The sequence below is a fragment of the Pongo abelii genome, chromosome 8 (genome assembly GCF_028885655.2).
Source record: "Pongo abelii isolate AG06213 chromosome 8, NHGRI_mPonAbe1-v2.0_pri, whole genome shotgun sequence".
Taxonomy (NCBI): Eukaryota; Metazoa; Chordata; class Mammalia; order Primates; family Hominidae; genus Pongo; species Pongo abelii.
In genome coordinates, this window is record NC_071993.2 from 94,327,036 (window position 1) to 94,399,124 (window position 72,089).

At 41.1% G+C, this 72,089-nt stretch overlaps 1 long non-coding RNA gene across 1 annotated transcript; it reads right to left on the reverse strand.

The window, feature by feature from the left end:
• Window positions 1-1,901: 1,901 nt before the first annotated feature.
• On the reverse strand, window positions 1,902-41,373 carry LOC129048301 (uncharacterized). The gene is made up of 4 exons (XR_008510531.2): window positions 41,188-41,373; window positions 37,033-37,194; window positions 6,391-6,527; window positions 1,902-2,402 (listed from the first exon to the last, which is right to left on the reverse strand). It is a non-coding gene; the product is annotated as an uncharacterized LOC129048301 (long non-coding RNA).
• Window positions 41,374-72,089: the final 30,716 nt, after the last annotated feature.

The following is a 72,089-nucleotide window of genomic DNA, read 5'->3' on the forward strand; positions in this document are numbered from 1 at the left end:
GCTGAAAACCTGAAATCAATGATATTAAGTAAAACCTTTGTAATCTTAACTTAAATCGGAAATACCAGTATAAGCTTGTGATTTTTTCCTCTCTAAAAAATACATATTTCATAGCTCTGCCCACTGAAAAGGTTTAAGAACAATGATAACCCAGTAGCAATTTCCAGATGATGTTCTCTAAATACCATTCGCACTAGAAGAACCAGGACACCTTGAAGAAATGGCTGACTCCTGGTATGGGGCAGGAGTGTACAAGATGACCCTGGCACATTTTTGTGCTGAAAGCAAGAAAATGCTCACAGTCTGATGGGGTCATGTCAAAAGGACTGGAGCTAATCTGCAGGGACTTCTAACTGGCCATAGATGAGAAAAATTAAGCACCAAATTGATGGAAACTCATTGAACATAGAAAAATCTATGAGTTCAAAATAATGCTGAGTACCAAATAATACTATTTGTGAGTTCAAAATAATACTGAAAAATATACATATCCAAAACAAATTAAAGAAACTGTTCACCATCAGAAGTAGCTAGTGCTCTAACAGCATACTTTGAAAATTGGCCACTGAAAGAAAAGAATTAAACATTTACCTTGCTTGGCACCATTGTAGTTTTATTTGTGGAGCTGACACACAAATCTGGAACTGCCCAACTTTTAAAATATTTTACGTGCAAGAGAAACCCTAGGTGTTCAAGTCTCTTTATTGGGGTTTATGTTATACACAATGGAACCTAACTGTAACTGACACAACATGTAGAAATGGAACTCTCTATTTTCTTAAGAAATGAGGTTGCTTTCTTCACTGCCAACTGAAATGAAGGCTGAGACAGAAATAACTTGACAAAGATTTATTGGAAGCCCAATTTGATGATTGACCTGGGAAGACACACCAACAAAGTTGGGTGTGTTCCGAAGTCCATTACAAGTTAGAATGTTTTTATCAGAAAGTGTAGAAGGGAGGAAGACTCCTCATTTTGGAGTTGTCCTTTTCGTTGGAGGGTACAATGCAGAGATTACAACCATTGGCTACAGATGACAACATATAGGCTAGAATGTATTATGCATAAGGTTACCAGTAAAACAGAATGATTCAGAAACAAATTAATGTCCTTTTCAATGTCAGTAGGTTATGTATTAATCAGTATGTCAACACTTTGAGGAACTCATGATAAGACTTGAGTAACCTACAATAAGATTCTTTAGTGAAGGATAGAATATAGCCATGAGTCATAAGACCTTCCCTAGGTAATTTGGCAGCCTGTTAAATCCTACTTATTATCCCAAACAGCTAGAATCCCTTCAACCTTTGCTCACTGTATAGTTTCTTGCCTTCTGTCAATCCCCCTTATTGAAATAATAATTATAAATCAGGGGCGCATAATTTCAGCTCAGAAGGCAGATTCCTGGTTCACAAGAATTAAGTACAGTTTTCCATGGCAGCCTTTCCATATTGAAAGATGTAAACAATATTTTAAGGATGGTGGGGAGGAAAAGAGAAAGATAATGGGAATTTCGTGAAATAGTGACATTTGAGCAAAAATGGATGAAAGACCACACTCTAGTAGCCATGCTATAAAAAGAACGGGGGTATCAACTTCAGATTCATAATCAACTAATACTTAGTCAAGGATGGTCTGGGCCAGGCCTTTTGCTAAAGGATTTCCCATACATTTTCTGATTTAATCACCACTGATTTGATCTCAGGTCTCTATTTTTTGCCATGTGTTTTTTCTTCCTTCATCAAACTTTTATTAATTATAAATGAGATGTTGACATTTTACCTTTTTTGTTGTTGTCATTAGAGATGGGGTTTACACTATGTTGCCCAGGCTGGTCTTAAACTCCTGGGCTCAAGCAATCCTCCCATCTCAGCCACCCAGAGTGCTGGGATTACCGTTCATTTTGCCTTTTTTTTTTTTTTTTAATCACCACCCTTCCCTGGAGGTGCTAATTAAAAGTAAATTAGCCAGAAGCCACATTGGAGAAGCCCGTTGTGTATCCCCAACAATGTCTACGGCCCTGAAAGCTGTGAATACTTTAGGTTACTTGGCACAGGAGAATTAAGGTAGAAAATGGAATTAAGCTTGCTAATCAACTGACTTTGAGAGGGGTAGATGAGTCTGGATTATCCAGGTGGGCCCAATGTAATCAGAAAAGTCCTTAAATGTGGAAGGGGGAGGTAGAAGGAAAGGTCAGCATGACGTGTTGGGATAAAAACTCCACCAGCAGTCACTGGCTTTGAAGATGGCAGAGGGCCACGTTCCAGGGATGTGCATGGCTTCTGGAAGGAAGAAAGAACAAGAAAACACATTCCTCTCTAGAGCTCCCATAAGAGGTACAGCCCTGCCGACACCTTCATGTTAACCCAGTGAGACCCGTTTCAGACTTCTGGCCTCCAGAACTGTAAGAGAATAAATGTAAATTGTTTTAAGCCAGCAAGTTTGTGCTAATGTGTTAGAGTAGTAATAGAAAATTAATGCCTCTGGGTATGGCTACAAATTGAAAAAAAACACTCCACAGATGATCCAGTAGATGGGATGCTTCACAGGTGTGGACAGTGGAGTTCAATTCAATGGTGGCCCGTTGTACTGAACTCAAAACAATGTAAAGATTTAATGGGGCTGACAACAGCATTGGTGGGAAGCCATTCTTTACAGGGCATAAAGGTAAGGGATGAGCAGGTCAGAGAAGTCTAAGAAGTTATTGGGGACATCGGGTGCAACTTGTGATTGCTAAAACCAGGACATGCTTTGACAAGGAGTTACTATGGTAGATCAAACTTTGACACTCATGTTCTTTCTATAATCCTAATCCTCCTTCCAATCCATGATCCCAGCCCCTCAATGAAAGGTGAAGAATGTTACATTTTTTTTGTGTGTGGGTCAAATGTTCTTTATATAGAACACTTTAAAAAATGAACTTTAAAAAAAGGTTCAACGAGATATGTCTAGATGTTGATATTTTTCCTATGACTTTTCGTTTGCTGGGTATATGATGGGCTCTTGAATTCTGCACACTGTGGTACATCTTCATACCAGGAAAGTTTTCTTTTATTGTTAATTTATTGCTTTTGTTCTGACCTGTGTTTTAGGAATAAATATTATCTTTTTGTTGACTCTCTAGTGTCTGCCCTTCGTATTTATATTTTCACCTCCCAGCTTTGTAAATGCTTCTTGGGAGGTCTTCTCAAGGTATTCTCTGAATCACTGCTTCAATTTTCTTCTATCAATGTGATGACTTAATTGTGTGATTGTATTTATAGTTGTCTTGCAACAACTCCATTATCTCATACAGTTCTTTTGATTTCTGATGCCATCTTAGCTCCTTTTTCATGTTTGTTGTCTTCTCCGTATTTCATCTTTTATTTCAAAAGATCCACATCTTCCTAAATCTTTGAGAGTGTAGACGTGTTGTTCTTTAAAATTAATTAGGTTTCCTGTAGAAGTATTTTCCAAACATGTGTCCTTAGGTACCAGATTCTCTATTTGTATTTTGTAATGTTTCATAGGCTTCCCTCACCGCTTTTTAAATAGTACCTTTGAAAAGGGAGAGCTGTATTCAGCTCTGGTCCATGCCTGTGATCATGGGGAAATGGTCAGTGTTTGGGCCTTCCATTTGCATCCTAGAGAGGACTACTGGAGATGCAAAGCAGCAAGCCCATCATTCTGATAACTTGTTGCTTTTTCCTTATTCATCTTTTCACTGGAAGAGATCAATCCCTGGAACTTTGGAGACTGGGCTTCTGAGCTTCAAAACGAACCTCCCCCCACTCCCTAGGGGAGACTAATTGCTAGCAATCTGCCGTTCAACCCATTTTCACCTCTCCCTCACTTACAGCCCCTCGGTTATGTCTCTGGGCTTCTCAATCCAGGCTTTGGTACATGGACATTCTTCCTGATATCTAGCAGATGGCCTGAGCAGTATTTCTAGTTTCTAATGCCATTATAACTTTTTCGTCTCTTTTATTTGGTCCATGAGTATTTTAATTAAAAGGGGAGGAAGGGAAATCAATATTGCTTGGCTTCTGCCCTCTTGAAGCTTTGGCTGAGAATCAACAGTTGCTTTTCTGCTGGGCTTTCAGAAATTTCCCCTACTTTCTTACTTGCCTCAACTCCAAAATAGTGAACCATCTGCCCAGTGATCCTGGTTTCTTCCCTTTCCCTTTGAAGTGGCCCCCTCATTCCATAGCATGTTGGGCTCTTGCAAAGCTGACTCAGATGGAGACTAGGGTTGCTAAGGAGTGCTTAGACTCAACACCTGCGGAAGGGACTACAGGAAGCAAGATTAGGCAGAAGTCAATTGAGATACAGTCCCAAGGAAGGCCTCAGGCAACCCCATAAGGAGCTCTGGGGCTGGGATGGCCATTTAAATGTCCCAAGCTGGGAGGGGCCAGGACTTTATATCCCCAAGTGATCATTCTTTGGATATGGGTTGCCTTGGAGGCGGCATGACCTTGAGTGAGGCAGTTTAAACAGGGCCAATGCTGAGAATTGTCCTCCAGCTGCACTCCCAGCAGCTGAGGAAATAAATCCTTCATTCCTGAATGGACATCGGGGTGATATAGCACAATGTTTACATAAGGCAGTCATTGGCTAAGACAGCCCAATGCTTTGGCCTCTGGGATCTTCAGGAACTGAGTTGAAATAACATGGGGTGCCACCCCTCACGAAGGTACAAGGGCAAGATTACAAACTTCTCATAATAGATTAGAGTAAGATAATAACCACGTGGACTTAAATTAGAACCAGAACTGTTTAGAGTACTTTAGGCTAATAACATTTTTTATGACAATTGGTGAAGGAATTATAGTCTACCACTAGATAAATATCCTCCAGCAGGAAGTGGTTAAAGCTAATTAGTAGTCACCTGTTTTGAGAAAATAAGAACTAATACAGTCTTCTGGATTTTCAAGGAGAATTTGTGTTGTCTCAATAATCTCCCTACGTGTTATGCCTTCAGGGTCTGAAAGTGAAATGATCACAAACTGTAAGTGCCTATGAACTAGATTTGTATTTTATTCAACTGTGAGTGAATCCTCCATTTATGTACTGTCACTCTGTGATCAACAAGGCCACAACAAAGGGAAACTATGATTTAGTGCTTGATATAGGCTTCTTTGGACAATTAATGACTAGTGACTGAAACAAGTCAAATCAGGGGTTACAAACTCATATACCTGCAGAGGTCAAGGAGCCACATAGGGGAGCAGAACAGCCAGTGTCTGCGGTGAACTACAACATGAACACTCTCATTAAGGTGTTTTCCCTCCTCAGCATCAGCTTCTCAATGTGTTGATGTGGGAACACCTGCCTGATCATTGGTTTTGAGGACATGCCACCAAATCATTTTTAAAAATTTTTTTATTATACTGTAAATTCTGGGATACGTGTGCAGAACGTGCAGTTGTGTTACATAGGTATACATGTGCCATGGTGGTTTGCTGCACCCATCAACTCGTCATCTACATTAGGTATTTCTCCTAATGTTATCCCTCCCCCCAAACAGGCCCTGGTGTGTGATGTTACCCTCCCTGTGTCCATCCATGTCTTCTCATTGTTCAACTCCCATGTATGAGTGAGAACATGTGGTGTTTGGTTTTCTGTTCCTGTGTTAGTTTGCTGAGAATGATGATTTCCAGCTTCATCCATGTCCCTGCAAAGGACATGAACTCATCCTTTTTTATGGTTGTATAGTATTCCATGGTATATATGTGCCACATTTTCTTTATCCAGTCTATCATTGATGGGTATTTAGGTTGATTCCAAGTCTTTGCTATTGTGAATAGTGCTGCAGTAAACATGTGTGCATGTGCCTTGATAGCATAAATCATTTTTAAGAAAAGCTGGAAATCCAGATTTCTATATGAAATTCACAGATTTTTTTTAGTACAAGAAACCTGTTCAGATTTCAGAAAATGACAATGCTATATGAACCAAACAATAAATTTCTTAAGGTAATATCAGGCCTGTGGGCTACCAGATTGTGACCTCTGAGTCAATTTCATCAGAAACCTTTTTGGCAAGGTTAGTCAGAGTTAAGAATGATGCCGAAGTTTATTGCAACAGTGGATTGTTTAAATATATAGCCAACACCAAGAATATCCTCAATATGCATTGTAAGGATCATAACTATATATTTCTTTATACTTACCAAAAGTCCAGGTCAGCAAAAAACCTTAAGGCTTTAGACTAAAGGCCATTATAAAACATTTAGAGACCAAAAATCTAATGCTGTCTGATCCTCAAAGTCAGTAGTGATATGGACACATACTATTGCCTATTACCAGTATCCTCTTTCTATGAGGAATAACACCTTCTTGTTTTAGGGAATTACTCTTCCTCCTCCCCATTCATGTAATTCCATTGGGAGCTGCCGTGTTTTTACTTTACCTTGATTTCCTGTTCACTATTGGCTGATCTGGTCCTTGGTGCCTGATCCAAGGCACGCAAATCGGAACTCCTTGGGAAAGGGAGTCAGTCCCTCTCTGGTGGTAGGAGCTGGCAGCATCTATGTGCAAGAAATTAGTCTGCAATGAAAGAAAAAAAAGCTTAGCTCACCTGCAGCTAGTAGAATGGTTATTTCCAAGCTCTTGCTGTATACCTGCCCTACCTTTGGTGTGATTGTTTATGAAAAGATGCTCAATATCTTAGTCATTAATGAAATACAAATCAAAACCACAATGGGATACCATTCACAAACATTCAGGTGGCTATAATTCAAAAAAAAAAAGACTATTGTCTTTTTTTTAAAGAGATGAGAATATGGAGAAATCAGAACCTACATTGCTTGTGAGGTTGTAGCATGGTTGCAGCCACTTTGGAAAACAGTTTGGAAATTCCTCAAAGCACAGAGTTACCGTATGACACAGCAACTCCACTCATAGGGGTGTGTGTGTGTTTGTGTTTGTGTGTGTGTGTATGTGTATATATATATACCCAAGCAAATTGGAAACATGTATATACAAAACTTGTACATGAGTGTTCACAGTAGCAGTACTCATAATAGCCCCAACGTGGAAATAACCCAAATGTTTATCTGTGGGTGAATGGACAAATATAATGCAGTAAATTCATACAATGGAGTATTATTCAGCCATAAAAGGAATAAAGTACTCATACATGTTCTACAATGTAGATCAACCTTGAAAGCATTATCTGCTAGTATCTCTTCAATGTTACCTCTTCACTAGCTTTTCTGTTCTCTGCTTCGGGCACTCTATTAAGTACATAGTAAAGTCTCTGGATGTGTCCTCTTCTCTTTGAACTTTTCATTAGTATTTTCATTCTCTTTGTCTTTGAGCTGCATTCTGGTTGATAAACTGACCTTCTAATTTACTCATCCACCCTTTGGCAGTAAAGAAGCTGCTATTAAGAGCTATTAAGAGCTCATCTGTTAATTTTAATAGCTGTGTCTTTTCATTTTAACATTTCTAGTTGGTGCTAGTGTCATAATGCATGTTCTGCTTTCAAACTTCCTCTTGTTTCATGGCTTTTATTCTCACCTAAATTTATCTGTTAGGATTTTAAAAACGTCCTTACTGGGGAGCTTGCCCTCTAGCCCAATATTCACAGCTACCAAAAAATAAAAGTTTACGAATGGATTAAATCAAAATAAATATCCCAAGAGCTACATGCTTCTAGGGGAGGGAAAAGCAGAAATGCTCTCCTCTTTTTATTTTATTTTTTGAGACATGGTCTTGCTGTGTGGCCCAGGCTAGAGTAGAGTGGTGCGATCTCAGCTCACTGCAACCTCCACCTCCCAGGTTCCAGTGATCCTCCTGCCTCAGCCTCCCAAGTAGCTGGCATTAAAAGGTGTGCACCACCACACCCGGCTAATCATTGTATTTTTGGTAGAGATGGGGTTTCACCATGTTGGCCAGGATAGTCTCGAGCTCCTGGTCTCATGTGATTCACCTACCTTGGCCTCCCCAAGTGCTAGGATTACAACCATGAGCCACCATGCCCAGCCTGCTATTTTTCTATTTCCATCTTTTCAAAGGATAGCACATGGGGGTGACACAGAGCAGTTTCTAAAATGCATTTTACTCAGAAAATATTTGTGAGAAATTATATTCCTCTAGAGAAGAACTAGGAAGTTATTTTCCTTTTTCTCCCTTCAAACTGTGATTTAAAAGCACAAAGGACACATAAATGAACTGTTTGTTGCACTCAAAAGTTTGTAGATGAAATATTATAACAAAGCAGACTGAGACAAAAACATACAGAACACATTGATCATGACTGTTGGCATCCAGTAGTTTAATCTGAAGCTTAAATCTGTGATGCAAAACCAGTTACCATACATAAGAGAAGACTCTGTCTTTAACAGCTGAAATCTGAGGTCAATAACCAGAGAATTGTACTCTGAATTTGGAAGAGATTTAATTAGCATTTTCCTTTTAATGGTTCTAGTTTGCTACCCAAGCCTCACTGGTACAGTTTCTCAAGGCTGCATTGAGGATCCTTAAGTTTTGCTTTTTGTTGCTCAATATGGAATAAAACAAAACATGAAACAACTGGTTCTGATTAGGTGGAATGAACAGTTGGTCCTGCTAACGTGGAAGCATTCCATTACAGGCCAATTTCAGAGAAAAGCAGATGTACTGTTGCTTTGATAATTTCATCATTGCTAATTCTATTTCCCATTTCTCCTTATGCCCCCTGACATGGTATTTTACTCCATAAAGTTTTTCTTATTATTTGCTTTGTTCCTTCTTTCAGAGATGGAACATTTTGGAATAATCATTGACAAATGAGACTTTAATCTGACACTGTTGAAATAGCATGGAGGGGAAACCACAGAACTGTTTAATTCCTAGGACTTTCTTAGCTTTTGGCTGTTTGAGTAACCTACCTCCTGAATTACTTTAAGAGTAATGAGTTTTGCTGGTGATAAATTGGCAGTGTTAACTGACAACCTTAAGTAGTTGTTTTTTGTTTTGTCTTCTTCCTTATGGATCTTTTGGAAGAATTGCTCTGTCAAGATTTCCAGAGAAAACAAACTTAAGAAATAAGGAGCTTGCTTCACATAATAGCCAGAGGCACCATCAGAATATGTTTTTTCACTGGAAAACCTGCCTTGCAAGTAGATTTTCATTGTGTTTGGGGAAAATTTTTTATGTCAAATAAATATGCAAAAATATTTTCTAAATCCTGTTGAAACCACAGTTGAGGTTTCTAGTGATATTTCAAAAATCCATTTTGTTAGAAAATTTCTTGTGCAGTAAAAATGGATATATATTCAATGTATTTATACTTTTCATCTATTTAAGTGGGCCACTGTACTATCCAACCCACTGGCCTTATACACCAGCTTAGAACACAGCTTTGCAAAGGTTTATTTTAAAGCCTGGGTGAATCAAACATACCCATTACCCAACTTTCCCCTTCTAGTCTGTGAAGTAAACTGCTTCATTGAAACCTGAATGTTTTGAACTCATCCCCTTATTACACATTTGTTCTAAATGGTTAGTCAGTTTTAGAATTTTCCAAGTGATCATAGAAGTGCCTCAAGCTTTCTGAGCACTTTGGATGTTTTTTGATTTGGCTTACAAACCTGGGATTACTCTGGTCTTGAATAGAACCACCAGGCTTGCACTAGACTAGACTTAAATATTCCATTCAATGTATCAAACATGCACCAGACACTGTGCTAAATAAGAGAGATGGTAGGAACAGTCCCTGCCCAAAGTCCACAATAACCTCTCTCAACACTCTGCTTAAAATATTCTTCCCCTGGTTTTGGCAACATGACAGACTGGGCTAATTCCAGGCAAAAACAAATATTCTTGTATTACATAAATTTCCCAACTACGTGCAAGTAGAGAGGAGCTGCATTATTTTAGAAACAAATATATAACCTATGGGTTTCCATGAGAATTTCCACGAGCAATTATATATGGACATAGTGTAAGGCATGTAATAAGCATATAATAATAGTGATTGAATACTAGTTCCATGCCTTTTTTGCTTTAGAGGCTAGTCATTAGCTATTGCTGTATAATAAAAACTATCTCAAAACTAAGGGCTAAAACAACGACCATTTATTGTGGCTCAAGAGTCTATTAATTAAACAAATGGTTCTAATTGTGGCTGGACTCACTCACATAAGTGCAGTCAGCTGTAGTATATTTGTAGGCAGTTCTTCTGATTTTGGGGTGGGCTCTCTCACAGGTTTGGGAGTCAGCCAGATGGCTATTAGGGTGGCCATGGATAGAATTCAGCTCTGCTCCACGTGGTCTCTTGGCCAGAGTGGGGTTATTCACATGGCAGTCTCAGAGTTCCAATAGATAGACCAGAAGAAGACAAAGCCTCTCAAACCCTAAGCTTGGAAATACACATCGTTGCTTCTACAACATCTTGTCCAGAGCAAATCATGAGGCCAACCTATATTCAAGGGAGTGGGGAAACAGACTCCACCTCTTAATGAGAGGAGCTACAAAGTCACATTGCAAAGTGCTTGCACACAGGGAAGTTTGTATGATTGGGGCCAGCTTTACAATAAATCTACTACTATGCCTTCAATTAATATGGGAGGATATGTGAAAGTAAGAGAGTTGATTTATAAGCAGCTAAATAATGATTTTATTTGAGGTTTCCGTTTCCATTAAATTTTAGGTTTAAAGTTTGTTCTTTTATTCTTCAATGGCATGCAGTAGAAATTGTGGCTAACAGGCAAATATATATATATATAATAGGGATGTGAGATGGCTCAGAGAACCTAAGAATGAGCTCTTAGGTTCTCTGAGGACCTCTGAACTCTGGACAGGAACTCTGAACCATCCAGAATCTAGATAGCAAGAACTCATAGTCCACTTAGGGCGCTGCCAGTGAGATTCAGATTTCCTGGAGAGACAGTCCAATTGGCCTCTGAGTTAGGTGCCCTGATTTCGACAAGGGAGGACTATGCGCCTTGACTCTAAAGTCTCACTAAGACTACGTGCAAAACAGCTGAACAGTTTTTGAAAGTAAAATGAAATGCACTGCCAGATGAAGACAATTCAGGACAGTCAAATACAACAATGTCTTCTACAAAATTTTAACAGCTTAATCTTAGAAAATAAGATCAATCAATCAGTGGCTCAAGCCCCCCCGTGGTGTGGGCATGGAGGCCCCAACTGCCATTTCCCTCCTTACACTCCTCCCGATGGGTGACAGTTGGAAAGTAACTAGAGGCAAAGGATACGGATTATGCAAAGAAGGAAGGTAAATTTGATGGGGCTTTCCTCTACCAGTCAGTAGCAGAGACGATTTACTTCCTTAATTTAATTCTTTGTTTGCCCTGGCCTAGTCAAAGCATGCTTATAGAGAGCAGTCTTTGCTCTGCTTCAAAGATCAATGCAATTGTAATACCAAAGACAGTGGGAATGTTTCTTAACAGTTGTATAAGTTAAAAATACTTCTGGCTGCTGGTGGCTTTACCCATAGGACAGTTAGTGTTACTAAGCAGGAATTCCCTAAGTAGTGGTCCCAGGGTGAGCCCAGCAGCTAACCAAAGTCCTCAAGGACCCCAGCTTCTCATTTCTGTCCACTCCACTATCTCAGTGTGGCAGGAGTGTCTCCCCTCATGGCTACAAGATGGCTGCTGCTGCTCCCAGCATTATGTCCTCACAGAACGGCATTTCTAGCAGAAAGGAGAGAAAAGGGAACAAAAAAAGTGTTTGCTTTTCTTGCCTTTCTATGGCTACCACCCTTCAGAAGACTTTCCATTATATCTTATTAGCCAGAACATGAGCATCTTACCCCCATTCCTGTAGAAGGGAAATGAGACTGCCATATGGGCTTATAGCAATTTTAGTTCATCCTCTCATGCTAGGCACATTGCTACTTATGTCTACGTCCTTGGCACTTCACTCCCGTTGGCCGTCTCTAATTCCAGCCCCAGCTGGAGTCAGGGTTGGCTTCTTGGGGAATGGGGCCTGTGAAGTTTCACAAGGCCTCTCATTTAGAAGGGCTCTGGGCTTGGTTTAATGTTCTGCTCATGCCGCTTAGAAATTAATTTTTTTTTTTTAACAAAGAGCCCTGCCTTTTCATTGTGTACTGGGTCCTGCAAATTATCTAGCCAGTCCTGGTTTGGGAGGACAGTCTCATATGGGCTGTCTCACTTCTCCATGGTAGCCTCTTGCTTTAAGCCTCTTGCTTTCTCTCCTAGGCTTCCCAGAAGCTACAGGCACCACTGGGCACTCAATCAGCTGGTAGACATAGACAGTTTGGAAGGGAAACTTTGACCAGTCAAGATGGGAACTGATGGAGGAGTACTCCTGGGGCCCATCCTTCAAGGGCATGCCACATGGTTCTTGGAAGATCCTGGTGGTATTGAGCTCCAGTGTCCACAGCCGTGACCTTGATAACACACCCTTCTGTTGGCTTTTCTTCCTTCTCTGACCTGTCTCCCTAGTCCCTCATTCCTGGTCCCTGGATCATCTTCCAAATAAATACTCACATACTTGCCTTGTCTCAGGCTTTGCCTTCAGGGGAAGCAAGTCTCAAATGCCATCCAAATGAAATCAGTGTTTCTTCTGAGAAGAAAGGTACATGGTTATTTGCCCATTGGATAAGCCACATCAACAGTGTCAGCCATAGTGCTTACAGGTTCATAAAGAAGCCATCCCAGATCCTGTTTCCCTGACTCCCAAAACAGAAATCTAACATACATACTGTATACCAGACACAGTGGTTATTTTCAGGTATATTTTCTTATTTCACATGTACAACGGCCACTTGCAGTAGTTACTATTATCTCCATGTTACTGATGAGAATACCAGGGATCAGAGAAGTTGAGTGACTTCCCCAAAGCCAGGAAGTGGAAGACTAGGAATTTAAACACAGTTATTTGGGTATTCTTTCCACAACATCACCCTTCTAAAAGGAAATACATTTGATCTATAGGCCAACTAGCTGGCACTTTGGGGAAGTGGGTACAGCTTGGCTTTGGGCTTTGTGGCTTCTCAAAAAATATAAGCACTTCCTAAGCAGAAAAAGCAGACTGGGCATGGTGGCTCACGCTTGTAACACCAGCATTTTGGGAGGCCAAGGCGGGCAGATGGCTTGAGTCCATAAGTTTGAGACCAGTCTGGGCAACATCATGGTGAAACCCCATCTCTACAAAAAAAAAAAAAAAAAAATAGAAAAATTAGCCAGTTGTGGTGGCCATGTGCCACTAGTCCCAGCTACTTGGGAGGCTCAGGTAGGAGGATCACTTAAGCCTGAGAAGTTGAGGCTTCAGTGAGCCATGATTGCACAATTACACTACAGCCTGGGCAATACAGTGAGACCCTGTCTCAAAAAAAGAACAGCTAGAGATCAGGTAAGTATGCCAGCAAAACTTTCCTCTTGGCTTTTGGTCCCTATATTGCAGTTTTCACAGCAGGGTTTCAGGAGCAGAGGGTTGTGGCTAACACAGTTCTCATGTGTTTTCTTTAAACAAGTAGCAACCTGGCAACTATATTTTCCAAGCCTGGCTAGACAGATCATTCTATTCTGCTTTGTTGCATTCAAGGGAGTATCCTGCCCCTTCAGACTCGGGGCTGTGTAGCAGACTACATTTACAGAGTGTTCTGGATAATGAGGTCAGGCAAACATTTGAAGAAACAGATCGCAGACTACAGGAACACTACTGTTTTTTTCCAGGGCAAGCTGGGAAAAGAAATTGGACACTAGTCCAGACGACGTCGCAGTATTAGCCGAATTGGTAAAGGGTGCCAATGCCTCGCTGGCAGTCGGGGACATGACTGAAGAAAGAACTGTAACATTATTCTTAAAAGGTGGTATTTTTAGCACATAGTATATAATAAGGTATAACCCTCTTCTGTGGAGCAACACAGAATGGAAGTTTGCTTGGTACCAAGTTGCCACTACATGATGAAGAATTAAAGTGAGTTAAAAATCTATAAATTATATATATATAACTTTAGAGAATTTTCCAGTAAGTGCCCTCAGATTTATTTTTATTTTCTTTTTTAGAGAGAAAGTCTTAGGTCTGTCACCCACAGTGGAGTACAAGGGTATGATCATGGCTCACTTCAGCCTCCAACTCCTGGGCTGAAGTGATCCTTCCACCTCAGCCTTCTGAGTAGCTGGGACTACAGGCATATGCCACCACACCCAGCTATTCTTTATTTTAATCATGTACACAAATTACCTTAGTATTCTTTGAGATAGGGTTTCACTCCTGTTTCCCAGGGTCAGAGTGCCGTGGTGCACTCACGGCTCACTGCAGCCTCAACTTCCGGGGCTCAGGTGATTTTCCCACCTGAGCTGAGTAGCTGAGACTACAGGCATGTGCCACCATGCGTGGCCAACTTTCTGTATTTTTTGCAGACAGAGGGTTTCACCATGTTTCCCAGGCTGGTCTCAAACTCATGGACTCACTTCCTATCTGCTTGCCTTGGCCTCCCAAAGTGCTAAGATTACAGGCATGAGCCACCATGCCTGGACTCCATGCCTCATGTCAGTATTCTTTTTTTTTTTTTTTTTTTTTTTTTTTAGCAGGGTCTCACTCTGTTGCCCAAGCTGGAGGGCAGTGGTTTGATTATGCTCACTGCAGCCTTGACCTCCTAGGCTCAAGCAATCCTTTTGCCTCAACCTCCTGAGTAGCTGGGACTATAAGGTGTGCACCACCAAATCCAGCTAATTTCTTATTTTTTGTGGAGGGGAGATCTTGCTATGTTGCCCAGGCTGCTCTTGAATTCCTGGGCTCAAATGATCCTCCTGCCTCAGCCTCCCAAAGTGCTGGGATTACAGGCATGATGCACCACACCTGGTCTCAATATTCTTAATATAAGACACAGTCTGGGATATCCCCACCTCTTGCTGATTGTCTTACATTAATTTCCCTAAGTTTCTTCCCTGACTGTCATGTAAAGATACCTAACAAGAAATGGTCTGAAACTTTTGTTGGTTGCATCCTCCATCAATAAAAACTTTGCACATAGATCTCTAGTATATATTTATATATTTACAAATTATCTCTCTGTACTACTACATTAATATTTATGCACAATAAAAAGCCAGAATTAAATTTCAAAGGATAAGATAAAGATTAAACTATCTTGAAATGACCTAAAAACTAGTAACAGTGCAAAAGCCACTGCTTTTGCTAATGAGTAATTTGATTAAATACACTTCTCTCTTTAAAAAAAAACCATGATTCATCACTCTGTGATACATTGATTCAAAATTTTGGACCAGTTCATTTTATTACAATATTCTGAAAACATTTTTTAATTGAGGCTTCATTTCAGGGTCTTTTTTAGCATATTCACAAAGTTATGTAAACATCACACTTAATATTTTCATTACCCCAAACAGAAATCCATACTCATTAACAGTTACTGTTACTCCTCTCTACCCCTACCCCCTGGCAACTATGAATCTATTTTCTGTATCTGTGGGTTTGCCTATGGTGGACATTTCTCATAAATCATGCAATATGTGGCTTTTTCTGCCTGGCTTCCTTCATGTAACAATGTTTTTGAGATTCATCCATGTTGTGGCATATATCAGTACTTTATTTCTTTTTTTGGTCAACTACTATTCCACCGTGTGGATAGACCACAAGTTCTTTATCTCTTCATTAGTTAATGGACATTTAGGTTGTTTCTACTTTTTGGCTGTTGTGAATAATGCTGCTATGAACACTTATGTACAATTATTGTGCGGGCATTTGTTTTGATTTCTCTTGAGTATATACCTAGGAAGGGAATTGCTGGGTCATATGCTAACTCTATGTTTAGCCATTTAAGGAACTGCCAGACTGTTTTAGAAAGTGGCTCCACCATTTTACAATTCCAACAGCAATAGATGAGGGTTCTAATTTCTCCATATCCTTGCCATTACTTGTCATTGTCTGTCTGTTTGATTATAGCTATCTTAGTGGATATGAGTGGTATCTCATTGTAGCTTGATTTATATTTCCCTAATTACTTATGATGTTGAACATCTTTTCATGGGCTTATTGAACATTCATGTATCTTCTTGGAAGAAATATCTATTCAAATTCTTTGTCTATTTTTTAATTGTTATTTGTCTTTAAATTATTGAGTAGTATGAGTTCTTTATGTATTCTGGCTTCTAGACCTTATCAGATATATGATTTATAAACATTTTTCCCATTCTGTGGGTTATTTTCACTTTCTTGACAGTGGCCTTTGAAGCACAGAAGTTTTCATTTTGATTAAGTCCAATATACCTATTTTTCTTTGGTTGCTTGTGCTACTGGTATCATATCTAAAAAAACAGTGCCTAATTCAAAGTCAGGAAGATGCATATCTATACTTTCTCTTAAGAGTTTTATAGCTTTAGCTCTTACATTTAGATCCCTATCTATTTTGAGCTAATTTTTATAATGTGGTATGTAGCAGGGGTTCAAATTTATTATTTGAGTGTGGATTGCCAGTTGTCCTGGCACATTTGTTGAAAATACTATTCTTTCCCCCATTGAATTTTTATAATACCCTTGTCAAAAATCAACTGACAATAAATACACACGTTTATTTTTGGACTTTCACTTTCATTCCATGGGTCTATAGGTCCTAATACTTGGTTTTTAATGTATGTCACAGCTGAAAAGATAAAAGATTCATAGATCATATACAAAAATGAATCATTGTCTATCTTTACTAATCATTTTCTGTCACATCCATCAATTCTGGAAATGTTTGGCTGGAGATCTGGCCGGTGAGTTTCCATCTTCTATGTTGTCTGAGTTGTTCTTGCAAACCAATAGTATAAGGTATTGCATTTTTTTCTTTGTAACACATATACAAAACCCGGTAAAGCTTTTCCTTTAGAAGATTTTTGAAACAAGTTAGCAAATTCTTTTTTTTTTTTTTTCAAGTTTTCAAAAGTGCAACTATGAGAGTTTTTAAAAGGTGTTACATGTTTGTAATTTTAACAAAAAAGACTACAGGACAATGAAAACATTTCCAAACATTAATTTACAAAATAATCTTTTCATAGCTCAAGTTTGTTTGTTGTTTAAAGAGGACTTAATTTTTTCTGAAAAGCTTGTACTAGGAAGTATTAGAAGTGTCAGCTCGCTGGGCACGGTGGCTCATGCCTGTAATCCCAGCACTTTGGGAGGCCGAGACGGGTGGATCACAAGGTCAGGAGATCCAGACCATCCTGGCTAATACGGTGAAACCCCATCTCTGCTAAAAATACAAAAAATTAGCCGGGCGTGTTGTCGGGTGCCTGTAGTCCCCGCTACTTGGGAGGCTGAGGCAGGAGAATGGCGTGAACCCTGGAGGCGAAGCTTGCACAGAGCCGAGATTGCGCCACTGCACTCTAGCCTGGGCGACAGAGCGAGACTCCGTCTCAAAAAAAAAAAAAAAAAAAAAAGGAAGTGTCAGCTCTTCAGTTTTATTGGTTGTGATGGCTAATACTGAGTGTCAACTTGATTGGATTGAAGGATGCAAAGTGTTGATTCTAGGTGTGTTTGTGAGGGTGTTGCCAAAGGACATTAACATCTGAGTCAGTGGGCTGGGGAAGGCAGACTCACCCTTAATTTGGGTGGGCATCATCTAATCAGCTGCCAGGGCAGCTAGAATATAAGGCAGGCAGAAAAACATGAAAAGACTAGACTGGCCTACTTTCCCAGCCTACATCTTTCTTTTGTGCTGGATGCTACCTGCTCTTGAACACTGGACTCCAAGTTCTTCAGTTCTGGGACTTGGACTGGCTTTGCTTGCTCCTCAGCTTGCAGATGTCTTATTGTGGGACCTTGTGATCATGTGAGTTAATACTTAATAAACTCCCCTTGAAAATTTTGGTGGTTATTCTTGGAATTTAACATATAGACTTAAAGTATAAATTTGGTGAATACATTTCTCTTTTAAAAGTACTTTGCCTGGTGCAGTGGTTCACACCTGTAATCCCAGCACTTTGAGAGGACCAGCTGGGAGGATTGAGCCCAGGAGTTTGAGAACAGCCTGGGCAACACGACAAGACCCATCTCTACAAAATGTTTAAAAATTCACTGGGTGTGGTAGCATGCATCTGTAGTCACAGCTATCTGGAAGCTGAACTGAGAGGATCACTTGAGCCCAGGAATTCAAGGCTACAGTGAGCCATGATCATGACACTGCACTCCAGCCTGGGGAACAGAGCAAGACCCTGACTCAAACAAATGAAAAACAAACAAACAAAAAAAACCTTAGAATGCCTGACTCTCAAAACAGCCACCTCTAGGGTACATACTATTATTGTCCAGACTTTTATTTCTTTCTTACTCTTTTTACCCCTAAAATGAAACATTAATTTATATTTACCATGGGCAATGTTTATGTTATGAACATTTTTCCCATCTACATGTATTACTGCTGCTTGGGATTTATTGGGCCTTCTAAACCTGAATCATTCACTAGTCCTGACAAACTTTCAGCCTTTATCTCTTTGAATATTTCATGTCACTCATTCTCTCCTTTATTTCATTCTAGAAATCTGATAAAACATAAATTGGCCCTTCTCCTTCTACTCTCCCCATCTCACTGTTTCTTTTCTATGTTATCTTGTTGTCTCTCTGGGCTGCGTTCTGAGTACTTTTTTCAGATCAGTCTTCTAGCTCACCATTTCTTCACCAGGGAGAGACTGAATGTACAAAGGCCAATGGCCAGACCACGCAAAATAAGATTCTGATCCACACAAGAAGCCCCAGCAGCCAAACCACAACCTCTGTAGCAATCTGTCCAGAACAGGCAAGACTTAATCAGCGACGGCCAACTTTCCTTTTTTATTTTTTTTTTTCTGTTTTGTTTTTTAAGACGGTCTTGCTATGTTGCCCAGGCTGGTCATGAACTCCTGGGTTCAAGCAATCAATCTTCTTGCCTCAGACTCCCAAAGTGCTGGGATAACAGTTTTGAGCTACCATGATCAGACCCAATTTTCCTATTTTTTTGCTCTGGTCTCCAACTGATCACCAACCAGAGAAGTCCAGACATCCACTCCAAACCCATCACATGAAATGCTCACTTCTAGTTAGCCCACCTCTAACTGCCCCAACACCAAAGCCTCTAATCAGAGGACACCCGCAGTTTTCACTTTTTGTCAGTGGAAAGCATTCCCACTCCCCTGCCTGCCTTAGACTTTGCTTACTCAAAGTAAGCACTCAAGTGGTGGTGGCTGACTCCTTTGTTCTATAGCAAGCTCCAAATACATGGGCTCTGTTTTCATTTGGGTGGTCTCTGTTTCACCAATTAGGGCTATTCTGATCTTTGATGCTTCTATTCCATTTTTTAGGTCAACCTCTGTATTTTTCAGTTTTAGAAGTTCCATTTGATTCTTTTTTGAAACTGATCATTTGTATAACTTCTTGTTCTTTTGTCATCACTTCTCTTTCTGCTAGGATATTAAATGTTTTCTCCAGTGATTCTAATATGTGAAGTCCTTTATGGGAGTGTTTTTATCATTTGTTCTTTCTGCTGTCTCTCCTTTATGGTAGCTGATTTTCTTGAATGTTTTTTGATTTTTTTTTCAAAATTGTGAGCCCAGATATGTTGTGCTTTCTCTGGGAGTTGCCTGAGGCCTCGCCTGAGGGCACATTGTCTAGGAAATATTTGCATTTGTTTCTCCTGAGCACCTGTGGGCATAAAAAGTTGCTTTAGATGAAGTTTTCCTTGGGAGTTTTTTAATCTACATTGTAAAATGTGCATCTACCACTCTTTGGAGGACACCACATGCAAGTGAGATCTTATGTCATTGTCTTGGTACAAATTTAAGAATCAAGTGTATTAATAATAACGATGGGTTCCAACTGAGTATGTAGATAGACATTGACTATTAGATCCTTCTGAATTCCTAAATAAGAACTTTTAAAAAATACCCTTAATATAAAATAGGTGATTCAAATATAAGAAAAATACATTTTAACAAGCACTATAGTACTTATTGTCCTTCTTTTGCCTACAGAAAGCTAATCTAAGTGACTCCATATTCTTCCCTAATTGTAAAATTACTTTTAAAAAAAGACATGGATTGCAGAAATCATGAGTCGAGCTCCAAGAATTTGGACTGTGTGCTGCCTCTTCCAAAACAATTCTTTAAACTGTATCACAGATTTCCTGTGTTATCTCAGAATCCATAATTCTTATAGAAATGCCAGTGACTAGGTCTAAATGGTGTCTGTATTGACCTTGCATTTTTCTTATTCTTGCCAGTATTCTGTATTTCAGAGCTCCACTTCATTCATGACCCTAGTTATTACGCTGGATTAGGCTTCCTAGGAATATAAAAATGAGTAAGGCAGGAGCTCACAATCTAGTGAAGAGTAAATAAACAACCGTGAAGGAAAACAGACTTTAACAAGTGTTATAGCCCAGCAACAAAATTGTATGAAGCATAAAGAGAGGAGGAACCATTCAAACTGAGGGTCCCGGAAAGGATCGTTTCTCACCCAGCTAGAAAGCTCAGAAGAATTTGACAGGGGCTGGCTTTCCTGACAAAGATGTGGTTTCCTTATTGATCAGGCCTACAAAAGAGTTCTGCCCGTGAGCTGAGAAGTAGTTAGGAATTCAAGAGACTTTTCACCCACTGGGTGAGTGGGACCTGAGCCAGGAAAGCTTTGGCTGGATTCAGTTGGCTAAATAGAAGTTTTCAGAACTGAGAAAATTCCAAGATTTACTCTTAAGCTCTATTCCTATTGTTTCACAGGACATGAAATTACATACCTGCCCATGTTTTGTACACAGATAACCATTCCTTCCTGTAGTATAATATCACTCAACGCAATGGATCTAATCATGTGTTACCACTAGGGCCTCCTGCTGAGGAGAGCAAGAAGTCAGCAAAACAGAGGATAAAGGGCATTGTTACTTCCTGCCCCTTCCCTTTCCTCTCCCTACAAGTCTTGGCTGGCAGCAATAGGAGAGACAGTAGAAGCAGATGCCTGAGCATGGCATTTGGCATGAGATTACTGTGCTTTTGAGGAGAGAAGGGTAGTAACTAAGAAATATCTACATTTGAATTTTAATACAAGAGAGTCTGAGAAGAAGGGCTTTTTTGGAAGGAGGGTTGCCAGGCCTGGAACAAGCACATGCCTAGAGGACAATCCCATACTACATACAAGGAGGAAGCCCAGGCCAGCAGGTAAGCGCAGGAGAAGGCAAATGGAGAAAACTTGAGTCCCTGAAAAATTGAAGATAGAAAGAACGAGCCCCCTGAGTTCTAAAAGGGCTGATACATCAGCTGATGTCCCTGAAGCAGGAATAGAGGTATGGGTGGGACAACAACAGGAGAGAGTGAGTGGGGAACTACATAGGGTGACTTGCCTGAAAGTGGGGACAAGGCCATGATGTGATCATAGGCAATAAGCCAGGAGCCCAGTTACCAAGACAGGCATGAATGGCTTAGGGCTCTTGAATATCCTGTAGTCACTAACTTTTTTTTCATTCTTGCTTGCTTTATTATTATTATTATTTTTATTTTTTTGAGACAGAGTCTTGCTCTGTCGCCCAGGCTAGAGTACAGTGGTTATCACAGCTCACTGCGACCTGGACCTCCTGGGCTCAAGTGATCCTCCCACCTCAGCCTCCTGAGTAACTGGGACTACAGGCACATATCACCATACCCAGCCAATTTTTAAATTTTTTATAGAGACAAGGTCTTCCTTGTTGCTCAGGCTGGTCTTGATCTTCTGGGCTCAAGTGATCCTCCTGCTTTGGCCTCCCAAAGTGCTGGGATTATAGGCATGAGCCACCATGCCCGGCCTATAGTCATGATTTTGAGTAAAGCTGAACCCCCAATAGGAGACTTACTTAGAGGGACAAAGTAGCCCAAGAAGAAGATCCCAGGATAAGAGAAAGGGCTTTGGCATTCGACCTGGCTATGAATTCTGTGCCACTTGCTGGATTGACAATGATGGGAGTGTTGTCTTCTCTCTTCGAGAACATAAGGCCCATGAAACTCAGTATGTGGCCCTGACAGTTTTACCTGCAGTGAATTTTGAAACACATTTCTTGGGGTGTTTTAAGCTGGGCTTGCCATCAAGCTAGTGCTCTCATCTGGGCCTTATGTTCTCAAAGAGAGAAGGCAATACTCCCTTCATTGTCACATGAAGGAACATAGTTTTATCATCTGTAAAATGAGGATGATTATAATTACTTCATAAAGCTGTTCTAAGAATTACATGAAATAATGTTTTTGAAGCATTTGGTGCATTGCCTGTACATAGCAGGCACTCAGTTGTAATTACTATCATCAATATTACAAGGAAAGGCTGACAAAGAATCAAAGTGTGCTGAAAGTGTTCTACACTCTAAAGGATAACCCCTCTAGGTTGTATGATTCGGAATGTATGGGAGCAATCTTAACAACTTTGTAATTTGTAGATAATTGATAACAATGTAATATAATTCTTGTCTGTAGATACAGATTCTGTCTTGTCTTATAGAGGTTCAATTGACTTCTCTTTATTTTTTTCTTTCCAATTTTTATTTTTGGTTCAGTGGGTACATGTGCATGTTTGTGACATGGGTAAATTTTGTGTCAAGGGGTTTGGTGTGATTATTTCATCACCCAGGTAATAAGCATAGTACCTGATAGGTAGTTTTTCAATCTTCTCCTTCCTCTCACCCAACTTCTCTTTCTTACTCCTTCTGGAAAAAGCAGTTTTGCCTCAGCTTGCACACTCATTTCAACATTTCTCATCTATTAGCAAGGACACCTCTGGAAGATGCAAGGCCCAGTAAATATTTTTGATATAAACTATTTGATGTACACGTTAAATGGATGAATTGTATGCTATCTGAATTATACTTCAATGAGGCTGTTAAAAACACTTGTGCTTTTTTTGTTTGTCTTTTTAGTTCCCCAGTACTATTCTAGCAATCCTGGGTCCCTTCTGGCATGATTTCATGAAAGAACCCAGGCAGGAGCAATTCAGGCCACCTCTCTGAAATTGGGCCCAGGCCACAGGCCCCTAGGAAAGCTTCATAGGTTAAGCCCCAGAGCTCCTGGGGCATCTGGTCGACCTCACACATATGGGGCAGAGGGCCAGAGGGCCAGAGATCATTCCACAGAGGAGAAAATGGAGATGTGGCCAAGTGGGTCCCGGTCTGAATTGCAGACTGATAGGGACTTAGAAAATTTCAAGGATCAGTTGGAGAAATTGAATATGTTAGGGAAAAAAAAGAAAAAAAGAATTTCAAGAAAGGTGCTTCAAAGTGGAGGGGGTGGGGAGGCTGGAGAGGAAAGGCTGGGACAGTGGCCCCTCATGCCCTGCTGTAAGGGCAGGTATCACTACAAATAAAATGTTTCTTTCAAAAATGCTTGCCGTTAGTGTTCATTGAACTCTAATAATATCATTCCTTTCCTGTGGAATGTCTATAAATGCACACTTATTGAACTGGGAAACTGAGTACAGCAGAAATAGAAAGAGATTTTAAATCTAGGCTATAAAATCTTCATATACCCTGATCCTTTGAGTTGTTAACCTCTAGACAACTTTCGCACTCACATTTGTATGCTCTAAGGCCTTCCACATCTGCAAATCCTTTTTCTAGGGTCTTTTACACATGAAACAGATCAAATTTCCCTAGAAGATATGCTTCCTTGCTTGCTTTATTTCCATTTCCAGGAAGTGTTTTACATCTGCATTGCAAAATAGCAGCCGCTGCTTCTTCTCACCTACCAGCCCAGCGTGAATGTGATTTTCCTGACAAACAGTTTGGATAGCTTCCAACCCCTCAGGCTCTGTTCACCAGACTCTATGGAAATTATTTCCCTTTCCAGACAAGATTGTCTTCTCCAGTACAAAATGGATTTTGTACTCTTTTGCCCTAACTCAAACTGCCTTTCCCTAATGATTCTCTAGAGGTCCAATTCTTCCAGTGAAGAAACTGAGTAAATCATTTCTGACCTGCCACACTCATCTGCTCCCCACATTCATTGCCGGCCTCCATACCTTTGATAATGTCCTTGCCTGCACCAGAGTTACCCTCTTCAGCACTCTCTTTCCCCCGTGTCACCACCACAGATGAGAGCACCAGCTTGATGGCAAGGCCAGCTTAAAACACTCCAAGAAATGTGTTTCAAAATTCACTGCAGGTAAAGCTGTCAGGGCCACATACTGAGTTTCATGGGCATTATGTACTTTGCCGTTGTGGGCCCCTGCACTCCATCATCCATTTTCATCGGCTCTAAATGTTTTATTTTCTTCTGGTGTGAAGAAAAAAACAAAAAAAGCATTTTCTTTAACCCTAAGTTCACTTTTTTTCTTTTGATTTTAAAAGAAATTAAAACATTTTGGTGGGCCCCTAAAAATATTGTGGAGTTCTAGGCCAGGGGTCCTCAACCCCCAGGCCATGGACCAGTATCAGCCTATTAGGAATTGGGCCACACAGCAAGAGGTGAGCAGTGGATGAGTGAGCGCAGCTTCATCTGTATTTACAGCTGCTCCCCATCGCTCGCATTACCACCTGAGCTCTACCTCCTGTCAGATCAGGGGTGGCATTAGATTCTCATAGGAGCACAAACCCTATTGTGAACTGCACATGTGAGGGATCTAAGTTGTGTGCTCCTTAGAGAATCTGATACCTGATGATCTGTCACTATCTCCCATCACCTCCAGAAGGGACTGCCTAGTTGTAGGAAAACAAGCTCAGGGCTCCCACTGATTCTACATTACCATGAGTTGTATAATTTTATTATATATTACAACGTAACAGAAATAAAGTGCACAACAAATGTAATATGCTTGAATCATCCCAAAACCATCCCCCACCCTGGTCCATGGAAAAATTGTTCTCCATGAAACCAGTCCCTGGTGCCAAAAAGGTTGAGGACCGCTGTTCTAGGCATTGTGCCTAATGAATAGTCAGATCTAAGACTATATCTTATGTAATATGAAAAAGGTAGTTTGGCCTGGCCACAGTGGCTCATGCCTGTAATCCCAATACTTTGGGAGGCAGAGGCAGGCAGATCACCTGAGGTCAGGAGTTCAAGAGCAGCCTGGCCAACATGGCAAAACCCCATCTCTACTAAAAATACAAAAATTAGCCAGGCCTGGTGGTGCACGCCTGTAATCCCAGCTACTTGGGAGGCTCAGGCAGTAGAATCGCTTGAACCAAGGAGGTGGAGGTTGCAGTGAGCCAAGATCGCGCCACTGCACTCCATCCTGGGTGACAGAGCAAGACTCCATCTGAAAAAAAAAAAGAAAAAAGGTAGTTTGGTATATGATATAGTCTGGCTGTGTCCCCACCAAAATCTCATCTTGAATTGTAGCTCCCATAATTTCCACATGTTGTGGGAGATAATTGAATCCTGGGGATGATTTTCCCCATACTGTTCTCATGGTAGTGAATAAGTCTCACGAGAGCTGATGGTTTATAAGCGGAAACCCCTTTCACTTGATTCTTATTCTCTGTCTGCTGCCATGTAAGATGTCCCTTAGCTCTTCCTTCGTCTTCTGCTATGATTGTGAGGCCTCCCCAGCCACATGAAACTGTGAGTCCATTAAACCTCTTTTTCTTTATAAATTACCCAGTCTTGGGTGTATCTTTATCAGCAGCATGAAAAAAGACTAATACAGTAAATTGGTACCACTAGGGTAGGGTGCTGCTGTAAAGATAACTAAAAACGTGGAGGAAAATTTGGAACTGGGTAACAGGCAGAGGTTGGAACAGTTTGGAGGGTTCAGAAGAAGACAGGAAAATGTGGGAAAGTTTGGAACTTCCTAGAGACTTGTTGAATGGTTTTAAACAAAATACTGCTAATGATATGGACAATGAAATCTAGGCTGAGGTGGTCTCAGATGGAGATGAGGAACTTGTTGGGAACTGGAGTAAATGTCACTCTTGCTGTGTTTTAGCAAAGAGACTGGCAGCATTTTGCCCCTGTCCTAGAGATTTTTGGAATTTTGAACTTGAGGGAGATGATTTAGGGTATCTGGTGGAAGAAATTTCTCAGCAGCAAAGCATTCAAGATGTGCCTTGGGTGCTGTTTAAAGCATTCAGTTTTAAAAGTGAAACAAAGCATAAAAGTTTAGAAAATTTGTAGCCTGACAATGTGACAGAAAAGAAAAACCCATTTTCTAAGGAGAAATGAAAGCTGGCAACAGAAATTTGCATAAGTAACAAGGACCCAGATGTTAATCACCAAGACAATGGGGAAAATATCTCCAGGGCATGTCAGAGACCTTTGCAGCAGCCCCTCCTATCACAGGTCCAGAGGCCTAGGAGGAAAAAATGGTTTCATTGGCCAGGCCCAGGACCCCTCTGCTGTGTGCAGCCTAGGAACTTGGTGCCCTGTGTCCCAGCTTCTCCAGATGTGCTAAAAGGGGCCAAGGTACAGCTCAGGCCGTGGCTTCAGAGGGTGCAAGCCCCAAGCCTTAGCAGCTTCCACATGGTGCTGAGCCTGCAGGTGCACAGAAGTCAAGAATTGATGTTTGGGAACCTCTGCCTAGATTTCAGAGGATGTGTAGAAACGCCTAGATGGTCAGGCAGGAGTTTGCTGGAGGGGCAGAGTCCTCATGCAGAACTTCTACTAGGGCAGTACAGAAAGGAAATGTGGGGTTCAAGCCCCCACACAGAGTCCCCACTGGGGCACTGCGTAGTGAACTGTGAGAAAAGGGCCACCATCCTCCAGACCCCAGAATGGTAGATCCAACATGCACCTGGAAAAGTCACAGACATTCAATGCTGGCCTGTGAAAGCAGCCAGGAGGGAGGCTGTACCCTGCAAAGCCACAGGGGCAGAGTGCCCAAGACCATGGGAATCCACTTCTTGCATTAGTGCGACCTGGATGTGAGAGAGACATGGAGTCAAAGGAGATCATTTTGGAGCTTTAAGATTTGACTGCCATGCTGGATTTTGGACTTGCATGAGGCCTTTAGCCCCTTTGTTTTGGCCCATTTCTCCCATTTGGAATGGCTGTGTTTATCCAATGCCTATACCTACATTGTATCTAGGAAGTAATAATTTGTTTTTGATTTTACAGGCTCACTTATTCACTACCATGAGAACAGTATGGGGAAAACTGTCCCCATGATTCAATTATCTCCCACAACATGTGGGAGATGAGAGTTGGGGGACTGTTGGGAAGGCACGATTGATTTTAAAATGTGAGGACATGAGATTTGGGAGGGGCAAGGGGTAGAACGATATGGTTTGGGTGGGTCCCCATAAAAATTTCATCTTGAATTATAGCTCCCATAATTCCCATATGTTATGGGAGGGACCAGTGGGAGATAATTGAATCATGGCGTGATTTCCCCCCATGATTGTTCTTGTGGTCATGAATAAGTCTTGCAAGATCTGATGGTTTTATAAGTGGAAACCCCTTTCACTTGATTCTTATTCTCTCTTTGCCCACCGCCATGTAAGATGTCCCTTAGCTCTTCCTTCATCTTCTGCCATGATTGTGAGGCCTCCCCAGCCACCTCTTTTTCTTTATAAATTACCCAGTCTCAGCCGGGCACAGTGGCTCACACCTGTAATCCCAGCACTTTGGGAGGCCAAGGTGGGTGGATCATGAAGTCAAGAGTTTGAGACCATCCTGGCCAACATGGTGAAACCCCATCTCTACTAAAAATACAAAAATTAGCTGGTGTGGTGCCACATGCTACTCAGGAGGCTGAGACAGGAGAATCGCTTGAACTTGGGAGGTGGAGATTGCAGTGAGCCAAGATTGTGCCACTGCACTCCAGCCTGGCGACAGAGCAAGACTCCGTCTCAAAAAAACAAACAACAAAAAAAAAACATTACCCAGTTTCACTTCTGTCTTTATTAGCAGTGTGGAAACAGACTAATACAATATAGATGTTCAGAGTACCAATCCTGGAGCAAGGCTGTCTGGGTTTGAATCCTGACTCTGCTACTCTTTGAGGCCGCTGGGGGACCTAGGAGAGTTAATGTCTTTGTGACTGAGTTTCCTCATCCGTAAAATAGCGATAATACTATCACCTGATTTATAGGATTGCAGCAATGGTTAAATGGGCTAATATGTGCTAAAACCAGTGACTGACAAGTAGCACTATATGCTAGCTATTATTATCATTAATTATTGTCAATATTAGGTACTCGATCAATATATAGAATAAAATGAGCGAAACAATGAAATTCTTCTTATGACAAAATATTATTTTCAGCAATATCAAAGCACTTTAAAATAAGGACTCCGTGCTGGGTGCAGTGGCTCACGCCTATAATCCCAGCACTTTGGAAGGCCAAGGCAGGCAGACTGCTTGAGCTCAGGAGTTCCAGACCAGCCTGGGCAACATGGCAAAACCCCGTCTCTACCAACAACACAAAAAATTAGCCAGGTAAAGTGGCACACACCTGTAGTCCCAGTTAGTTGGGAAGCTGAGGCTGGAGGGTTCCTTGAGCCTGGGAGACCAAGCCTGCAGTGAGCTGAGATCACATCACTCTAGCCTGGGTGACAAAGTAAGAGCCCATCTCAGGAAAAAAAAAAAAAAAAAAAGGAAGGACTTTACATTTGGACATAATTATTTCTATTTTTAGGAAAGAGGAAAACAAAATAAAAACCCTCTGGGAGATGAGGCAGACTGTTGATAGTACATGAATGCATCTTTTTCTGCACATTTTTGGAATCACAGACCCTTTTCAGCTGGAAGTGTTTAAGAGGCCACGTAGCCCAGCCTTGCAAAGAGTGAAAAGAATTTTTCCCATGACGCAGCTCCTTGAACACTAAAGGAACACAGAGTTGAATCTTTCCTCAAGCATCTTATTTCACCATCAATCAGGTCAGGTCTTAGAATGTTCTCCCATATATGCTGGCTAAAATATTGTCTCCCTACAGCTTCCATCCACTTATCCTGCTTCTGCCTGTTTGAAGCTACTTAGAACAAGGTCATTCTCTTTCAGATAACAAGCTCCCAAGTATTTTCAGATGGGGCTCAAGTATTCTTTTGTCTTCTATCTTCCAAGGTAGTAGTAGTTTTTTCATCCATGTCTTGGGGGCCATGACTTACATTTGCTTCACCAACCTGATCTTTTTCCACAGGGTGCAGCCTAATGCCACTCTTACTACATGGCATCCCAGTGTGAACATGGTACACCACCTCTGCTCTGGCCAGGCAGGGAGCCCTGAGACTGTCACCTTCTTTGCATTAGTAGAAATATAGATTAAGGTCACTTGAGATGTTTAGGTTGTTGCATTATACTTTTAGTTTAATTATACTATAGTTCTCAAGCCAGGTGTGTTGAGCCGTTTTTTTGTTTCTATGAAGTAATACCTGAGACCACATATTTAAAAAGAAAAGAGATTTAATTCACTCACAATCCAGCAGAATGTACAGGAAGTGTGGTGCCGACGTCTGCTTTTGGTGAGGCCTCAGGAAGCTTACAATCATGGTAAAGGGGGAGCAGGTGCCTCTCATGGTGAGAACAAAGGTACCATACTCTTAACTAGATCTCATGTGAACTCAGAGTGAGAACTCATTATCATGAGGAAGCCTCCAAGCCATTTTTAAGGGATTCGCTCCCATGACCCAAACACCTCCCACCGGGCCCCACCTCCAGCACTGGGGATTACATTTCAACATGAGATTTGGAGGGAACAAACATCCAAATCATAGCATCAGGCTTCTCTATCCTTTACTTCTACAATTCATTTTATAAACTTGACATACCCTGTTACAACCACTTCTAATCTTACTCTTTTAGCTCAGTGTCTGAACCTGTTAAGGCTCTCTTAAATCTTGATTTTCCTTTAGCAATCGAATTAGGTTTCCCATTCAGTCTTTTGCCACCTACGAACTTGATAAGCATATCATTGCATCCAAGTCAGGCACCTACATCTTCCCCAAGGCAGGATCAGACCACTCATCTAAGGGACTGCCTCTGGGTTGACATATTTTTTGGATGTAGTTAAACCAGTTTTGAAGTCCTAATTACCATCATTTAACTCAAATGTCTTGCTCTTAACTACAATGTGATCAAGATGATAACAGGCCAATTCAAATCAACATTTAGTTTGTCGAGGCCAGTAGTCTGCGAACCTAGATGCCCTTAAGAATTACCTCTTTTCAAATAAAGGCTAATACAGATTTCCATGTCTTGCCTTTGAGACTCTGAGTCAGAAGGTTTTAAGTGAGGCCTGAGAAGTAGTAATTTAAAAGCACTCCAGCCCAGGCACAGTGGCTCACACCTGTAATCCCAGCACTTTAAGAGGCCAAGGTGGGTAGATTGCTTGAGTCTAGGAGTTCGAGACCACCTGGGCAACATGTTGAAACCCTGTCTCTACAAAAAATACAAAAACTTAGCCAGGCATGGTGTGCCTGTAGTCCCAGCTATTTGGGAGGCTGAGGTGGGAGGATTGCTTGAGCCTAGGAGATCAAGACTTCAGTGAGCCGTGATCCTGACACTGCACTCCAGCCTGAGTGACAGAGCAATACCCTGTCTCAAAAAAAAAAAAAAAAAAAAGCACCCGAATGGTTGATAGCACTAGTACTTAGGAACCAAGTGATCTTTCTAATCAAAGTGTGGCCAGAGTGTAGCTGCAGCACCTGGGGGCTACTTGGGAAGGCTAAATCTCCTGCCCTACCTCAGACCTGAATCAGAATATACACTTGAACAACATCCCAGGTGATTCATAGGCACATTAAAGTTGGAGGAGCACTATGTATGCAGTTCCTACAAGTTAGCCCTCTAATTACTCAAGAAGGAAAAGAAGAGGAAGAAAGGCGAGAAAAAGAGAAGTTCCACCTTCTCAGCTTATCAAAATTGCATACAAATTTAAACGTGGGAGAATTGCTTCACCTCTTTTTACCCCAATTTCTTGGTCTATCAAGTGGGCATAGTGATCATAGCTACCTCACAATGGTGTCATCAGGATTAAGGGAGTGAATGCTGGTGAAACACGGAGAACAGCACCTGTCCACACCAAGCTCTCAGTGTTATGGGGTGAATTGTGTCCCCTAGAAAGATATGTTGAAGTCCTAACTCTTGGTACCTGTGAATGGACCTTATTTAGAAAAAAGGGTTTTTGCAGATGTAATCAAGTTAGGGTGATGTCATTAGGGTGGGCTGTAAGCCAATAGGACAGGTGCCCTTATTAGAAGAGGCAAACACCATGTGAAGATGCAGACACACAGGGAGAAGGCCTTGTGAAGATACAGGCAGAGAATGGAGTGGCACAGCTGCGAGCCAAGGAGCATCAGGGATGAATGGCCACCAGCAGAAGCTAGGAAGAGCAAGGAAGGATTCCCCTACAGGTTTTGGAGGGAGCATGGCCCTGCCAACATCTTGATTTTGGGCTTCCAGCTTCCAGAACTGTGAGACAATAAATTTTTGTGGTTTTAAGCTACCTAATTTATGGTGCTTTGTTATGGCAGCCCTAGAAAACTAATTGAGTATCTTGGTCATAATGATTATGGTTGCTACTATAATTGCTAGCAATTGCTGGCATGGGGTTGAGCACTGCAGAGACTGTGGTGACCCTGCCCTTAGGAAGATAACAGCCAAGAACTGTGCCTGGAGGGTGGTGGTAAGTGGATTTTACCCATCTGGTGGGCATTTCAGAGGAGGATTGCAATAGGGGAGCAGGTAAGGAGGCACTAAGCAATCTTGGGTGCCCAGAAAGCCTTCCTAGAAGAGATGTCACCTATGCTGAGGGACTGGTAGGGTGAGGTAGGTAAGAAGGTTGCATGTGCTGTTCCAGGCAGTGGGAGGGTATTCGAACACCCCTGAGATGAGAGAGGCAACCAGTAACAGCTCTGAAATCACATTTGCCATTTCCCTGGTCCGCAAGTTGCTTGCAGACAAAGAACAAGTTCCATTAAATGGCCAAGTGTCCTCATTTCCTCCTTGGCACCTGGAACATCAATTCCCTACTTATAGTGGGCACTCTTCACACTCAAAGACTCTTGTTGAGAAGACAAATGAAAAATGGTCCTTGAGTGATCCTGTCATCTACTTTAGCCCTTCCTTATTCCCCCTATTGCTCCAAATGTGTGCTGACTTGGTCCTTCTGTCCTCTGTAGTATTTCCACTTGATCTGGGTTATGGCCTCTTTGGTACTTTCCTCACAGTTTCTGGGATTTGTCCCTCATTGAGCAACACATCTTGCCTCTTCTAGGCTTCATTTGTGCATGTTCTTTCAAAAATGTCCCCTCATCAGAAAGCTACCAATGTAGCTACACATTTATTTTCTTTAGAACGATCTAGAAAATTACTTTTATTCTCACTGAACTGATTCCAAGTTTTAGATTTAATATTTTCGTTTTGAGAAATTTCCATCCCTGTTGAACATACTCTCTTTGGGGACTTCTAGCCATGGGTTAATCTGTCTTCTCTGAGCTTTTCAAAGATGTTTTCCTGAAAGTAGTGATATATTTGTTCATTTCTTCAGTTAGTATTTATTGAGTGTCTGCTACACAGTAGGCACACGGATCAGTGAACAACATGATGGTCTGTCTGCACCCTTGTAGAATTTACAGTCTAGCAAAGGTCAGGTTTGTATCTCATTGGGCCACGGAACTCTAAGGGGACACAGATTCACTGACAAGATCCTGACAGGAAAGAAACAAAATACTGACCTGGGGTTAGTGAGGAGAGTCCAGTGAAGAGACAATCTACAAAGCTGTGGGGAGGGTTGAGGGAAACACAGGGATGGGGAGACAGTCAAGGACCAGCAACAACAGGACACCGCTAGCACGCCTGCTCCTGAAGACCAAGAAGAGAGAGCAGATGAAAGACAGGGCAACCAACCAGGAAGGATGGCCACCTTCAGGAAATCATGGCCAGTGCCAGTGTGCAGCCTGGCGGGGAAGGAACGAGGACCGTGAGTGCTTGTCATGGTTAATTTTATGTGCCAACTTTGTGAGGCCATGGAACTTAGATTTTGGTCAAACACCAGTCTGGATGTTGCCGTGAACATATTTTTCAGATGTGACGAACATTTAAATCAGTAGACTTTGAGTAAAACAGAGTACTTTCCATAATGTAGGGGGACTCATCCAATCAATGGAAGGCCTCAACAGGAAAAAAGACTGAGGTTCCTCAGAGGAGGAAGGAATAGTGTCTCCAGACTGCCTTCCGACTGATGACTACAACATTGCATCTTTGGCCTGCCCACAGCCTGCCCTGCAGATTTCAGACTTGCCAGTCCCACGATTGGTGAGGCAATTCCTTAATATAAATATCTCTCTCTCCTCTCTCTCTCTCTATAGTATAGTATATGTATATATGTGAAATATACACTCACACCCCATTGGTTTTGTGTCTCTGGAGAAGTCTGATTAATACAGTACCTAGCCTCTCTCTCTTCCTACTCTTTGGTTTCCTGCCAGTGCCTGCCAAATGCAACCAACCAAGCTGCGGGGAAGGGAGCCTACAGATGCTGGCTGTGCAGGTCAGCCTCCTGGGGCGCAGAGCAGAAGGGAGAGGATGAACAGCTGATCTGGAGGATCAACTCAAGATTGTCAAGCACCAACGGTTACTCTCCCACCGAGAAGCATTTTCCTGCCTAACTCCCACCGTGTTACTACTGCCTTAAGACATTTCGCAAGCTCCCTTTCAGGGGTGGAGATGTCCCACACAGCCACGTCTTTTGTGACCTCAGCCCTTCCTTTCTGCCCAACCTTCCCTCCTGCCTCTCCCTCACCTCCCACTTTGTGTTTCTGAGGTAATTCCCTGAAGCACTTGTGATTTCCCACACTGGGCAGGTTTTTTTCCCTGCTGCTGTGCCTCTGTACACAGGCTCCATCTGCCGTGCTGCCCTTTGCCCCTGTCTATTTGCAGAGTCCTGTTTACCCTTCCAAACCCAACTCAGGGGACATATGCTTTGTGAAGTGTCTTCTGTTTGCTCAAGCTCAGAGTACCCCCAGTTTTCCCTGTTACCTCTGTGTGACTGTTGCGTGGATTACACAGAATTCAGTGATTCATGCAGAGGTCCATCCTTCCCACTGCACTGTGAGCACCCTGAGGACAGACATAGAGTGTGATCTGTCTCTATCTCAGCATCCAGCTCAAAGCCTAAACCAGGCACCTGCAAAAGAGGTTCTCACAGCCAGGCACAGTGGCTCATGCCTATAATCCCCACGCTTTGGGAGGGCAAGGTAAGAGGATCGCTTGAGACCAGGAGTTCAAGACCAGTCTGGGTAACATAGTGAGACCCCATGTCTAAAAAAAATTGTTTTTTAATTAGCCAGGTTCCCACTTGAGTCCAGGAGTTGGGGCAGCATTGAACCCTGATCATGTCACTGCACTCCATCCTGGGCAACAGAGTAAAGATCCTGTCTCAAAAAAAAAAAAAAAAAAGAAAGAAAGAAAAAGAAAAGGAAGAAAAGAAAAGAAAGAGGTTCTCAGGCTTCTCATTGGGATGCAGATGTGCTGCTCTTCTCAGGAGAGTTTCAAATGGCAACTTCAGCTTTCTAAAACCCCTACATTCTGAATATACTTGTGTTTCTGCACAGCATACGTTTTGAAACAGCCTAGGAAATATATTGGAGATTTATGTATTGGCAAGTATCTGATGTCAACCTCACTCATACCAGCTACCCACAGTGTATACAGAAACACCCTGAGCAACATTCTTCAGCTGCTTCGGGCGGAGTGAAGTGCATAAAAAGCAATTCAACAGTTGGACAAGGCTCTCTTGGTTCCTCTTGTCCTGAGGTCTCAGCACCAAGTCAAGCTGTTATAAAGCCCTTTTCAAAATTGTTTTGTCAGTTGCACACTAGAGATTCATTTCATGGAGTTCTGTTAAAGTATCTGACACACAGATTTGTATGTGTACTGGGGGAGTGTGAGGGGAAAATATAAACAGGTTTATTTAGCCCAATTTTTTTTAGTACAACCCTTTTTCATGTTCCCCTGAAACAAACTACAATGGCCAACTTCAAATCAGTTTCCAGACTCTCTAACCATAACATGGAATTTCACACTGCCAGTAAGTGCTGAAATGCTATATTTCAAGCTGAAGTTCATTGCAAACAACACCCCGCCCACTAAGAATGAGCCTCTTTTTAAAAAATTTTAAGCCACCAGAATGAGTCTTTGACTATTTAGGAAGGTTGGGATCAAAAACAGAATGGCCAAAATAATAACATAATGGAGAATAATTCAATTAAATGCAATCTTGCTGGATCAGTAAATTTTGTGTCATTTCACCTGTGTTTAATTCCTGAAAAATACAATTCCACAAGCATTTATCTGGCGATGTGTTTGTGCGAGGCACAGAGCTGGTTGATCAGAGGAAGCTCGGTGAGATCCATCCCTGCTCTCAAAGAGCCTGCTGTGTACAATGCCACCACCTCTGCAAACTTGCCAAGCTTATCCCAGCAAATTTCTCCTTCCCTTGGCTTATGTTATAGTGGAACATGAGGCGCCCAAAGCCCATCTGGAATTTGCAGTTCCAAGAACAAATAGTTATTTCCTTTTTTGCTTAAGTCAGTTTAGTAACTGTCATTCACAACCAGATGAACGCCTCGAAGAATGGCAGAATTTCAACAGGTCGAGATGGGGGAGAATATCATTGTAGAAAATGGGAACAATGTGGATCAAGGTAGAGTGGATCTCGTGCAGGGTCCCCGTGGTGAACAGTGGCCATGTCCACAGCACTGGATGCATTGGGACAGGTAAATGGAGAGGAGATAGGGCTCAAAATACAGCTTGTGAGTCATATGCAAAGAGACTTGGCTGTCTCCTTAAAGAATTGCGGGGAGAAGGCAGAGAGCGATGTAAGGGTTTGGGCAAGGATGTGCATGGCTTGATTCATGCTTGGAGTCAGTGGCTCTGGGGACGGGCAGTGTAAAGGATGGATTTAAAATAAGAGCGAGTGAAGGCACAGAGTTCTCTTGGTGTTTATAACTTTTCTTCTTAATACCTTACTTCTTAGATTTTATGATATGTTACAGATGTACAAGTTGTGTATTCATGCCTTGCTTCCTCTCTCAGAAGATAGGCTTTCTGGCTCAGTGAAATTATTCCCTCTCCTGTCTGTATTAGCAAGGTAGCCCCTACAATTATAATACATGTTACTTCTTGTATGCAGCTAACTTTAGTTTTTTGCCCTTTCTAGTAAAGGTTAAGTGTGTGCTGTAAAATATTGACCTACGTGGCCTAAAATTGCAAAGTGATCTTTTGTCTGAAAATGTGAACTCCTTGATCTAGCAATTCCATTCATGAGAATTTGTCCAAGGGAAATAGGATGGACACAAAGATTTATCTGTAAAAACATTCATCTCTGAATAAGAATTTTAAAACTTGGAAGCAGCCTAACTGTCCAAAAGGATGTTGGGTTAATAAGTTATATAGCCAATTAAGTACTTTGTAAAATAGTATCTTAATGATATGGATAAATGTTATAATTTAGTGTTAAATTTAAGAAGCAGATTACAAAACAATGGTGTTAAATTTAGGAAGCAGGTTACGAAACAAAGTGATTCTATTTTATTTATTTATTTATTTATTTATTTATTTATTTATTTAGAGACAGGGTCTTGCTCTGTTGCTCAGGCTGGAGTAAAGTGGCATGACCACAGCTTACTGCAGCCTCAACCTCCTGGGCTCAATCAGTTCTCCCACCTCAGCCTCCCAAGTAGCTGGAACTATAGGCATATACCACAATGCCCAGCAATTTTTTTTTTTTTTTTTTGTAGAGACAGGGTTTTGCCATGTTGCCTAGGCTGGTCTCAAACTTCTGGGCCCAAACAATCGTTCTGCCTTGGCCTCCCAAAGTGCTGAGATTACAAGTGTGAGTTATCATGCCCAGCATGATTCTATTATTTTTTAAAAAAGAAAATTAATAAAGAATTCACGAAGGAAGATGATTCTAAGGATATTGACCAAACTTGTGTGGGTATTTTTATTTCATTCTTTGGCTTTTAAAATATTTTATAAATTTTCTTCAATGAATACATAGAAATGAATATCAAATAAATGAATATTGAAAAAAATTGTTGGTAACCAGGAAAAGATGCCATTTAATTACTTTAATGCAAGAGGGGTAGCGTGCAGTTCAAAACCATTGTTAGTTACATTCCATCTCTTGGGTGAATCTAGGCTTCAGAGTCTCCGTTCGAATAGGGTGATTACTGCAGATAAACTCAAAGATCCTCTGCAACTCTAATGTCTTACCACATTATTATGCCTCTCTGTATCCTATAGCACCAGGTATGAACCTCATCATAGCAGCCATCACAAGGTAAGTCATTTTCAGTTATGTGTTTGCCTCTCCAATGGACTGGAGCACCTTGGGGGCAGGAACAGTCTTGTAGCTCTTCTCTTTGACACGAGCATCTGGTTTCGAGTGACAAAAAGGAAATTACTATTCATTCTTGGAACTACCAAGTTCAGAGATAGATCTATTTCAGATGTAGCTGGATCTAGCGTCCAAATGATTCTACCCAGAGTCTGTCTCTCTCAGCTCTACGGTGGTTTCTGTTGGCCTCTGTCAGGCTGCTGGCAGCCTCAAGCTCAAATTCTTACAACTTCTGTCTCCACTGGGGGAGAGATATTAATCTTCTCAGTAGTTCCACAGAAGTCCCAGGATTGCTTTTCTTTGTGTTCCATGCACAACACAGTGGCCAGGGGCTTAGCATATGCCAGATATGCCTCCTGTGGCTGGTGGGAGTCATGCGGGGAGGGATGCAAGGCTGGTCTCTCCTAAAACAGCCACAGGCACCAAGAGTAGGATTGATGGTTTCCCAAAGGACAATCAAGATGCTGTCACCAGGAAAGGGGGAAACGAATTCTGGGCGAGAAAATAACAGTGACCTCTCCACTTGTGCCCCCAGCCCCTTGAACCACGCTGGGCATCTACTGGGTAGGGCCTCAGTAAAGCTTGTAGAATGAGTGAAGGGTCAATGCAAACTGTCACTCCCCCCACCCCATACAGAAACTGAAATCTCACTCGATTCTGATTACCCAGGTGCAGCCTGGCTTATGATTTCTATGATCATAAATTCTGGCTCTTAGTTTTTCAAATACTTGGCTTAATCTCAGCTACTTACAAAAATTTGAGGTTATTTTTATCAAGTCATTTTTATAAAGCCATTTGCCTCTTCAGCCTTTATACACATTCATTTTCTTAGAGTCAAGTAAGAATTTCTGTTGGATTAATACACACAAACATGACCATTGTAACTCTCAGTTCCAATCCAGGCACTGTCATTAACTGATTTATACTTTGTCTTTGAAAGACTGTTGAAATATTTCTCTTTATAGTATGTGGGAAATAGTCCAACTCAAATACAGGCTATTTTACTTCGTAACTGTAAAACTCTCTTGCCAGAGAAGCAAAGCAAAGAGCAGTAGGGATTCTAGTATTCAACACTCCGCTTTAATGCACGATTTTTCCTAGAGATTAAATTTCTATATTATGATTTTTAAAGATTTAATACAAGCATATGTAAAATAAATTAAATAGTACATAAGAGTATATAATGAACAGTAAGTCTTTCTTCTATCCTTGATCCCTTTTCATGGAGGCAACTACTGCCAATCATTTTTTATGTATCTTTCCAGAGATACACAATGCAAACATAAGCATATTTAAAATTTGCAAATATAACATGTACTTATCGCCATAGCTCCTTTTTCTTTTTACATAAATGGTAAGAGCAATGCACCTGTTATGCATTTGTTCTACCTAACATTATATCTCAGAGAGTGTTCCATATTAGAACAAACAGCTCTACCTTGTTCTTTTTAATGACTGCATAGAATTCTAATATAAGGATATACTATACTATAATTTTGCTAACCACTCCTCTACTGATGGACATTTAAGTCGTTGAGTTGAGCACTCCAGCCTGGGCAACAGAGCAAGATTCCATCTCAAAAAAAAAAGACATCACTGAGGAACTTACCAAAGTAAGAGTAAGACAAAATAAGATTTTAAGAGTAAACAAAAATAAAGACGTCTGGCGTGACAATTGTGATTTGTGCATCAAATGAGAGGCGCAGGGGAAGGCCTAGGTGGACTTCGGAACAATGACTGTTTAGCCTAAAGCTAAGCTTAATTTTCATTTTTAAGTTCAGCCTAAAGTTTTCTTGTGCATAATGAATTGCAGTCTAACTGGATGTGTAAACAGACTGTAACCTACTCTTGTGCCAGTCCCTGAGTTTTGACCAATCAAAGGCAGTCAAGTGTTCAAACTGTGTTCAAATAGGCAAATGCCAAGTTGTAGCCAATCCAGCTATTTCTGTACCTCACTTCCATTTTCTATATGTCACTTTCCTTTTTCTGTCCATAAATCTTCAACCATATGGCTGCTGCTGGAGACCCTCTGAACCTGTTTTGTTTTGGGGGCTGCCCGATTCACAAATCACTCTTTGCTTAATTAAACTTTGTTAAATTTAGTTTGTCTAAATTTAGACGGTGTCAAAAGTAGAATTTGAAGTAGAGATTCCAGTGTCTCCCAGGAGCACCAAGGGACCAAGCAGGGACCTGCCGGGCCCCATTGTGTCCTTTGCTGTCTCACGGCAACTGGGGATCATAAGTTCTCTCTTGGATTCCAGAGCTCCACGGATCTGTGTTTTGAGCTATCTGAGGTTGAGCACATTTTTTATCTGAATTGGATTTAGAAGTCATGACAAAAGCCGGTCTGGGTCAGGCACTGAACTGGATCCAATAATTAACTGACTTGGATCCAGTTAGAGGCCTCGGATGCCTGAGGGGGTCAGGCAGAAACTCGCAGTAGATGGCAAAACTGCAGGGGTGCAAACTGTAGCTTTTGGAAATTTGCAGATATTTTTGTGTTCTACCCCCTTTCTTTTTCTTGCACACTTTAAGTAGGGAAAAATCATTGACTAAGTTGATTAAGAGAATATGAGAACCAAAGCCAAGATTCAAGGTAAAAATAAGATCCTTAATTTCTTCAGAAATTCAGAAATTAAGGAATCTACCTTCCAACTATGCCTACATTTACATGTATAAATATTAGGTCCCAGAAGCAGTAAATGCTATAGAAATGGCAAAATCTTACCAAAGATAATTTAACATTACAATGCAACATTCCAGATGGACAACACCTCACTTTAAGAAATACATTTGATGATGGCCATAAAGAGCTGTTAAAAAACAAAAAATCGAATTTGAAAATGAGGGCTCCCAAATTAGAGTCATCCAGTGATGCCTATTAATGTGAAGCTTCTAAAAAGATTTCAATGTTTTTGTTGCTTTCAAAGAAAATACTCTTTATAAAAGGCAAATAAAAAGCTTAACTGTTTAATTGATAAGAAGAATTAAATCTGCTAAATGTTTGGCTTAGTTACTATCCTACCCTGAAGGCAAAAAGAAAGCTATCCTGGGTAAAATGTTTATAAAACATTTTGATAGACTTGTTAGAGATGAAATAGACTTGCTTCCTTTTCAGATCTATCCATGCTGAGTCCAGGCATAGAGAATGATTTCTTTGCTTTATTCCTTAACAGGCTCCACTCTGAACTCAGTAATTTTAGCTAAGAAACAGTAGCTAAGTTAAAAAAAACAAAAAACAAAAAACAACTACAACAACAGCAAAAAACACCACTCCTAGAACTAAAATACACCTTTCTGGCATTTAATTGGCTATTTTGAAAGCTTTTTTAAAAACAAATTTACATCTATAAAGGAAACCTCCATTTGTAAGGGTGTCTGCCTGTATACATTAGAAACTTACCATTGTTTTAAATTTACATAACAACTCATACCTTGTTTAAGGTACTTTTCTGGACAGCTTGTTTTAAGTAAACTTTTACTTACACTATTTTTTCCTTGGCTAGAGTGAATGATGGAACAGTATTTAGGTCTCAAATCTTATTTCTATGCTTTTGAGATATAAACTTTCTACCTTGTTTCACCTGAGTTGTCCCTTTAGAAATGCAAGTTTAGGGTTGCCTAGCTAACAATTACTTAGGGCAATGAAACAGATAATTGGAAGATTGATAGTGTGAATGGGGAAAAGAAAAACTATTTCGAAGCTAGCAAATGAGAATCCTTATGAAAGGCATAAAATCTGCTTCCGTCTGTGTGTCTGTATATCTATATGTGTTATGTGTATGTGATAGTATTTGGTAAATAAAGCCAATTTGAAAATTGTTGATAAAATAGGAATGGATTCAAAATTGCCAGTTGAAAATAATTAGACACTTGTTTGATTTGACAGACTGTGAACTTATGTTTTTTGGTTTTGAGCCTCTGGAGTTGGGGGTCTGAATAGGTGGCCATGGTGAGGCCTAGGGACATGTTCTCAGTGCCCAGACCAGCAGCTACCAGGCAGAATCAGGCCCAATATGGCCCCTTCTTACCTGCCTCAGCTTTGCCTCCTGGCTATTCTGGGAGGGGTTCCATCTTCCAGGCCTCTCCTTCACAGCTCTGTCTTCTGTCCTTAGCTCTACACCTGGTGTATGTAAATTCAGGACTCAGGCCCTGCCCTTCACAGCCTTCCTGGGAGCCACTTGGCTACTTGGGACCAAGGATGACTGCGGAAAACATTAGAGAGGGTTCCTTTGTCATAGTTTCAAAATTCTTTTCAGTAATTTAGAATCTTTTTGTTTGAGACAGAGTCTCACTCTGTCACCCAGGCTGGAGTGCAGTGGTATAATCATAGCTCACTCCAGCCTCAAATTCCTAGGCCCAAGTGATCCTCAAGTTAGCTGGGACTAAAGGTGCACACCACCATACCCAGCTAATTTTTTAAAAAATTTTTGCTATGTTGCCCAGGCTAGTCTCAAACTGTTGAACTCAAGCAATCCTCCTGCCTTGGCCTCCCAAAGTGTTGGGATTACAGGCGTGAGCTACCGTGCATGGCCAGTAATTTAAAATATTAAATTCATGTTATGTTTAATTAAATAATATATAATCATAAAATCTCTAAGTCATTTGTAAGCTAAAATACTAAAACAATAATAAACATAAGTTTAAGTTTATATACTTTGACATCTTATTTTTATATGATATAGAAAAGCTAAATATACTTAATGAACAATAATTTAAGGACGCATATTTCTAAAAAAATTATAAAATAGTTTTCCTCTATAAATAATGATACAAAACAGTTCAAAATGATTTGGTAGGGTTTTCACTAGAAATTAGGGTTACTACGAGTTTAAATTACAGTTAATATCTGTAATTAAAACTACTAGATGTAAGACAAACAATTCTGTATAAAGTGTATAAACAAGCAAGATGTGCTTTTGGTGAGGAAAGCTATAAAGTGTGTGTTTGTTAAAAAGACTTTTTTGTCTAGTTTGAAGTTACTTAAAGGTTCTTTCAAGTAGAAGGAATAAAAATGATGTAGATGAAACTCATATAGAAAGTTGAAAAGAAAAAGAATTGTATAAATGTATAAGAGATTATGAAAAGTTTATGGAAATCTGGTGTGGTCAAAAGCCAACTGAGATTTGTTTATGAGGTTTTATTAAAATTAGCTTTGATATCAATAAATACACTAATACAAAAGTAAAATTTTGTTTTATCTTTTGGAAAAAAAATTTCATGTAGTATTAATAAGACAAGTAAAAGTGGCTGGGTGTGGTGGTTCATGCCTTTAATCCCAGCTCTTTGGGAGACCAAGGCAGGTGGATCACCTGAGGTCAGGAGTTCAAGACCAGCCTAACCAACATGGTGAAATCTCATCTCTACTAAAAATATGAAAATTAGACGGGCATGGTTGTAACCCCAGCTACTAGCGAGGCTGAGGCAGGAGAATCCCTTGAACCCAGGAGATGTAGGTTGCAGTGAGTCGAGATCATGCCACTATACTCCAACCTGAGTGACAGAGTGAGACTCCTCTCAAAAAAAGAAAAAGAAAAAAAGACAGTAAAATATTTTTGTTCACCTTTTGAATAAACTGCAAAAAAAAAAAAAACAAAGAAAAGGAGAGAAGGGGAGACAGATTGTTTTTTCTCATATTGTCTTTCTCAGGTCTTTTGATTGCTTGGATAACAGTGTCTTCTTACTATCAAAGAATAAAGGTTTTTGCTTTTTAAAACCTTTTCATTATCACATTGGCTATATAAATGACTATTATTTTACAATGACCTGTGATTCTGTTTTGGCCAAGTGTTTTAAACCTTTGGCATATTTGACAAGCTTCCCGAAATCACATTTCAGCTTCAAAATAGTCTTTTTTGGTGTTGTTTTTGACCTCTAATTTCGGGTTGCTAAAGAGGGCCTCTGAAGCATACAAAAGAGAGATAAACAGTATTGATATGTTAAATTACATGGAAAGCATTGTCAAATAAGAAATACTGTTTAACCTTCTTCAAGTTATATTTTTATAAATGTTATTAATATGTTCCAAAATTGTATGGAATTCCTAAAATTCTGATATGTCTGTATGCTATCAGACATAATTGTGGTTATATTAAATTTTTGTAGGCCACAGAAATAACCAAATTTCCTTCTCAATTGTACTCTTTAACTGTGATCATTTTAAGTCATTTCCACAGTTAATTGCTTACTTCTGATGCAGTTTCTGGAAACTTCACAAACAAGCAAAATCCTAGAGCATTGTGTCTTCAAGGAGTTTCATGAAAAGGATGGAAAGAACCCTGACAAACACTCTTGAATATGGCTTCTGATAGCTTTAGGATAATAACATTTGGACTCGGTAAGAATTCCCAGAATTCTAATGAAGAAACCAACTGGTTTATAAAATTGCTAACCTAAGCAGAATAAAAATTAATTGGATACCAAGAAAATACTTTGCCAGATTTTCAGGCTAAATCAGTCAGTATTCAAATTGTTTAAATATGCAATTTGAATGAATTTCATGCTCCAAGTCAAATGATAACTCATCTAATAAACAGTGCTATGCTCCTAAATTGAAGAAACGAAATTGATATTCAAGAGGGTATAAGTTCAACGTTAAGCATGGACTTATGGAGAGCCTGGATGGCAAACTAGACCTTCTTGGTCCTTAAACCTTCCAATATTAAAAGCTGTGCATTCCATGACTTATAATGGAAGAAATAAAAATATAAATTAAACTCACACACACACACACACACACACACACACACTGACTATTCTAAACTGCTGAAATAATTTATGACCAATGTTTGCTTTGTCAAACCCAAAATCCTGCAAAGATGATCAAAACTTCAGGTGCATGACTGATACCTGATGGCCTGTTTAAACATTTATAGAGGGATTTCATGCAATTGTTATTTTCAATGCATGTTTTCTGGTTGTATAGAAGGTTTCCCATGCAAGAAGATTGATGCTATTATGGCAGCTAAAAGGTTATTAGAAATTGTTTTTCACTCATGGGACATTTCTGGAGAAATCTCTAGTGATGGAGGTACTTGTTTCACTGAACAAGTTGTATTAGTTAGATATGGTATTACAGATACAACAGCAATAAATAAAACTAACTGAATATTGAATTGCCTTGGTCAGAGGTATTGCAGATTGATGACAGTCAGATCCACTTAAAGTGGAAAACATAAGTTGACCCTTTATGCAATAATCACTGGAAGGCTTATGCACTTAATAATGGAAGCTCATTATCTTTTATCACTAAACTCTGATATGACTAAATGCGGCAAGACTTTTTTTTTTCTCTACTTGTTTTTTTTTATTTTTTATTTTTTTATTTTATTATTATTATACTTTAAGTTTTAGGGTACATGTGCACAATGTGCAGGTTAGTTACATATGTATACATGTGCCATGCTGGTGTGCTGCACCCATTAACTCGTCATTTAGCATTAGGAATATCTCCTAATGCTATCCCTCCCCACTCCCCCACCCCACAACAGTCCCCAGAGTGTGATGTTCCCCTTCCTGTGTCCATTGTATTCTCATTGTTCAATTCCCACCTATGAGTGAGAACATGCGGTGTTTGGTTTTTTGTCCTTGTGATAGTTTACTGAGAATGATGATTTCCAATTTCATCCATGTCCCTACAAAGGACATGAACTCATCATTTTTTATGGCTGCATAGTATTCCATGGTGTATATGTGCCATATTTTCTTAATCCAGTCTATCATTGTTGGACATTTGGGTTGGTTCCAAGTCTTTGCTATTGTGAATAGTGCCACAATAAACATACGTGTGCATGTGTCTTTATAGCAGCATGATTTATAGTCCTTTGGGTATATACCCAGTAATGGGATGGCTGGATCAAATGGCATTTCTAGTTCTAGATCCCTGAGGAATCGCCACACTGACTTCCACAATGGTTGAACTAGTTTACAGTCCCACCAACAGTGTAAAAGTGTTCCTATTTCTCCACATCCTCTCCAGCACCTGTTGTTTCCTGACTTTTTAATGATTGCCATTCTAACTGGTGTGAGATGATATCTCATTGTGGTTTTGATTTGCATTTCTCTGATGGCCAGTGATGGTAAGCCTTTTTTTCATGTGTTTTTTGGCTGCATAAATGTTTTCTTTTGAGAAGTGTCTGTTCGTGTCCTTTGCCCACTTTTTGATGGGGTTGTTTGTTTTTTTCTTGTAAATGTGTTCAGTTCATTGTAGATTCTGGATATTAGCCCTTTGTCAGATGAGTAGGTTGTGAAAATTTTCTCGCATTTTGTAGGTTGCCTGTTCACTCTGATGGTAGTTTCTTTTGCTGTGCAGAAGCTCTTTAGTTTAATTAGATCCCATTTGTCAATTTTGGCTTTTGTTGCCATTGCTTTTGGTGTTTTAGACATGAAGTCCTTGCCCATGCCTATGTCCTGAATGGTAATGCCTAGGTTTTCTTCTAGGGTTTTTATGGTTTTAGGTCTAACATTTAAGTCTTTAATCCATCTTGAATTAATTTTTGTATAAGGTGTAAGGAAGGGATCCAGTTTCAGCTTTCTACATATGGCTAGCCAGTTTTCCCAGCACCATTTATTAAATAGGGACTCCTTTCCCCATTGCTTGTTTTTCTCAGATTTGTCAAAGATCAGATAGCTGTAAATATGTGGCATTATTTCTGAAGGCTCTGTTCTGTTCCATTGATCTATATCTCTGTTTTGGTACCAGTACCATGCTGTTTTGGTGACTGTAGCCTTGTAGTATAGTTTGAAGTCAGGTAGTGTGATGCCTCCAGCTTTGTTCTTTTGGCTTAGGATTGTCTTGGCGATGCGGGCTCTTTTTTGGTTCCATATGAACTTTAAAGTACTTTTTCCAGTTCTGTGAAGAAAGTCATTGGCAGCTTGATGGGGATGGCATTGAATCTGTAAATTACCTTGGGCAGTATGGCCATTTTCACAATATTGATTCTTCCTACCCATGAGCATGGAATGTTCTTCCATTTGTTTGTATCCTCTTTTATTTCCTTGAGCAGTGGTTTGTAGTTCTCCTTGAAGAGGTCCTTCACGTCCCTTGTAAGTTGGATTCCTAGGTATTTTATTCTCTTTGAAGCAATTGTGAATGGGAGTTCACTCATGATTTGGCTCTCTGTTTGTCTGTTGTTGGTGTATAAGAATGCTTGTGATTTTTGTACATTGATTTTGTATCCTGAGACTTTGCTGAAGTTGCTTATCAGCTTAAGGAGATTTTGGGCTGAGACAATGGGGTTTCCTAAATATACAGTCATGTCGTCTGCAAACAGGGACAATTTGACTTCCTCTTTTCCTAATTGAATACCCTTTATTTCCTTCTCCTGCCTAATTGCCCTGGCCAGAACTTCCAACACTATGTTGAATAGGAGTGGTAAGAGAGGGCATCCCTGTCTTGTGCCAGTTTTCAAAGGGAATGCTTCCAGTTTTTGCCCATTCAGTATGATATTGGCTGTGGGTTTGTCATAGATAGCTCTTATTATTTTGAGATATGTCCCATCAATACTAAATTTATTGAGAGTTTTTAGCATGAAGGTTGTTGAATTTTGTCAAAGGCCTTTTCTGCATCTATTGAGATAATCATGTGGTTTTTGTCTTTGGTTCGTTTATATGCGGGATTACATTTATTGATTTGCGTATATTGAACCAGCCTTGCATCCCAGGGATGAAGCCCACTTGATCATGGTGGATAAGCTTTTTGATGTGCTGCTTGATTCGGTTTGGCAGTATTTTATTGAGGATTTTTGCATCAATGTTCATCAAGGATATTGGTCTCAAATTCTCTTTTTTGGTTGTGTCTCTGCCTGGCTTTGGTATCAGGATGATGCTGGCCTCATCAAATGTGTTACGGAGGATTCTGTCTTTTTCTATTGATTGGAATAGTTTCAGAAGGAATGGTACCAGTTCCTCCTTGTACCTCTGGTAGAATTCGGCTGTGAATCCATCTGGTCCTGGACTCTTTTTGGTTGGTAATCTATTGATTATTGCCACAATTTCAGCTCCTGTTATTGGTCTATTCAGAGAGTCAACTTCTTCCTGGTTTAGTCTTGGGAGGGTGTATGTGTCAAGGAACTTATCCATTTATTCTAGATTTTCTAGTTTATTTGTGTAGAGGTGTTTGTAGTATTCTCTGATGGTAGTTTGTATTTCTGTGGGATCGGTGGTGGTATCCCCTTTATCATTTTTTATTGCATCTATTTGATTCTTCTCTCTTTTCTTCTTTATTAGTCTTGCTAGCGGTCTATCAATTTTATTGATCCTTTCAAAAAACCAGCTCCTGGATTCGTTAATTTTTTGAAGGGTTTTTTGTGTCTCTATTTCCTTCAGTTCTGCTCTGATTTTAGTTATTTCTTGCCTTCTGCTAGCTTTTGAATGTGTTTTCTCTTGCTTTTCTAGTTCTTATATTTGTGATGTTAGCGTGTCAATTTTGGATCTTTCCTGCTTTCTCTTGTGGGCATTTAGTGCTATAAATTTCCCTCTACACACTGCTTTGAATGTGTCCCAGAGATTCTGGTATGTTGTGTCTTTGTTCTCATTGGTTTCAAAGAACATCTTTATTTCTGCCTTTATTTCGTTATGTACCCAGTAGTCATTCAGGAGCAGGTTGTTCAGTTTCCATGTAGTTGAGTGGTTTTGAGTGAGTTTCTTAATCCTGAGTTCTAGTTTGATTGCACTGTGGTCTGAGAGACAGTTTGTTATAATTTCTGTTCTTTTACATTTGCTGAGGAGAGCTTTACTTCCAAGTATGTGGTCAATTTTGGAATAGGTGTGGTGTGCTGCTGAAAAAAATGTATATTCTGTTGATTTAGGGTGGAGAGTTCTGTAGATGTCTATTAGTTCCGCTTGGTGCAGAGGTGAGTTCAATTCCTGGGTATCCTTGTTAACTTTCTGTCTTGTTGATCTGTCTAATGTTGACAGTCGGGTGTTAAAGTCTCCCATTATTATTGTGTGGGAGTCTAAGTCTCTTTGTAGGTCACTCAGGACTGGCTTTATGAATCTGGGTGCTCCTGTATTGGGTGCATATATATTTAGGATAGTTAGCTCTTCTTGTTGACTTGATCCCTTTACCATTATGTAATGGCCTTCTTTGTCTCTTTTGATCTTTGTTGGTTTAAAGTCTGTTTTATCAGAGACTAGGATTGCAACCCCTGCCTTTTTTTGTTTTCCATTTGCTTGGTAGATCTTCCTCCATCCTTTTATTTTGAGCCTATGTGTGTCTCTGCACGTGAGATGTGTCTCCTGAATACAGCACACTGATGGGTCTTGATTCTTTATCCAATTTGCCAGTCTGTATCTTTTAATTGGAGCATTTTGTCCATTTACCTTTAAAGTTAATATTGTTATGTGTGAATTTGATCCTGTCATTATGATGTTAGCTGGTTATTTTGCTCGTTAGTTGATGCAGTTTCTTCCTAGTCTCAATGGTCTTTACAATTTGGCATGATTTTGCAGTGGCTGGTACTGGTTGTTCCTTTCCATGTTTAGTGCTTCCTTCAGGAGCTCTTTTAGGGCAGGCCTGGTGGTGACAAAATCTCTCAGCATTTGCTTGTCTGTAAAGGATTTTATTTCTCCTTCACTTACGAAGCATAGTTTGGCTGGATATGAAATTCTGGGTTGAAAATTCTTTTCTTTAAGAATGTTGAATATTGGCCCCCACTCTCTTCTGGCTTGTAGAGTTTCTGCCTAGAGATCCACTGTTAGTCTGATGGGCTTCCTTTTGTGGGTAACCCGACCTTTCTCTCTGGCTGCCCTTAACATCTTTTCCTTCATTTCAACTTTGGTGAATCTGACAACTATGTGTCTTGGAGTTGCTCTTCTCGAGGAGTATCTTTGTGGCATTCTCTGTATTTCCTGAATCTGAATGTTGGCCTGCCTTGCTAGATTGGGGAAGTTCTTCTGGATAATATCCTGCAGAGTGTTTTCCAACTTGGTTCCATTCTCCCCATCACTTTCAGGTACACTAATCAGACGCAGATTTGGTCTTTTCACATAGTCCCATATTTCTTGGAGGCTTTGTTCATTTCTTTTTATTCTTTTTTCTCTAAACTTCCCTTCTCACTTCATTTCATTCATTTCATCTTCCATGACTGATGCCCTTTCTTGCACTTGATCACATCGGCTCCTGAGGCTTCTGCATTCTTCACATAGTTCTTGAGCCTTGGCTTTCAGCTCCATCAGCTCCTTTAAGCACTTCTCTGTATTGGTTATTCTAGTTATACATTTGTCTAAATTTTTTTCAAAGTTTTTAACTTCTTTGCCTTTGGTTTGAATTTCCTCCTGTAGCTCGGAGTAGTTTGATCATCTGAAGCCTTCTTCTCTCAACTCGTCAAAGTCATTCTCCGTCCAGCTTTGTTCTGTTGCTGGTGAGGGACTGCATTCCTTTGGAGGAGGAGAGGTGCTCTGCTTTTTAGAGTTTCCAGCTTTTCTGATCTGTTTTTTCACCATCTTTGTGGTTTCATCTACTTTTGGCCTTTGGTGATGGTGATGTACAGATGGGCTTTTGGTGTGGATGTCCTTTCTGTTTGTTAGTTTTCCTTCTAACAGACAGGACCCTCAGCTGCAGGTCTGTTGGAGTTTGCTAGAGGTCCACTCCAGACCCTGTTTGCCTGGGTATCAGCAGCAGTGGCTGCAGAACAGAGGATTTTCGTGAACCGCGAATGCTGCTGTCTGATCATTCCTCTGGAAGTTTTGTCTCAGAGGAGTACCCGGCCGTTTGAGGTGTCAGTCTGCCTCTACTGGGGGGTGCCTCCCAGTTAGGCTTCTCAGGGGTCAGGGGTCAGGGACCCACGTGAGGAGGCAGTCTGTCTGTTCTCAGATCTCCAGCTGCGTGCTGGGAGAACCACTGCTCTCTTCAAAGCTGTCAGACAGGGACATTTAAGTCTGCAGAGGTTACTGCTGTCTTTTGGTTTGTCTGTGCCCTGCCCCCAGAGGTGGAGCCTACAGAGTCAGGCAGGCCTCTCTGAGCTGTGGTGGGCTCCACCCAGTTTGAGTTTCCCGGCTGCTTTGTTTACCTAAGCAAGCCTGGGCAATGGCGGGCACCCCTCCCCCAGCCTCACTGCCGCCTTGCAGTTTGATCTCAGACTGCTGTGCTAGCAATCAGCGAGACTCCGTGGGCATAGGACCCTCTGAGCCAGGTGCAGGATATAATCTCCTGGTGCGCCGTTTTTTAAGCCTGTCGGAAAAGCGTAGTATTAGGGTGGGAGTGACCCGATTTTCTAGGTGCCATCTGTCACCCCTTTCTTTGACTAGGAAAGGGAACTCCCTGACCCCTTGCACTTCCCGAGTGAGGCAATGCCTCGCCCTGCTTCGGCTCGTGCACGGTGCGCTGCATCCACTGTCCTGCGCCCACTGTCTGGCACTCCCTAGTGAGGTGAACCTGGTACCTCAGATGGAAATGCAGAAATCACCCGTCTTCTGCGTGGCTCACGCTGGGAGCTGTAGACCGGAGCTGTTCCTATTCGGCCATCTTGGCTCCTCCCAAGACTTTTAATGCGTTGTGCCAAAGTGTATTTTCAACAGGTAAAGAAGTTTTTTATGGTCCACTGACTAAGGATGATCAAACCCTTTGCAATGTATAATAGAACCTGGAGACTGGGTCTTCTAAGAACAACATCAAAGAGAAATTACCTTTGCCACCCGCACTGCAGCAAAACTTGAGGATCTTGAACCTTGAGTTCACAACTCAGAAGCTCCCCTCCAGACTCTTGGAACTATATAGCCATTGGGTACCTAACATAAAGCTAACCAGGGAAGTTTCTCCCCAGAAACAGACAGCATCTTTGACATACACAGCTTTTTCCCAAGAGCATGTTTTAAATCTTCTCTGCTATCATGAGATTCTCATCTCTAAATTTTTTCCTTGCCTATGTCTCTGTGAACAATAGAACTGAAAAAGGGGCCTCTTGTGTGCACTCATGAGGTATACATTTATTTTTGGAGGATGTCACAGCCAGCCTTATCAATAAACAATCTCATGCCTTGACAGAAGGAAGATGGAGGGCCAGTGTAAGTGAGAAATTTTAATGGTAACTTTGTTGCTTCATTATTTATCAAAACCAGAACATTGGTCCGCTCCTCTTAACCTACATCAGAGGTTAAAGAGAACATTGCCAGAGGCCTTCATTCTTTTGGATGGGCATCATTTATTAGGTCTGTTTTTCCATGGTTTAAAGTAAATGAGGCAATGATTAGAAATGTATCCCTCGGCTGGGCGTGGTGGCTCACGCCTGTAATGCCAGCAGTTTGGGAGGCCGAGGCTGGCAGATCGCTTGAGGGCAGGAGTTCAAGACCAGCCTGGGCAACATGATGAAACCCCGTCTCTACTAAAAATACAAAAAAAAATTAGCTGGGCGTGGTGGCATGTGCCTATACTCCCAGCTACTCAGAAGGCTGAGGCAGGAGAATCGCTTGAACCCGCGAGTTGGAGGTTGCAGTGGTCTGAGATTGCATCACTGCACTCCAGCCTGGGTGACAGAGCAAGACTTCATCTCAAAAAAAAAGAAATGTATACCTCATAATAGTCTGTAGATCTGTACAAGAGATTCTACTGCAAAGGCTATGGTTACACAACAGACTTTAAATTCTCTTGTGTATGTTGTGCTAAATAATAGAATTGCTCTAGATCATCTACTGGCTAAACAGAAGTATCTGTGCAGTTGCTGATACATCTAGTTGCCCATGGGGAAATACATTGGATGTTATAGAGACTTGACTGTAGGGAACTAATGAACAGGCTGCTTGGCTGGAATGAATAGACTTTTTATCTAGCTCATTCTTTGGTCTATTTGATTTTAGTTGGTTTGGTTCATGGAAACCCTGGCTAAGGAGCATACTACAAACTTTTGGTATTACCCTCCTGATAGTTGTAATAGTAGTCTCCCCGGTGTGTTGTATTCCCTCAAAAGTTTTAAATATTTGCAAGCAGCCATCCATAAAATGTCAAATGGTCTTTCTTCAACTGGAATGATAAAAACTAAAAGAAATATGAACATGGGGTAACATAACCTATGAATGATATGCTGAGAGTGGAAACCCAAAATGATGATAACTGAGAATGGTGCTAAGACCGTAAGTTTTCATTATACTCTCACCTAAAGAGAACCTAACCAAAAGGGGAGAATTTTTAAACAAAATTATGGAAGGCCATTATTTTGGATTGAGCTCATGCAGTAGGCCACAACAGACCAGACCAAACCAAAATGGAGTCACTCATGCTAAATGTGACATAATCAAATTGAAATTTTAATCAAGCAGATAGGTCATAAAACAGGCCAAGTTTCGTTTTTCTCCTGTAAACAGGAGATTGCAGCACAAGAAGATCCCCTCTACTGTAACCCTTACAAACATAGGCTGGGCACGGTGGCTCACACCTGTAATCTTAGCACTTTGGGAGGCCAAGGTGGGTGGATCTCTTGAGCTCAGGAGTTCAAGACCAGCCTGGGCAACATGGCAAAACTCCATCTGTATTAAAAAACAAAAACAAGATGCCTTTATTCTCACCTTACAAAACCCACTGTTTTGCTGTTTCTCAATGGGGTTTGAGACAGCATAAGGATATTTAGCATGGTAGTAGAGTAACATCAATGCCTACAGTTTTGGTCAATCTCTCAAAATTGGGGAATTGCTAAATTAAATTTAGTCTAAAGCTGCCTACTTACATATTTTAAGTTTGGCCTAACTTATGGTATCTTCATACTGAATAAACTATAACCTAACTGGATGTATTATTACTCCATTTTCATACTGCTATGAAGAAATGACTGATGTAATCCCAGCACTTTGGGAGGCCGAGGTGGGTGGATCTCGAGGTCAGGAGATCGAGACCATCCTGGCTAACATGTTGAAACCCCGTCTCTACTGAAAATACAAAACAAAAATAGCCAGGTGTGGTGGCGGGCACCTGTAGTCCCAGCTACTTGGGAGGCTGAGGCAGGAGAATGGCGTGAACCCAGGAGGCGGAGCTTGCAGTGAGCCGAGATCGAGCTACTGCACTCCAGCCTGGGCAACAGAGTGAGACTCTGTCTCAAAAAAAAAAAAAAAAAAAAAAGAGACTGGGTAATTTATAAAGAAAATGAGGTTTAATGGACTCACAGTCCTGCATGGCTGGGGAGGCCTCACAATCATGGCAGAAGGTAAAGGAGGAGCAAAAGCACATCTTACATGGTGGCAGGCAAGAGAGCGTGTGCAGGGGAACTGCCCTTTATAAAACCATCAGGTTTCATGAGACTTATTCACTATCATGAGAACAGCATGAATGCCTCCATGATTCAATTACCTTCCACCAGGTCCCTCCCATGACATGTGGGGATTATGGGAACTACAATTCAAGATGAGATTTGGGTGGGAATACAGCCAAACCATGTCACTGGATTTGAAAACAGACTGTAAACTACTCTTGTGTTGATCACTGAGTTTTGGCCTATCAAAGGCGGCCAACTCTTCAAACCGCATTCAGATAAGGCAATTGCCAAGCTGTAACTGATCCAGCCAGTTTTGTACCTCATTTTCATTTTCCGTCTGTCAGTTTCCTTTTTCTGTCCATCAATTTTCAACCATGCGGCTGCTCTGGAGACTCTCTGAACCTATTCCGGTTCAGGAGTTACCAGATTTGTGAAGCATTCTTTGCTCAGTTAAACTCTGTTTAATTTGTCTTAGGTTTTTCTTTTAACACTCATTTGTAACTCTATTGCCTACATAAGTTGAAGAATGAATACGGCTCTGGAGTGGCTGACTGACTGGCTTGCTCAGGACTGAGATATTTTCCAGCACTTTTGATTTTAAAACCAGGACAGTCCCAGACAACCCCTGATAGTTGGTTACCCTTTTTGGGTATTGAAAGGCTCTGAGCCATACTATGTGACCATTCTATTTCATTAATCTTTCTATTCTGAATCCTTCCTCTGATATTCTGTGGCTAGACCTTATCCTGAGTTATAGACCTGGGAATAATGCCTTGAAAGTTAAATGGTTCCTTTGGATAAAGTAAGTCTATTAACCGAAGACAAGTCCATTTGCAATGGACTTGAGCTCTCTATTTGAGTCTTTATTGAAGTCTTGAGCTCTCTCTTAAAATCAAGTAATCTCTATTAAATACAAGTAATCACTGGCTGATTCAGGTGCTTTATAAATCTATTTTAATAATTTGCTGGAGGTCGTAAATTATAACAAGGTGAATGAAGCCAGTGATGAAGAGTTGTGTTGGGATAGCTTTCTCCCTGAGAGGAGAAACTGAGGCAGATAAGAACTGAGTAATGAATAGAAAATTATCCAAAGAAGTTATACAAATTGGCCAATAAACACATGAAAAGATGTTCAATATCATTTGCCATCAGGGAAATGAAATGTAAAACCATGAGTGTGAAGTTCATCCATGTTGTAGCATGTATCAGTATTTATTTCTTTTATGAAATATTTTATAAATATTCCGTCATATGGATATACCACATTGTATTTATTCATTATCAATGAACATTTGGTCGTTTTCACCTTTTGGCTATTATGACCAGTGCTGCTGTGAACACACACATGCAAATTTTTGTGTAGATATGTGTTTCCATTTCTTTTGGGCATACACTGAGGAGTGGAATTGCTAGGTTATATGTTAACCTGTTGTTTAGCCATTTGAGGAACTGCCAGACTGTTTCCCAAAGTGAAACAGTCACTAGGATTCACACTCACTAGGATGACTATAATAAAAAAGACAGACAATAACAAGTGTAGGGGAGGATGTGGATAAATTGGAACCCTAACACATCACTGATGAGATTCTAAAATGGTGCAGTCACTTTGGGAAACAGTCTGGCAGTCCCTCAAATGGCTAAACAACAGGTTAACATATAACCTAGCAATTCCAGTCCTCAGTGTATGCCCAAAAGAAATGGAAACACATATCTACACAAAAATTTGCATGTGTGTGTTCACAGCAGCACTAGTCACAATAGCCAAAATGTGAAAACAACCAAATGTTCATTGATAATGAATAAATAAAATGTGGTATGTCCATATGATGGAATATTTATAAAATATTTCATAAAAGAAATAAATACTGATACATGCTACAGCATGGATGAACCTTAAAATACTATGCTAAGTGGAAGAAGCCAGACACAAAATGCCATACACGCTATGACTGCATGTTTATGAAATATCTATACTAGGCAAATCTATAAAGAGATGATAGATTAGTCATTGCCAGACTCTTGGGTCGGGGATGGGGGTTGGGAAAATTGTGGAGTGATGGTCAAGGAGTGCAGGAGGTTTAGGGGGTAATGAAAATATTCTAAATTTGATTTTGATGATAGATGCACAACTCTGTGAATACACTAAAATTCATTGAATGGCACACTTTAATTGGGTGCATTTTATGCTACGTGAATTACATCTCAGAGCTGTTAAAGAGAAAGAAATAAAAGATTGTTCTGAGCTTTGCTTCTGTTTCATGGCACAACAAAGACCACATTACAAACCTGACTCAACAAGGTTATGTGAAACTCAGGCTCAGCAAGTCCCTACCTCATCAGCCTCTCTCTTCATGTCAGTGAGAAAAGTGCCAGGAATTTTAAGTTCTTCTTACTATGGGATTTAAAAAAGGAAGTGACCAGGTCACCACCTGTATTAGTCAGCGTTCTCCAGAGGGACAGAACTAATAAATATATGTATATATGAAAAGGAGTGTAATAGGGAGGATTGGCTCACATGATTACAAAGTGAAGTCCCATGACAAGCCATCTGCAAGCCAGGGAAGAGAGAAGCTGGTAGTAGGTCAGTTCAAGTCTGAATGCCTCAACACCAGGGAAGCAGATAATGCAGCCTTCAGTCTGTGGTCAAAGGCCCAAGAGCCCCCAGCAAGGCACTGATGCAAGTCCTAGAGTCCAAAGGCCAAAGAACCTGGAGTCTGATGTCCAAGGGCAGGAGGAAGAAAAGAAAGAAGACTCAGCCAGCAAGGTTATTCCACCTTCTTCTGCCTGCTTTGTTCTAGTCACACTGGCAGCTGATTGTATGGTGCCCTCCCACATTGAGGGTGGGTCTTCCTCTCAGTCCACTGACACAAACGTCAATCTCCTCTGGCAACACCCCTCACAGACACACCCAAAATAATACTTTACCAGCCATCTAGGCATCCTTGAATCCAATCAAGTTGACATCTAAAATTAATTATCACAAGTCCATACCTTGTCAATTGGGCACCCATACACATCTCCTGAAATCATACTTAATCTCCAAATAAAGACAATAATAAGGTCATAATTACACCTACCATAACAAAACTATTCTTCATACAACTGAAAGCACACTAATCCTTAACCTAAATGCTATTACATAAAGTTAGTACTTAAATACTGCTATGAAGTCAATAAATCTTATGTTACATGATAAAGGTAAAAGCAAGTAAATGAAGATATTTCTTCAATACGAGTGTAAACATGCACAAACATATTCTTAACAAAATAAGCAGGAATTACAGTCTTCATTTCTGCAAGTGGTCATAGCTCATATTGATAACTACCTTCTTCTACTACACATTTTGTATTACCTTTGCCTTCAGAAAGCACCTTAGCTGCTGGTGGTTTTTTACCTGGTGGAGTGAACTAAACCTTCATTCTTGAAGGGTCTGGGTTATTTGTAGTCATGCCTAGATTGCATTTTTATAATTTCCCATTGATCTTAATCACAGGGCATGGTAATACTAAGAGATGGCCTAAGGAATCTCCTGTGTTCCAGACATGCTCTTTTTGACCTCCATTGTGTAGTAGTAGACTAATTTCATCTTGATAGTTCGGGTCAATCGCCCCAGTCAACACTGTAACTCTCTTCTTAGCCTGTTGATTTAGAGGCAGGAGGAGCCCAAAGTGGCAAGGTGATAGTCTTAACTTCCAGTTCAGTTGAATCATTGTGTCTTCTGGTGGTAACATTCTTCCCTCTGGAACTAAGATCTCTAGGCCTTAATTGACAGCAGAATGTAAGGCTGCAGGAACAGGAAGCAAAAATTTTGCTAGTGAGTCACTAGGGGTGATGGTGAGTGGTGCCACTTTCACTTCTACCCCTTGATTCCTAGACAGGCTATGGGAGAAACAGTTTCATACATTGAATGCTGATTCAGAGCACACACCGTCTTCTGCAGAACTTTGCCCCAGGCCTGCAAAGTATTGTCACCTAGTTGGTGCTGTGATTGTGACTTCAAAAGGCCATTCTTCCCATTCTATCAAGCCAGCTGCTTCAGGATGATAGGGAATATGGTAAGACCAATGAATGCCATGAGCATGAGCACACTGCCACACTTCTTCAGCTGTGAAGTAGGTTCCTTTTTCAGAGGCAATTGTATGTGGAATACAATGATGGTGGATAAGGCATTCTGTGAGTCCATGGATGATAATCTTGGCAGAAGCATTGCATGCAGGAAAGGCAAATCCATATCCAGAGTCAGTGTTTATTCCAGTAAGAACAAACTGCTGCCCTGTCCATGGTGTAAGAGGTCCAATGTAATCAACCTGCCACCAGGTAGCTGGCTGATCACCCCAGAGAATGCTGCCATATTGAGGGCTCAGTGTTGGTCTCTGCTGCTGGCAGATTGGGCAATCAGTGGTGGCTGTAGCCAGGTCAGCCTTGGTAAGTGGAAGTTCATGTAGCTGAGCCCATGCATAACCTCCATCCATTGCCACCATGGCCATTTTGTTCATGAGCCCATTGGGCAATGACAGGGGTGGCTGGGGAAAGAGGCTGAGTGGTGTCCACAAAATGGGTCATCCTATCTAGATTATTAAAATGTTCCTCTGCTGAGGTCATCCTTTGGTGAGCATTCATGTGGGACACAAATATCTTCATTGCTTTTGACCCCTCAGAGAGGTCCACCCACATACCTCTTCCCAAGGTTTATTTGTCACCAATTTTCCAATTATGCTCCTTTCAAGTTCCTGACCATCCAGCCTAACCATTGGCTACAGCCCACTACTCAGTATATAATCCCACATCTGGCCATTTCTCCTTCCAAAGAAAGTGCGCAACCAGGTGCACTGCTCAAAGTCCTGCCCACTGGGAAGATTTCCCTTCACCTCTGTCCTTCAGGCGTGTCCTAGAAAGGGGCTGTAGTGCTACAGCTGTCCACATTCAGGTGGTGTCTGCATACCGTGCAGTGCCATCTGTAAACCAGGCCCTAGTCTTGTCTTCCTCTGTCAAGTGATCATAGGGAAATCCCCATGAAGCCATGGGTGCAGCCTGGGAGAGAGAAGGCAGGGTGGCAGGAGTGGGGACCACAGGCATTTGACCCACTTCCTCATGTAACTCTCTTGTGCCTTCAGGACCTGCTCGAGCCCAATCATGTATATACCACTTCCATTGAATGACAAAATGCTGTTGTGCATACCCAACTTTAGGGCTAGATGGGTCAGAAAGCACCCAGTTCATGATAGGAAGTTCAGGTCGTGGAGTAGCTTGGTGACTTGTAGTCAAAGGTTCAATTTCCACGAAGGCCCAGTAACAGGCCAAAAGCTGTCTCTCAAAAGGAAAGTAGTTATCTTCAGAAGATGGTAGGGCCTTGCTCCAAAACCCTAGAGGCCTCTACTGTGGGGCCCTGACAAAGGCTCCAAACAGTATCCCTATCTGCCACTGACACCTCAAGCACCATTGGGTCTGCTTTGTCGTATGGCCCAAGTGGCAGAGCAGCTTCCACAGCCTAGACCTCTTGCAGAGCCTTCATTTGTTCTGGGCCCCACTCAAAACTAGCAGCCTTTTGGGTCACTCAATAAATAGGCCAGAGTAACACACCCAAATGAGGAATGTGTTGCTTCCAAAATCCAAATATGCCCACTAGGCGTTGTACCTCTTTCTTGTTTGTAGGAGGGGACAAATGCAACAATGTATCCTTCACCTTAGAAGGAATATTTCAACAGGCCCCTCACCAGTGGACCCCTAGAAATTTCACTGACATAGAAGGTCCATGAATTTTAGTTGGATTTATTTCCCATACCCTGACATGAAAGTGTTTCACCAATAAGTCCCGAGTGGTTGCTACTTCTCACTCACTGGGTCCAATTAGCATAATGTCATTGATGCAATGAACTAGTATGATATCTTGTGGAAGGGAAAAGTGATCAAAATCTCTGTGAGCAAGACATTGCTGGCCTTGCTGGCTGAAGGTAAATTGCCTCTGGTGGGCCTTATGGACAGGAGTAAAGAAAAAGGCACTTGCCAAATCTATAGCTTCATACCAGGTACCAGGAGATGTGTTAATTTGCTCAAGCAATGAACCACATCTAGTATAGCAGCTGCAATTGGAGTCACCACTTTGTTAAGCTTATGATAGTCCACTGTCATTCTCCAGATCCATATGTCTTCTGTATAAGCCAAATAAAAGAGTTGAGGCCAGGCGCAGTGACTCACGCCTGTAATCCTAGCACTTTGGGAGGTGGAGGCAGGGGGATCACGAGGTCAAGAGTTCAAGACCAGCCTGGCCAACGTGGTGAAACTCCATCTCTACTAAAAATACAAAAATTAGCTGGGCATGGTGGTGTGTGCTTGTAGTCCCAGCTATTTGGGAGGCTGAGGCAGGAGAATCACTTGAACCTGGGAGGCGGAGGTTGCAGTGAGCCGAGATCGTGCCACTGAACTCCAGCCTGGACGACAGAGTAAGACTCCATCTCAGAAAACAAAACAAACAAAAAAAGAGTTGAACAAAGATGTTGTGGGGATCACCACCCCTGCATCTTCCAACGCCCTGATGGTGGCATTTATCTCTGCAATCCCTCCAGGGTTGTGATATTGTTTTTTGATTTACCATTTTTCTAGGCAGAAGCAACTCTAGTGGCTTCCATTTGGCCTTTTCCACCATAATAGCCCTCAATTCACAGGTCAAGAAACCAGTGTGGGGAATCTGTCAGCTGCTAATTATGTTGTCTATTCCAGTTATGCATTCTGGCACTGCAGAAATGACCACAGGATGAGTCCAGAGACCACTGGACCCACTAAGTCAGACCTTAGCTAAAACTCCATTAATTGCCTGACTTCCATAAGACCCTACTCTAACTGGAGGGCCATAGTGACATTTTGGGTCCCCTGGAATCAATGTTAGCTCAGAGCCAGTGTCCAGTAGTCCCTGAACAGGTCTGGTCATTCCCCTTTCCCTGAGGCACAGTTACCCTAGTAAAAGGCTAGAGGCTTCCTCAAGGAAGGATGGGAGAAAGATTAATAGTATACATTGTTGGCAGTGTAGTGGGGTCATTCCTTAGAGAGACACTGCCTCCCCTTCATTTAATGGGTTCTGGGTCTGTAAACCAGCTCAAGTCTGAAAATTGATTGAGGGGCTGTGATTCTCTGTTTTTATAATTCAAATTAGTCTTTCATCCACTTGACTTGGAAGTTTTCTGCTTATACCAAGTAAGAATGTAGTAGACTTCTGGCCAGGCACAGTGACTCATGCCTGTAATCCCAACACTTCGGGAGGCTGAGGCAGGCAGATCACGAGGTCAAGAGATCGAGACCATCCTGGCCAACAAGGTGAAACCTTGTCTCTACTAAAAATACAAAAATTAGCTGGGCGTGGTGGCGTGCACCTGTAGTCCCAGCTACTCAGGAAGCTGAGACAGGAGAATTGCTTGAACCCAGGAGGCAGAGGTTGCAGTGAGCCGAGATGGCACCACTGCCCTCCAGCCTGGTGACAGAGCGAGACTCCTTCTCACAAAAAGAAAGAAAGAAAGAAAGAATGTAGTAGACTTCCTATTGATTTCACTTCTAGGAATGCCATGATTAATTAGCTAATGCCAGAGCTTTACATGAGTCAGACTATTCTGATTGCTGCTTTGCCTCTGCTGTCCATTACAGTAACTACGACCACCTTGCTCTTGACAGTTGAGTGCCACCACTTGGCCCCTGCCGTCTCAGGATTCAGTTATTCCCATTGCATTTCAGTTTCCAATTGAGTGACCCCGGTTCCCACTGTAAGATCTGGTATACAGAGAAGAGCAATCACAGAGAGCTCTTCAAGAATGGTGGCACTACCCTCACAAATCTATTTTGCAAGGTATTGGTGAAAGGTATGTTGTTTGGACCTTCCCAGGGGGGATGAGTAGGTCTAAAGTGACAAATCCACTCTAGCTTTCCAGTCTCCATAAGCTTTGGATCCTTTCCTCTACCTTAAACCAAGGGAGATCAGGCATTTCCAGCTTGCACAGTGGACCACCTTTTGATCCGTGTTTCAACTAAACAAGCAAATAAACCATTAGAAACCTTTTTCTAACTCCCCAAGCTGTAGCATTAAATGCAGAATCTCTGCTTAGTGGGCCCATATTAATAAATCCAGCCTGATCCAACTTTATGTTCCTTCTACCTGTCAATGAAGAGTCAAATTCTGGAAAATATTTGAAGAGTTTTATTCTGAGCCAAATATGAGTGACCATGGCACATGACACAGGTCTCAGGAGGTCCTGAGAGCATATATCCAAGGTGGTTGGAGTGCAGTTTGGTTTATACATTTTAGGGAGGCATGGGACATAAAATACATATAAGAAATACACTGGGTTGGTCCAGAAAGGTGGGACAACTCAAAAGTGAGGGAGGGTGGGAGGGTTGGGGGGTGGGGGGGAGGGGGTGCACGGCTTCCTGGCCCTAGGTAAATTTAAACATTTTCTGGTTGACAACTGGTTGAGTTTGTCTAAAAAGACCTGGGATCAATAGAAAGAAAATGTTCAGGTTAAGATAAAAGATTGTGAAGAGGAAGGTTCTTTTGAAGTCTTACGTGGGCTGCCCTTAGAGACAATAGATGACAAATGCTTCTGCTATTCAGATCTTTGAAAGGTGTTGACTTTTAGTTAATCTCTTTAGGATTGGGAGGGCCTGGAAGAAAAAGATCTAGTTATGTTAATAGAGATTCTTATATATGCCAATTTCCCACCACAAAAGACAGCTTTGCAGGGCCATTTCAAGATATAGCAAAAAAACATGTTTTGGGGTAAAATATTTTTATTTTCTTCCTTGTCTCACGATGTTATGCCAGAGTCAGGTTGGAAAGTAAGTTACCATATATAGGGTTAAATAAAATCCATCCGATGAGAATTTGTGGTTTGTAGGGCTTGACTCCCCAGACCCCTTAGATAGGAATTTGGGCAAGATAAAAAAAAAAAATAGAGCTTAGTCCTCACATCATTATCCTACACCTTTAATGTCCATTCCCTCACGTGTTCTCCAGATTTCTGCTTCTATAAATTAGAAAACTCAAGTAGTTCTTTCCTCATGGGTCACACTCTGAACTTCACCTCTAGGGACCTGCTGGCACTTGAGTCTAGTTACTGGCATAGAAGCAAAGAGTGGGTGTTGGGGCTGGGTCCTGAGAAGAATCAGCATTGTCTTGCCTGGCAACTGCCTCAGGGGGGCCATCACTGTTTCCTCAAGCAATGCAGGGTTAATCTCTTCAGACAAATGTAGAAAGGCTGATAGCAGCCTGGGTCGGGGAGGGGATGTTGCCACCACTGTCAGTGGGGAGGCCGTCTCCTCTGGCAAAAAAAGGCTTATTAGAATTTAGGAGCTCAGTGCCCCCAGATTCATCAGAGTCCTCCCACACATCCCTGTCCCAGGTTACAGGGTCTCATTCCTTCCCTACCAATGCCCTTACTTTAACAGTAGACACTTGGTAAGGCTGAGCATGCACCTTTTGCTGTAGGTCTTGTGTCTGATTCTCAGCAATTTCAGCCCTTTGTCTGCAGAAGATAAGACTCTCACCCAGGGCAATCATAGCAGATTTGAGGCTACGTATGCGCTTCTGAGGCCAGAAGATAGAATCCCTGAGCTCATCCTTTTTTTTCAGCACTTGTCCAGTGAACTTAGGAACAACCAACCAACTTCATTATATTCCTTGGTTCTCTGTAAATGTTCAAAGTTATTATGTATAGAGTCACTAAACCCCTCGACTCTGAGGAGCAGTGAATCAGAAGTATAAAATGCACTTATTTTTCACAATTCTAAACCACACCAAGAACTATCAGTGTTCTCCATACTATTAGAAGTAGAGTCCTTAGCACTTTTAGGTCTAATGAGATTAAAGAGCCAACTCCAGAAACCCCAAAACCAACTAAAGAAATCCATCCTTAAAATGGATGGAAAGGACATGTGTTTGCTAAGCTTTTACCATTTACAGAGTTTTGGTTGAAACTGTAGGAATCTATTTAAAGAACTCAAATTATCCTGGCCAATAGGAGGGAGAGTTTATTTATGATCTGAAAATAATACATAGTCTATTCTCCATTCTTTTGATGCCAACAAGGAAAGAAACCTGGTCTAGAAAATGCTCTGATGTGTGTTTTTTTGATATCAAGCTCCTGCCTTTGGACTCAACTGACATACACACACACACACACACACAAGGGAGTTTGTTAGGGAAAATTGGCTCACGTGATTACAAGGCAAAGTCCCACAATAGGCCATCTGCAAGCTGAGGAAGAGAGAAGCCAGTAGTGGATCAGTCCAAGTCCAAAAGCCTCACAACCAGGCAAGCTGATAGTGCAGCCTTCAGTCTGTGGCCAAAGCCCCAAGAGCCCCCGGGAAACCACTGGTCTAAGTCCCAGAGTCCAAAGACCAAATGACCTGGAGTCTGATATCCAAGGGCACGAGGATCAGAAGGAAGCCAGAAGACTCAGCCAGCAAGGTTATCCCATATTCTTCTGCCTGCTTTGTTCTAGCCATGCTGGCAGCTGATTGTATGGTGCCCACTCACATTGAGGGTGGGTCTTCCTCTTCTAGTCCACCAACTCGACTGTCAATCTTTGCTGATAACACCCTCAGAGACACACCCAAAAACAATACTTTACCAGCCATCTAGGTATTCTTCAGTCTAATCAAGTTGACACCTAATAACCATCACACCATCCTTCTACCACAGGCAGTGGCAGGGCTGAAAAGGACATGTGTTTGCTGAGCTTTTACCAGTTACAGAGTTTTGGTTGAAACTGTAGGAATCTATTTAAAGAACTTAAATTATCCTGGCCAATAGGAGGGAGAGTTGATTTAAGATCTGAAAATAATACTTAGTCTATTCTGCATTCTTTTGATGCCAACAAGGAAAGAAACCTGGTCAAGAAAATGCTCTGATGTGTGTTTTTTGATATCAAGCTTCTGCCTTTGGACTCAACTGATATGAAATTTCTGATTTTTTTCAACCTGGGCAAGGCTTAAGATATTACTGCAAAAGCATTTTCTCCAATAAAGAGTTTGCTAAGCAAATTGACATTATGAACATGCTTTCATGGACTCATTAACCTACTTTAAAAAACAAGTTGTTTATGAAGTTCACCAGGTGAACATGTGTGGACAGAGCTAATGAATGCAAATACGTCTTCCTAGCAGGCTCTCAATCTGTAAATATAGTTCAGAAGCTAGCAGTTAGTTCCTGTTGTTGGAGGTATTTGAAAACAAAAGTCAATTTATTTTAAATCATTAAAATTTTAAAAATGGATATACTCTTCTAAAACCATTTGATCTCCTCCTATGCAGAATGACTTTTCTACTAATAACTCCAAGTTAATGAACATTTTATTCTGTCTAATGAGTTTTTTTTTAATTGCATGCACAGACGTGGGAGGGGTAGCGTGCATAGTGGTTACAAATGTGCACTATAGAGCCAGACTCTCTGGGTTTGAATCCTGCTCTGCCACTTTACTTAGTAGGTACTTACGCTGCTTGTGCCTCATATCCTCTTCTATAAAATGGGAATAGCAATATTACCTGCTTCATAGTTGTTATGAAGGTTAAATTAGTTAATATATGTAAGGTACTCAGAAGAGTATTAAGTGCTATGTGCATTAGCTTTATTGTCTTGACTTAGCCAACTAAGCACTGGGCCTCAAACAACAAATTAATCTGAACAAGTCAACCTCACTTTATTGTACCACTGTGGGAATTTGTATTTGCAAAAGAACCCAAGCATTAGATCATGGATGGGTTAAGCTGGTACTTTCTCAGCAGAATTCTAAGAAAGGTGTCCATGGCCAAGTAGATTAAGGAATGGAATGGATAATTAAGGCTAAGGTTGAAATTTTTCTTTTTTTTAGGCAGGAAAATGTTTACAGAATTCCACAGATAATTTCTTTCCAGGTTTATTTGAAAAGAGCACTCTATATCAGTTTAAGATTGTTTCTTGGAATATTTGTATTTTGTATATGACTAGCACACCAGAACTGCAATGGGATGAATGAATTAAAATAAATACTTCCCCTCTCTCCGGTCTGTCCCTCCAAGAAGACAAAGAAAAGAAGGAACAACGGTCGTGCCAAAAAGGGCCGCAGCCACGTGCAGCCTATTCATTGCATGAACTGTGCCCGATGCGTGTCCAAGGACAAGGCCATTAAGAAATTCGTCATTCAAAACATAGTGGAGGCCGCAGCAGTAGGGGACATTTCTGAAGCGAGCGTCTTCGATGCCTATGTGCGTCCTAAGCTGTATGTGAAGCTACATTACTGTGTGAGTTGTGCAATTCACAGCAAAGTAGTCAGGAATTGATCTTGTGAAGCCCGCAAGGACTGAACACCCCCACCCTGATTTAGACCTGCGGGTGCTGCCCCACGATCCCCACCAAAGCCCATGTAAGGAGCTTAGTCCTTAAAGACTGAAGGCAGACTATTCTCTGGAGAAAAATAAAATGGAAATTGTACTTAAAAATAAATAAATAAATACATAAATGCTTCCTATTATAATAGCTTTTTAAGGTTTAGATGTAATAATTTCACAACTCCTATTACATACAAGTGCATCTTTGGGATGCAAGTACATATATGTTCAGCTTATTAGCATGTTATTTTCAATTCTGCTCAAAAATTCTCAACCCAGCTGACTTATTTTAATAGGGACAAAATTTTCACATTCCAACTTGAACAGGGAAGTGGTAACAATTGATTTAGATAGGAGTATCAGAATTTCATTTCGCTAAGGTCTTTTTTGTACTTCTTAATGCAGTAACACTAGGATAGAATGAATATTGTTGGTATCACCACTTCTGCAAATGTGCTCCCTCTTCTTTTCTGTTTATTCTAGAAGGTTTACTCACACACTAAATATGGGATGCTCCAGTTTTTTATGCTGCAAGTTTGAAATAATACCATTTATTTCAACTACTTAAAAAATATGGGGCTAGGTGCAGTGGCTCACGCCTGTAATCCCAGCATTTTGGGAAGCTGAGATGGGAGGATTGCTTGAGCCCACAAGTTTAAGACCAGCCTGAGCAAAACTGTGAGACCCTGCCTCTACAAAAAAAAAAAAAAAAAAAAAAAAAAAAAAAAAAAATTAGCTGCATCTATTGTTCCAGCTACTCAAGAGACTGAAATGGGAGGATCCCTTGAGCCCAGGAGATTGAGACTGCAGTGAACCATGATCATGTTGATGCACTCTAGCCTGGGTAACAAAGTGAGAACCTATCTCAAAAGAACCAAAACCAAAACAAAAGACTTTGGGTTATAACTCAGAATATGTGAGTTTGGTGAATTTCTTGCAGAAAAAGAAACATTCAATGTTTGATTACCTGCCTTTGAAAAAACTGGCTGTCCTTCTGAAAAAACCTTGCAAATAAAATTGCAAAGAATGCAGGTGTAGAGAGAACTGAGATAACAGCTTGTCCAAAAGGAAACAAGAGTCATTTGTTGAGCAATTTAATGGATCTGAGGTACACTGATCTGATGAGGTACATGATCTGATGAGGTAAATTGCTAACCATTACCACAATGTCCTAAGGGAAACAGAAGGGATTGCATCAGGGCCCCCTGACTAAAACTGAAATATGTTATTGTTTCTGGCCACTCATGGATGGCAGACAGAGTGACATTGAGAGCATGCACCTGGGCTGGAATCTCAGCTGAGCCCCTTTATACAAGGGCTAGGCAAACCTGGGAAAGTTAGTCAAACAGTTGTTTGCCTCATCTGTACAATGGAGGGAATAATATTCTATTTTATTTGTAATAATACATATCATGTTAGTTATCTGTTGCAGCATTAGAAATTTAATGGTTTAAACAACACACATTTAAAATCTCGAAGTTTCTGAAGGTCAGCATTCCAGGCTTAGCTGGGTGTTTCTGCCTCAAGGTCTCTCACAAGGGTGCAATCAAGGTGTCAGTCAGGACTCTGGTGATATGGGTTGGCTGTGTCCCCACCCAAATCTCATCTTGAATTGTAGCACCCATAATTCCCATGTGTTGTAGGAGGGACCCAGTGGGAGGTAACTGAATCATGGGAGCGGGTCTTTCCCATGTTGTTCTTATCGTAGTGAATAAGTCTCATGAGATCTGATGGTTTTATAAAGGGGAGTTCCCCTGCTCAAGCTCTCTTTCCTGCTGCCATGTAAGATGTGATTTTACTCTTCATTTGCCTTCTGCCATAATTGTGAGGCCTCCCCAGCCATGTGGAACTGTGAATCAATTAAGCCTCTTTCCTTTATAAATTACCCAGTCTCGGGTATGTCTTTATTAGCAGTATAAGAACAGACTAATACATCTGGTCTCATCTGGAGGTTTGACTGAGGGAAGATCCACTTCTAAGCTCACTCTGTGACTACTGTAGGCCTCAGGCTGTCACTGGCTATTGACTGAAGACTAATTAGTTTCTTCCCTGGTGGACCTCTTCCTAGGGCAGCTCACAACACAACAGCTGGCTGTCCTCAGAGGGAGCCAGGGAGACAGCAGGAGGGAGTGAGGAAGATGGAAGTCAGTCTTCTTGTAACCTAATCTTGGAAGTGACATCCAATCACTTTTGCCACATCATAGTCCCTAGAAGCCAGTCATTAGCCCAGCCCACTTTCAAGGGGAGAAGATGACACAGCAGGAGATGGGGACAATGAAGGCCATCTCAGAGGCTGCCGACCACATATACAAACACATGCCTTTCCTGACTTCTAGCACCAGTCTCAGGAAGGAGTTTGTAGCCTCATGCAGGATTAAATAGTTCCTGGCAGAAATCAGCTCTGCCCAAGGATTAAGGACAGCTGAATTTGACACCTATAAAGCAACACTCTTGAATTCTTCCTGAATTCAGTAAAATGAGTCAGTTAATTAACTCATCGCTAGAGTTTTTTTGCCATATCAGTATATTCCCAGTGGAACAATGAAGATTAACCTGAAAAATGAGTCATGGTTATAGCTATTGCATCCTGAATGGCACAAAACATCAAGGAAATATTCTTTCAGTATTCAAAAGCTATTATTCAGCAATGAAGTTGCTCATGCCATTGATGAACGAGTAAGGGAAGTTCCAGCACAGTAGTGCAGAAGCTGAAAGGAGGCTCACTTTAATGAATGTAATTTTTATGAGGGTAAAAAATAGTTTAACAGATCATATATCAGATGAAATGATAATAAATTTATTGTGAAAAGGGTTAGCAGATTAGGATGCAATCTTATTTGTCAAATCATGCTTGAATTATACCCTAGCTTGACTATGCACTACGAATTTGGCAAAAATCAAGGAAAACATTCTATGAGAATCAGTTGGCTATGTGGAATTTATAAGAGAGTATGAATATTTGATATTTTTTGTAAGTTGTGACCTCCTGATTGAAGGCATAGGCATCAGCTTACTACCATTCATTATCATGTTTGCACTAAGGCAATGATAATTGATAAAAACTCCTGAGTACTGGTGAGGAAAGTTCTGATGCTTTAGTAGTGCTGAAAGAAATATGGGCAGGGAGGTTCCAGATGTAGAGGAAGAAAAAAACTTTTCCTATACCCTCTTGGGTTTAGGGGCTGGGGCCTGTGACTTAAACTGACAAATGACAGATTAATAAAAAGTTATTTTATATGCACATAGGGAGGGAGGTGTCACAGAAAAGCAGTGAAAACCCAAATCAGTCAGGCCTAAGAGCTTATATATCATCTTAACAAAAGGTGATAAATTCTGGAGAAATGATAAGACAAAGGAAAAGGGGCTTGGGCTTCTAATGGTGGTACATTGTGGGAGGGTAAATATATGGGGGAAGCTCATTGAAGAAAAGGGTTATGGTAGAAAGGTTTGTTTGTGCAGACTCATCTCAGTGCTGACTTACCAGCTCCTGTGACACAGGTTGTTCTCTGCCTTCTGGTATGGGAGAGGGGAGGGGAGATACTTTTACAAATGGAAATTTGTTATATTTACCCTACTTTTAGGCAGAAAACAGGAGGGTAGAGAGTTCCTTCTGAATCTGCTATTTCTCAATTGTTTTAACTTCAATATAATCCGATGCCAAAGTGGTATATTTGGGGGTGGTATATTCTGATCCCCTTCACCAGACTCTCAATCTGTCACAACTTGACAGTCCTTAGACAAACTATTGTGCAAGCTCTCACATATCTTCAAGTGGAATTTGATGAATTCCAAAGTGTGCTGTCAAAGGCATACTTTGGAAGCTGCCACAGCCTAGAGTCTAAGGAAGGCCTGAGCCAGGCAAAGTCTCCAGACATAGTATTGCAGAAATGACAGCACTCTCAGTGGGACAGTTTCCCAAGGTGTGTGGAGCCACATTTGGAAGGATCAGATTGGTGTCTCATGGGGCTGATGTGAAAGGACGTCTGCTGACATACGGGAGCTTCTGATCCGAGAAGAGCCTGCGGGATGGTAGCAATGTCCACTTGGATTCTTTTGAGGTACACACTGGCTGGGTTTTGGATACGAGCACCTCTGCCAATCCAGCATCAAGTGTTCTGTGCTTCAGGCCCTCCAACATTCTTGTGATACCATTTTTCTAGGTCTTCACTTCTGCTGTGTCTACGCTTCTCTTCTTTACCTAAAGGCTCTGCTTACTCATGGATTCCATTGCCTGATGGCATTTGCTCAATGGCTTTTCTTACTTTGTCTTTCAGTTTCTGCTGCCAATATGGAGTTCCTGTCTGCCTCATATTTAAATTTCTGCCTCCTCCCAATGTGGGGCAGTTTCCTGGCTCTCTTTACACGATCTATTTTGGGATGGTGGAAAGATCTAGTTCTGGGTGTGCAATCATGTTGGACGTAATGCTACTACATTGGCTGGGCATGGTGGCCCACACCTGTAATCCCAGCACTTTGGGAGGCCAAGGCAGGTGGATCACCTGAGGTCAGGAGTTCGAGACCAGCCTGGCCAACGTGGTGAAACCCCATCTCTACTAAAAGTACAAAAATTAGCCGGGCATGGTGGCGGGTGCCTGTAATCCCAACTACTCAGGAGGCCGAGGCAGGAGAATCACTTGAACCCAGGAGGTGGAGGTTGCAGTGAGCCAAGGTCGTGCCACTGCATTCCAGCCTGGGTGACAGAGTGAGACTCTGTCTCAACAAAAAAAAAAGAAAAAGCTACAACATCCTCCTTTCTTCCACACTCAGGGTGAGTGTGGACACCTCACAATTGAAGGGAGAAAAAGCACAATTCGTCTTGCAATAGAGAGACTCTTTTGCAAGACGGGTGCTATAATCTTGTGTAATCACATGCACATAATCACAATCACATACCTCACATTGCCTTTACCATATTCCATTGGTTATAAACAAGTTACAGGTCCCACCCACATTCAAGGGGAGGGCGTTACATAAAGGCATGAATATCAGAAGGGGGAACCATGGGGACCACTTTAAAGTCTATCCACCACATCTCCTTGGTCTCCTTCAGTCTGTGACTGTTCCTCAGTTTGTCCTTTTCTTTCATAACCTTGACTCTTTCGAAGAGTACTGATTGTTTATCTTGCAAAATGTTCTCCATCAGGTTAGTCTGACGTTTTCTCATTATTGGGTTAAAGTTATGTATTTTTGACAAGAATACCACAGAAGTGACATGCCCTTCTCATTACATCCTGTAAGAAGGTACATGATGTGCATGTTTTGTTTGTTATGTTAGCCTGGATCATATGGTTAAGATAAGGTATGCTGGGTTTGTCCACTGTGAAGTTACTTTTCTCCCTTTGTAAATAGTAAATATCTTGGGATAGAAACTTTGAGACTATAAAAATATACTCTTTCTACTTGAATTTTTTCCCACAACTTTAAGAATCCATTGATGGATTGTGTCTGCAACAATTACTAATGGCAATTTATTGTTTCTCTCATTCCTTTTACATTTATTAATTGGAATCTCTCCAAAAGAAAGATTTATCCCTCTCTTCCACGTATTCATGTATTCAATCACTTATTTATATCATTATGGACTCTTAGATGTCTATTTTATTCTGTGGGTTATAATTCAATACTATCATTACAGATTTTGTGGTTCTAGTTGTTCTGGCTTTGTCAACTGGGAGTTCTTTCAGGCTGGCTTCTGTGCCTTTTGATATAGCCCATTCTTTTTTTGAATACTTCCTTACTTTCTAGCACAAGAGGCTCCAGCCTCATTTCGTATTCTTCCTGCCTCAGCCCTGGAATCAACTACTTCTCCAAGGAGCCCTGATTTCTTTTATTGAAGAATAGTATTTAGAAACCAAGATCTCAATACTAGGTGTGTTCATTGCTATTGTAATTTTATTGCTTTTAGACTCTCTCAGTGGACAGAGCTAGGAAATACAAACATGTATACCAGCACATTCATATACACATATCTATATCTATATCTACCTATATGTATGTATATTAAAAACCTAGGCATTAGTACTTGTATTAGTCCATTTTCACACTGCTGATAAAGACATACCCAAGACCGGGTAATTTATACAGGAAGGAGGTTTAATGGACTTACAGTTTCACGTGGCTGTGGAGGCCTTACAATCATGGTGGAAGGCAAGGAGGAGCAAGTCATGTCTTACATAAATGGCAGCAGGCAAAGAGAGAGCTTATGCAGGGAAACTCCCCCTTATATAACCTTCAGATCTTGTGAGACTTATTCACTATCATGAGAACAGCATGGAAAGACCTGCCCCATGATTCAATTACCTCCCACCAGGTCCCTCCCACAACATGTGGGAATTCAAGATAAGATTTAGGTGGGGACACAGCCAAACCATATCAATACTGATACCTCTATTTCCTGTCTAATGCCACC